Raw genomic sequence first — 71137 nt, 5'->3', positions numbered from 1 at the left:
GAGCTGCCCAGTCCAGTGGGAGGTGCCCCTGCCCATGGCAGAGGGTGTGGAGCTGGATTGGCTTTAAGGTCCCTTCCAACCCGAACCATTCTAGGATTCCACGACCCGATGATCTTTAAGGTCCCTTCCAACACAAACCATACTAGGATTCTATGATCCTACGGTCTTTAAGGTCCCTTCCAATCCAAGCCGTTCTATGGTTGCTAATAAGTAAGTAAATAAATAAATAAATAAATCTTAATTAGGCTCCCTAATATTATTTGTTAATGATGCGAAATGAGACTCCCGCTGACTAGCACTGCCGCGCTACGTCAGCCCTGGAGCAAACCTGCCTTCCCAGGCTCCCGGAGCCGAGAGGAGCGGCACGGGGATCCCAAAGGGAGGCAAGTTCTCCCCGTCTGCCGGAGATAACGCCAGACACCACCAGAGCCTGCTCCCCCGGGAACCCGCTTCGGGCAGGGAGCGATGCGGGCTCGGTTCGCTCCCTTTCCCCTCCCGCAGGTCGCGCGTTCCCGAGCGCGTTCCCTACCGCTGCGCCTCGCCGCGAGGTTCGAAGCCCCTGGGCGCGGGTGGGACAGCGGGCAGGGCGGCCGGGGAGCGGCTGGGAACCCCGGCCCGCCTCCTCCTTCCCTCGCTGCTCCCGTCTCCCGGCAGGGAAGGCTGCTGCCCCCTGCACGCCCGCGGGGAGCGGAGCCGCAAAGGACGAATCCAGCCTGCGTGTCCCACGCCACCGGGCGGTCCTGGCGGTGGGGGAGTCTCCCTCCGAAAAAAAAAGCCTCCTATCTTCTGGAAAACGTCATATTAGAGCACGTCGTATCGACAAATCATTACCGCGGCCGCTGCAAATTATTAGAAAGCTCCAAAGTTTTCCTTTTCCCCGTTTTTGTTTGGTCGGGTTTGCCACTGACTGCACGGAATGCATGAGGAAAGCCATCGGTTGCATTTTTTAGCCCAGCTTGATGATGAGCTAGGGGTAAGCCCGTCCTAGCACTGGGTAATAACCCTGGAGGTGTTTTCCGGTTACAATGAGTTTAAAAATGTGTAATGGTAAATCACCGACTGAACCAAACCCAACGCGCGTGTTGAGTAGAAACCTACAGACTCAAGCCTTAAAGCCTAAATGAATCGTCTGTGCTTCTTTTTCCAAAGTGTGAGTTACATAACGTTTACGCAGTTTACCGACACAGGCGTGCGCTATTCATGCAAAACTGTCCCGAAAGTAGCAGGCCAGTAATGTAGTGAGCGTTTGCCACGGGTCAGGTTCTGTCCCTGCGGTACTTCACGAGGGTAAACATCCTGCTAAAGGTTCTCCAACTGCAGCATGTGGGACCTCGAGATGAAAGCCCTCATACCACCCCTGTCCTTGGTGTCAGTGGAGGAATTCAGGAAAGTTTACAGCATTATCGCCAGCATGCGTTACCTGTTAGCTATTTGGAGTTTCCAGGCTGTAACTATAGACCTAAATACCAGATCCTGCAGTAGACCTAATTCCTTTGTAGAATACATCAATCTGTTGCAAGCCCAAATTCTTCTAATAAAGGTTGTGGGGCAAGAGAAGGAATCAACATTTATCACAGATTCACAGAACCACAGAACACCAGGTTGGAAGTGACCTCAGGGAGCATCTTGCCCAACCTTTCAGGTAATATATAGTTTAATTGAGATGGCCCAGAACCCTGTCAAGCTGAGCCTTAAAAGTGTCCAGTGTAGAGAAATCCACCATTTCCCTGGGGAGATGATTCCAATGTTTAACTGTTCTCATAGTGAAAAATGTTCTTGTGTAATCCAATCAGACTTTCCCCAGGAGCAACTTATACCCATTATCCCTTGTCTTTTCCATGTGACTTCTCATAAAACAGGAGTCTCCATCCTCTTTGTTGACACCCTTTATGTACTGGTATATGGTTAATAACAGCTGGGCATGCTTCGACTGAACATACAGTTGTAAATGCTATCAAACAGACACAAAGGAGTAATTTTCAAAACCTGCAGAGTAAGATTTAACTTCGTGGTAACTGCAAGGTTAACAGAAATCTGAACACAGAGCTCAGTTGAGCACAGTGTTGTGGTTCACACAAAGATGGAAGATGTGACTTTATGTACTTCGATTCATCGTCTACCTCTTGTGCTTCTTACTACTTTACAATTTTGTTAAATCTTTGCATATATTTTCCCTTTAACATAGCCTATATAGAGATTCCTCAAACATAGTGAAACTGCTTAGATCAATTCATATCAACTACTCATTTCCTGTTTGCAAAAATCTGTATTTACAAGGACAACTCTTTAAGCTTCTGAAGGGTAAGAAAGAGATGACAAGCGCAGATGATGCAACTGTCTGCTAATCCTGAAACACCTAGATGGGAAATGAAAGGGGAACACAGGATGTCAGAAGCAAGCAGGACTCCCTTAGGAAACTCTGCAAATCAGGGGTTCTTATCAGTCAACAAATGTAAAATATCTTCCACAAATGCACAGTGGACACTTGGAGATACTCAGCATATGTTATTAATTATGTCATAGCTTAACTACATACTGCTTAAATAGTTATTGATTTTCTCATCTTTTAAATCATATTAATTAGGTGAATTATCAGTTCATATTTAGATTCCTGCTTTGGTTAACAATTATGTAACCCTTATTCGAGTCAAAAGCCATATAATGCTTCTAATGTTAATAAAGATGCGTTTGGCATTTACACAGGACTTTTCTCAGCATTTCACAGAGCTTCTCTTCGACATTTCTAGGAAATACGTAGTCACGTGACTTCCAGAGAAACCAAACTGTGCATGTGTATTTATATAACTCAAACAAGTACACAAAGCAACAGTACCTACACTGCTAAAAAGTAGCATCCCAACATTTCTCACTGCAATATTTTAATCTCTGGATAAAAATCCTAATGAGAGTTACCGAGTACTTACCTTAATGCAGGACACTTTCTCTGCAATCTACAGATGACCTTTTCTGTAATTTTACCCACAGCAGATCCGCTAGTTCCTGCATTGATGGGAGGACACTGCAGTAACCAGCCACTTTGGAAACAAAATAAATGCAGTCCTGGGGGCCTTTGTGTACTCTAGGAAGCCTACACTTCTATTCCCAAAAGCGTCTCAAAAACTGCCGTATGCTTTATATTGAAAGCCAATAAACATTGCTTGCTAACACAAACTGCTAGGAACTGACTGAAAAGAACTGTTTATATTAATTCACAGAGACTGGCAACCAGGTTTAAAATTGCACTGCCTGCTGCACTCCAGCATGCAATCCAAGCTTGTTACCTACTTTTAAACGTGCCAGTTTCTTCTATTACGGCACATTCAAACCATTTCCAGCATTTAATTCTATTGAATTACTATGTCTAAGAAACATACCCTTTGATATCTCAAAGTGAGCCCAAGGTACTTCCAGGATAACCATGCGTTCTATGGAACTGGAATGGATGTAGCTAGCCATCAATGCTAAGGGCAGCCTCTCCCTTATTGAATAAGGAGAGCAGGCCATATGAAGCAGCCCTTGCTGCTTAACTCTAAGAACCTCTTAGAATCGCTCACCCCTTTCCAATTTAGCCTTCTCCCAGAACAAGATTTTAAAGTTGTGTCTAGTACCTTTCACTACACTGTATAAGCACCTTGCATAATGCTAATATTTTATACTAATATAGTTATCTCCTATAAGTCTTTCAGGTCTCAGCTGAAAATAACCATTAACTTCATCAAGCTGAGTGGAAAGAAGGCAGCAATATAGAAGTGTCGATACAGTGAAGCATGCCAAAGCAGCATATTAAGAACGAACAGTAAAAATAAGAAAAGCAACCAGCTTTGCTTTCTTCCTTGAATTTAACATATACCTGAAGTTTTCTTTTCCTGAATTTGCCCTCTCCTTCTCCCAAATTCTAGCTTTGCAGATTTTTTTCTTAAAGTTTTTTTAATCCCTATTGCCTCAGTCTTGTCCAGGAGGTGAAACAACCAATCGCGAACCTGTTAACAGCATACTGAAACTACTCCATAAACCCATACATCAAAAAGATACCATGAAGGGCAGAGAGGGGTTCAAAAAACAGAATCACAGGAAGTTAGTTATCATAGCTGTTGAAGTTCTGCCAAAAGAAACTTGTGACAAAATGCAATTTACTTGCACTAAGAGTACAGCAGTTCCTAAAATATTTAATTCAGTCTGTTTGAGGGTCTGCCTGCCACTACAGTGATGTCTTCACTAAAAGGATCAATGAAGCCTGTATCTTCTATTTCTCCTCAAGATGCAGTTCTTACGTGGTATGTGTAGTACATTAACATAGGTTGTTTATTAGGTAAATCACCTCCACTGGGCAAACACGTCCCAGTTTACAACATGACAGTCTAATTTATCATCCCAACCTGAAGCACAGCCTTTGGATGTCTTCTGTCACGATTCTGAACTAATCCAAACCCATTCATCTTATAGGAAGTAATCTGTTGTCTTCAGACACCTGTCTTGTACCATTTGTGTAGCCCACAGCTTAATCATGAGATGTTCCTGTCTCCTCATCTTGTGTTAACTTCAGGCTTGTGTAATTATGTATTGTTGGTAAAGAATTTACATTTTTCATTTTTAAGACCCTCACCACCCGTGATTGAACCAGCTTCAAAAACTTTTAAGAAAGGAATGTGCAACTCTGTTGCCTAAAATGAGAGGTGATTAAAATACACTCCTTGGACTTTCCTTTTGTACATTGTATATGAATTGTAGTATCTCCCAAGTATTTTCCCATGCCATAATCTATTACTTGCAATATTCATATCACACGTATGTCCTAATTTTATTACCAATTCTACGTAACCGTGCCCTATGCATGCCTGAGGCTAACAGTTCACATCAGCATGATGTTTTTCTCATGTTCTCTCTTTTCTTACCCCTTTGGCCAGTGTCTGCAAAAGAGCTACCAACCTACAGCCTAAAGCCTGCTGAACTCTTCCTGCCCACAGGGGAATCACAAACTGGTTTGGATTGGAAGGGACCTTAAAGATCATCTATTTCCAGCCCCCCTGCCACAGACAGGGACACGTCCCACTAGATCTGTCTGCCCAAGGCCCCATCCAGCCTGGCCTTGAACACCTCCAGGTATGGGGCAGCCACAATTTCCCTGAGAAAACTCTCTCAGTGCCTCACCACTCTCATGGTAAAGAAATTCTTCCTTACATCTAGCCTAAATCTGCCCCTCTCCAGTTTATACCCATTGCCCCTAGTCCTATCACTACAAGCCTTTGTGAACAGTCCCTCTCCAGCTTTCATTTGGGCCCCTTTCAGGTACTGGAAGGTCACTATAAGATCTCCTCAAAGCCTTCTCTTCCCCTGGCTGAACAACCCCAACTCTCTCAGCCTGTCCTCATATGGAAGGTGCTTTAGCCCTCTGATCATCCTTGTAGCCCTTCTCTGGACCTGTTCCAACAGCTCCATATCCTTCTTATGTTGAGGATTCCAGAACTGGATGTAACACGCCAAATGAGGTCTCACAAGAGAGGAATAGAGGGGCAGAATCACCTCCCTCAGCCTGCTGGCCACACTTCTTTTAATGCAGCCCAGGACATAGTTGGCCTTCTGGGCTGTGAATACACATTGCCAGCTCATGTTGAGCTTCTCATCAACCAGCACCCCAAGTCCTTCTCTGCAGAGCAGCTCTCAATCACCTCATCCTCCATCCTCTTTGTGAAGAATTGTTTCCTAATGTCTAGTCTAAATCATCCCCCCTCCAATTTAAAGCCATCCCTCTTCGTCCTATCACACCATGCCCTTGTAAGAAGTCCCTCCCCAGCTTTCTTGTAGCCCTTTCAGGTACTGGAAGGTCGCTATAAGGTCTGCCTGGAGCCTTCTCTTCTCCCGGCTGAACAACCCCAGCTCGCTAAGCCTGCCCTCGAGGCAGAGGCGCTGCAGCCCCCACCTCACCGTCTCCGGGCCCGAAGAGAGGAAGGACCGAGGCCGCTTTAAACCAGTGCGGAAGAGCCGCTGGGGGCGCATAACGGCCCCGCCCCGTCCCGTCCCGCGCGCCATGACGTCACCGCGAGCCGCTGCGCGCCAGGGACGTAGAGACTGACGGAGGTGGAGAAACACAGACGCGCACACTGAGACGCACACACAAAGACACAGAGAGACACAGACACACAGACACAACAGACGCAGACACATAGACACACTGAAACACACACACAAAGACACAGACACACGGAGACACAGACACTGAAACTCGTAGAGACGCACAGAAACAGACAGACAGGGACACTGAAACGCACAGAGACACACAGACGCAGAGAGAGACACACAGAAACAGACACAGAAACTCATAGAGACACAGAAAGACACACAGACACACACATTGAAATGCACACACACAGAAACACGAACATGCACACTGAAATGGACATGCACACTGAAACGCACACACAGACAACAGATGCGGAGACAGACACAGACACTGAAACTCATAGAGACACACAGAAACAGACACAGACACACTGAAACGCACACACAAAGACACAGACAGACACACTGAAACACACAGACACTGAAACTCGTAACACAAACAGAAACGGACACACTCAGACAGGCACACTGAAACGCAGAGCCACACACAGACACACAGACGCAGAGACAGACACCGAGACTCGCAGACACAAAGACACACAGACAGAAACAGACACGCACACTGAAATGCACACAGACAGACAAAACAGACACAGAGGCAGACACACAGACACTGAAACTCATAAAGACACACAGAAACAGACACGCAGACACACTGAAACGCACAAAGACACAGACACACAGGGACACACAGACGCAGAGACAGACACACAGATGGCGCATAGACACAGAAACACACACAGATACTGAAACTCTTAGAGACACAGAAAGACAGAGATACGCATATTGAATTGCGCACACACACAGAAACAGACACACAGAGACAGAGAAACACTGACTGCACACTGAAGCGCACACACAAAGACACAGAGACAGACACACATGGACACACAGGCACTGAAACTCAGAGACACACTCAGAAACAGACACACAGACACACTGAAACGCACACACAAAGACACATACAGACCCACAGACACTGAAACTCGTAGACACACACAGAAACATACACACAGAAACATACACACAGAAAGAGACACACACGGAGAGGCACACTGAAACACACAGAGATACACACAGTCACACAGACACCAAAACTCGTAGAGACACAGAAAGACACACAGACACACACACTGAAACTCACGCACACTGAAACGCACACCCAGACAGACACACCGACACAACACACGCAGAGACAGACACACATAGACACACAGACACTGAAACTCGTGGAGACACAGACAGAAACAGACACACTGAAACGCACACGCAAAGACACAGACACTGAAACTCGTAGACTCACAAAGAGACACACAGACAGATACACACAGACACTGCAACTCGTAGAGACGCACAGCCGGAGAGACACCCAGACGCAGCCCCTCTCGCCCCGCCCCTCGCTCCGGCCCCGGCTCCGGGCGCGGATTGGCCGCCGCGTTCCCGCTTCCTTCTCCCCAGCCGGGAACCCGCCATTTTGAAACCTTGTTGATTGCGGGGCAAGGGGGGAGAGCCAGCGGGAGCGGAGGCACGTGCGGGGCGCACAGCTGCCTGTCCGTGCGTCTGTCCGTGTAGTTGCGTGCCGGGCTGCCCGGCGCCGTTCCCCCTCCGCCGCCGCTGCAGCCGCGCCCGAGGAAGGAGCGCCCGGGGCCGGAGCGGAGGTGGGTGCCGCCGCCACGGCCGGGACGGAGAGCGCCGCCCCGGGACCGCTGGGACGGGCGGGTGGCGAGGGGACGGGGAGCGGGGCCGCTGCACCGGCGGGGGCTCTTGTCCCCTCCCCTCTCCCCTGCTCTCCCTCCCTTCCTCCCGTCTCCCTTTCCCTCCCTTCCTCCCGTCTCCCTTTCCCTCCCTTCCTCCCGTCTCCCTTTCCCTCCCTTCCTCCCGTCTCCCTTTCCCTCCCTTCCTCCCGTCTCCCTTTCCCTCCCGTCCTCCCGTCTCCCTTTCCCTCCCCGCAGGCAGCGTTTCCCAAGCGGGTGGTGTTTCCCGGTCGCCCTGCGGAGGGGCCGGGCCGGGCCGGTCTCGCTGCCCGCTGGCTCGGGGAGCCGGGGTGGCGCTCGCCGCTGACCTCGCCGCCCTTCTGCACCGCCGGCTCTTCCGGGCGCGTCCCCGTCGTCATCGCTCTCCCCGGCTTCCCGCTCGCGAGCCGGGAAGGGGACAAGCGCCGAGCCCGCGTCTGGGAAGTCCTGGAAGGCGGTGGAGGTGCTGTTGTGCTGAGTGTCCTCCTCCGGGCGGCTTGCGAGGTAGCCGCACCCGGCCGGGAGCACCCCTGGGTTAAGGCTTCCTAAAGGTTGAACCCGGTCCCCTTTGTCCCTAAGCCCTCGCAGCCCCGGTTGCTGAAAACCAAAAAAAGCCTTTTACTTTCCTATTCCCCTTCTCTTCCCATTGAACGGGAAAGAAGGAAGGACAACATGTTGCACTTCGCTAAGTTTGTCACCTCTTATGCAGAGAAGTAAAATTCAGAGGGATGTGAAAAAGTCCGAATACTTTTCTGTGTCAAATTCAATACCAGTAGTAATAACCTGAGATTTTTTTTTTTTTTTCCCCCAGTGCTTTAGGAGAGTAGTAAACTCTCCCCTTCCTGTTGGTTTTCTGTCATTTGGAGTTTGGCTGTTCTTTGGCACCTGCTAATATTGCATGTAAACAGTTGATTTCATTGCTGTTCATTGTGGCTGAGCTCTTGCAAATAATACCAACTGGCTTTACTATCAGAAAAAGAAATAGTTAATCGTGTGATATTTTTTTCTACAAGGGCTTGTACAACTGATGCCATGTTTTATTCCAGATCTGTAAACAGTGAAAGATTTTCGTAAGCTAGATTTTTTTTCTGCAACTGACAGGTGTTGTTAGATAGACAGTCTGTGTCAGTACAGAAGTAGTACTTCCCAAACTGAGATAGTCTAAAGTTAAAATTTAAGCCACTTAAATGCTAAGAAAAGACTCCTCTCAAATATGCTATGTAGGAATCATTTATTCTTTTTTTGTTGTAGCTCTGCACATTAGAACCAAAAAAACATTTTCAGGCCCTAAGATACCACAGCTATTTAAGTTCTGAAAGCCGTGTTAACTTTTTCCAAATTGCTGATAACTTTTATATTTTACTTTTTTTGATCCTATTTCCCATTAAAATACTTAGCTTGTTTTACTTACTAGGAAACTTGTATGCATAGTTAACTGTAGTCAGAAATAACCTTTCAGTTTATAACATGGTGGACTAAAACTGTGGTATCTTAAAACATTACAGTTCATAGTAGATAACAGCATCAGCTGCTTTGAGTGGGTGATTCTGAATGCTTCACAAAGCAAGCTTCAAGACTTGTGTGTGGAAAGAATTTATAACCTTTTAAACTGCTCTTAAGCAGGCTAGTTGCAGAATGGATGGCAACTCCTCCTGGAAAAGTTCTATGTATTGTGTATATGCAGAATACTTTAGTGTCATGGAGAATGTGAACTATCACAATACAAGCATATGTCACAATATGACATTTCTTCTACTGTACAAGGAGATTTTTTTTTAGTGTCAAAATTCCTGTATTTTTCACGTATAATGTGTTATTTATGATGGTTTCCCTGATTGCTTTTTACAGAACCATACACCATGTCTTCTGCTTCATCGAAAGAAGATACAATGTTGTCTGAAAATGCAGATGAGAAGCAACCTGAAAAAGAAGAAAAAGCTGAGGAAAGTGATGAAGATGAAGAAGAGGAAGAGGAGGAGGAGGAAGAAAAAGGTACGAGTTCTTCCACTGAATAAGTTGTCCTGTAAGGGCACCAGGCTTTTTTAATGTGATCAGCTGTGATCTCTGCTAATGGTAGAATTATTGTTTTGCATCTACCTTGTGGGTCATAAATCACGTCCCAGTATCCTAACGGGCAACACTAGGAACATGATGCTGATGTTCCCCAGGGAAGACTTAAGGAATTGCATAGGAAGCCAGGTTGCTGGCTAGGGATTGTTGGCTTTGTTGTTGTGTGAGATGATTGTAAGAGGTAGCATCCTTTATCAAATTATCTGCATAAAAATGCTTATCCAAAAAAGAATCCTGTTTTGCCAGTGACACTCTGAAGTGATCCATGGTTGCAAAAGAGAGAAACTTGAAGAATCCATGCAGTACCTTTGGAAGCAATACAGGTGCCTTTCTTAACTACTGTGAATTAAGTTGCGGGCTACCAGAATTTAATTATATTGGAGGGGGAATTTCATTTGACTAAATTTGTCAATAAAAATCATGGTGATACCGTAGGATGAGCCAGCAAGGCAAGTTTTGTGTTGTGGCGTGTAATTTAAGAGGGTAGTCAAGGAATGCAAGATGTGATGAAGGGCCTACTATGCAAAGATATTAATTTCTATCGTAAAATCTCTACGCACCTGTTTTGCAAATGAAGGCATCCATGGAAATAGAGCTGCGATATAGCACAGTGAAGACCAAGTCACTAGTAGTCCTGGATTCTTTAAAGAGCTGAAGCTTATCTTCAGGAAAGATAGCAGAAAGAAAAGAGATATGCTGTTTGGAAAACTGTCGACCAATTAGAATTAGGTTTTTAGAAACAATTGTTTCTTGTGTACACACAATTATTTTTTGCTCCATTTTCAGCAGATACATAGCCATTTTTGGTTATATTCACACAGATTTTGAAGCTGCTTTCAGATATTAAAGCCAGGGTAGCCCATCTGTTTGGCGCTAAGGATAGTTTGATTTGAGGTATTTTAGTCTGAAATGTTTAGATGAAGCTTTAGGTTTTTCTCCTGACATGGAATAATTAGTGATGTGCAGTGTGTACATAAAATAATCTAAATGCGCTCATTACGAATGAGTGCCAGAATTACTGGGAATAGTATTCTTACAGTATTTGTGACACTCGTATTGTGCCCTACAGAGTGCTGCACTGTGTAGCCGTGTGAGGTGTTGTACAGCCTTGCTGTGCTTGTGCTTCTGCCTCTCCTCCTAATATGTGAGTCCTCCCATCCAGCAGCAGGGAGAGAAAGTGTCTGCAGGCATTCTGGACTCTCCTTTGCCCATCTGGTGATAGTATTTTCCGAGAGAGAGCTCAAGTGGAGCTGTACAGATTGAGGCTGGGACGTCCCGGAAGGAGGCTATGCAAACAATGTCTGTTCTGTACCTCAGAAAGACAGTGAAGGGAGAGAGGGGTGTGTTTCTGGAAGTGTGTAGGACTGCAGTGTCCATTGTGGTTTGAGGTTCCCTTTAAGAAATGCCCAGTCTTGTCTTCAAGATTAAGTTGGATGCAGGATTGTGGTTAAGAACTAGAGAATCCAATATACAGCTCCATAGAATCCCATTGACCTATTAGCCAAAGATTTGAAAGTGTCCTAGTACCTGGTTAAATCATTATCTGTCTCTGGTTTGTCATTTCAAATCTTCAGTGTTGTATTGCCTGTCACTACAGTGGAATCTGCTCAGGTAGTGAGACACACTGTGTTAAGGCAACTGTATTTTGCAGAAAAGAGTCTCATTGTTGAAGGAAAAAGAGAGAAAAAGAAGGTAGACCGACTGACCATGCAAGTGTCCTCATTGCAAAAGGAACCTTTTACAATTACACCAGGTAAGCTTGTCCTGTTGCATAAGAATTGTGAGCATTGTAAATAATAATGAAACTTCTTAATAGATCAAATTAGTTAATTTGTTGTTTATGAGCCCTAACTTAACAGAATCATCATACATTTTAAAATAGTAAGGTTGTTATAAGAAAACCTTCTTTTATTCTGTGGCATCAATTTAAACCGCAGAAATTATATAAAGTTTAAACTTACCTGGAACATGATGTTCAGCACTGAACCACCACTAACAAAGGGAGGGGTAGCTTGGGTTAAAAAAAAAAAAGCTAAGTCCTTGTACCCTGTTCTGAGTAGTATCAGGTGAGGAAGAGACCATCAGGATGCCTAACTATTAGGGAAAGGCCTGCCTAATGTTTGACTTATTAAGATGTCTGTTGCTATTCTAAAATAACTTTTGGGTTTTTTTTTTAAACAGTAGATGTTTGAAGTGTGTAAATATGAATGGTGAACAATGTTATTGATTTTAACTGTTTCAGGGAAAGGACAAAAACTCTGTGAAATTGAAAGGATACAATTCTTTCTGAGTAAAAAGAAGACAGATGAACTTAGGAACCTGCACAAACTCCTCTACAACAGGCCAGGCACTGTAAGAACTTAAAATCAGACTTGTATATCTATTAGTTCTCATGTGCAGTGAAAATGTTTGTGGTATAGTTTTTTACATTTGCACACATGAATCTACTTCTTAAGTGTCATTTATTACAAAGTACATAGAAAATGAATATTGCAGGATCAGTTAAGCAAGCCCATAACTTTTCTAACACCTGTAAACTACTGTCCTCATAAAAAATCCTATGGAAAGGGGTACTGATTTGCAAGTCTGCTTGAATATCAATCTTTAATTTTTTTTTCTTGTTTCTTTTAATATGGGGAAGGGTGCTTTACCTTATGAAGGTGAGTTGGAAGTAATTTAAGGATCACATGCTAAAAGCTGCTGAGATGCTCATTGTAGTCAAAATTGTAGTTTTGTTCAACATAGCTTTTTCTTAGTACTTCTGTTTATTTTATGTTTGAAACCTCCTAGTGGGTTTAATACATTGCTGCTTGCTTTGTCATTTTCTCCTTTCATTTGCCTAAAGCAGTAGAAAGTAAAACTACATTATATTGTAAAATCTTAGTAGTGGGTTTTGTCACATTTATCTCGGCAACTAAAATATTGGTTAAAAAAATATATACTTGCTTTTGTGTTTAAGGATGAAACTTGAAGACAGTGTTTTTCTTGGAGCCCTTTATGTACCAGTGATCAGGCCTTAAATTTCCGATCAAATATGACCCATTTTCCTTGCTAATAGAGGTACACAGATGTAGAGTAATTAAGGGACATTGAATTTTACTATTTCAATACATGCACCGTATTTATAGGAATTTGTTTTTAATCTCTTTGTGTATTTTACAAATTTGAACAGCTAGGACAGATACCAGGCACTAAATAGTACCAGTACAGGTGCATGCTAGCTCAGACTACTGCTGCAAAAGTATGCTTGTTTAAACGGCAAAGAAAGATCTGTAGCTTCCAAGTATTCAGAAAGAGAACGTTAAAACCTTCTTCTGTGAATTATGCTATTTATTCAGCGTGGCAGTAAACCAGACTAGAGAATTTCCAACTCGGTGCATACAGAATTTTGCTAAGTTTTGGATAGTCCTGCAGTAGATTTTGCTTGGTAGTAAAGGTACAATGACAGAACCATGTAACTTTCAGATTTAATTGGCTTTACCATGGATGTCATCAACTGCATGCATTTACCCTTCATGAAGAAATTAATGCTTTTCTACTGTCTTTGGGTGGAGGTAATGGGATACAATTACTTCAGAGTCCATCTTTCCCATTTTAGATTGTAGGTAGGTCTGTGACAGAACTTATTTAAGAGGTAGTATTGGGTTTTGGTTATGCAACACACTACTATGAAACTAACAACTCAATGATACTGTAACCAATAATTGATTTGGTAGTCAATGATAAGTAATCTAATCAAGGTAGTTTACACACAACTATTTGTAATTTCAAAATTATGCATGATACAGTTGATATTTAACAGTCCTAAATCATGCTAATTAGACACAATTGGTATGGAAATACAGCTCTCACTCTTCACTCCCACAACACTCACTTGGTTGCAATTCCACCCCTCCTTTGCTCTGCCCTTCCACATTTAGTCTTTTGGACACAGACTTGTTGGGAAGTCCAGCTGGATTGCTGCAGTGTCTCAGTGGTTTGACTCCAAAGATACAAGAATATATTTATTTGCTTGGAAATATATCTGTTTAGTTTCATTCAAAACTGTATTTAATCAGAATTCAAAGGAACTTAGAATGCTGTTTAATACAACGAAGATCAGATGTTGTTTTGTTTGCACATTCTGTATGTGCTTTAGATCATAATTAACATTTTTAATAAAACGTCAATATCATTGCAGATTTTCTCTAGGCATTGGACAAAGATAATTCCCTTTGGAAAAGTGGCTTAGCTTTGATAAAATTATAAACTAATGGAGAAACACCAGGAACAGAATTTGTAGAACCATTGAAAGTGAATTCAAATTATTCTCAATAGTGTTAAAAAGATCTTGGAAGAATGAAAGATTTGGAGATTATTTTTCTTCATTTCTTTTTTCAGTAAAAGGGTGACGGAGTGAAAACAAAGAACTTTATATTTTTGGGGATCTTGATGGGAGCAATTTTCCCATTATAAGGGCTGTCACAATGAAAGTTCAGTCCTGTTCAGATTATAGGTATCGTGGTAGAAGTGGTGCATTCAGTGATGTGTAACTGTAAAAATTGGTTATGCTGAAGGAAAGGTTGAAAAGTACAATCACGTTTCTATGTAAGACTTTAGAAAAGCAAGTGGAGCAAATCTTTTGTCAGGTTATATAGTGAGTTATATAGAGATAAAATTCACTATTCTGTAATAAATTACGTGGTACAAAGCAGGCAACAGGCTTCATACTATCGTAGTTATGCATCCCTGTGAATAATCATGCAGTACGTTCTAAACAAGCTTGAAATGGCAGGTGATAACTTACTTAACCCAGTAAGTTATTAAAAGGAATTAAAAGTACCAAGATCAGAAGAACTTATTTTTTTGTAGTTTGGCTGTCATGAGATAAATGAAGGTATAATCCATGCAGGTTATAACTTAAAGGGCATAACTTTTTGTCAAAGAAAGCACTAAATGCTAGAAGAATAGCTTTTTTTTTTTTCTGTATGAAAGGTTAACAAATATAATTTGATTAAATCTTCTAAACTACTTGCTGTGGAAAGTAATATGTGTGTTCTGTTCCAGGTTGCTTCCCTAAAGAAGAACGTGGGCCAGTTCAGCGGGTTCCCATTTGAAAAAGGAAGTGACCAATACAAAAAGAAAGAAGAAATGTTAAAAAAGTAATGAACTCTGTTGTTAGTTAACATAGCTTGACTTGACTATACAGTCCTTTCCATTTGCAAAAATTTCCTTCACATTAAATTTAAACTTTGAGCTGAGTGGCTGTTTCCTAGAGCTCTATAATCTGTTTCTAAGCTCATTTTTATCACACAAACTGATCTCTTAAGAGAACTTGAAATGTATTAAAAACAGTTACGTTTTGAACGTTTCGTTCACACTTCCTACAGTCCTGGCTTTAAATATTGCCTATTAACTAGCAGGCTCTTCTATCAAGTGAGAGGAAACGTTGTTTTCCCAGGGCAAGCATAGTCTTGTGAATACACTCTGCTCTGTTTATGATGTGAACTTGCATCCTTCTGTGCCTTAAAACCTTCTTCCTTTCAGAGTCAAGGCCATTTCTGCTTATTGTGTGTTAAACACATAGTCTTATTCTTAGAATTGCTGTAGCAACTAGTCTAACATATTTTGTTCTTTTTTTGCTGTCTCCCCACATAAGCTACTTCTCTATTAACAGGAGAAAATGCTGCAGCTTGGGTTTGACTGGATGGAAAAGGTTTAAAAATGTGTTTGCATATTTGTACAGCTAGTTGTAAAAAAATGAAAGAACGGATAACTTCTATACGATTAGTTCTGAATTGTCTGTTTTCATGCTAGTTTGTCTATAATGGGAAGGCTTCCAGAATTTGGAATTGGCAAATCTTCCTTCCTCAGATATGCAGTTCTCTAGGAGCAGGGTTTCTCACAAATACTTGTGAAGCTGCAAGACATACTATGTCTCAGGGTAGGAGTTTTGACCATTTCCTACTGGTTTAATAGGATATTGTCCCTTATATGCCAAAGGTCACAAAATGAAGTATTTTTGGTCAATTGTTTAGGATGTGATACTGAATCTTTTTTTCTTGGTTTTTTTCTTTCCCTCCAGATTTAGAAATGCAATGTTGAAAAGTATCTGTGAAGTTCTTGACTTGGAAAGATCAGGAGTTAATAGCGAGCTGGTAACCAGAATCTTAAACTTCTTAATGCACCCGAAATCTTCAGGCAAGGTGAGATGCAGGTTTTACTTGCTTTTCAGCACTGTTCTGATGAAAAATGCAGCTGGTTTTGATTGTTTGCTTGCTACCAGTGGCAATACAGTTACTGTTCTAACTTCCCAAAGGAGCAATGGCTTCTTGAAAGAGTGTAGCTCTACTGCTGCATCCCTAATGGGGTGAGGACTTAGAAACTGCATGGCTTCATCTAAGTGCACCTGTTACCCTTCTGTGTGCTAACAGTGTATATGTGTTCACAGGAAGAGATATCCAGGTCCAAATACCATAAATAGTTTCTGCTTTGTGGGGGAATGTAAGCTTTATCTAGTATTTGCTAGTGCACTAGATCAGCTGCCAGGACTGCTAAACTTTATTATTAATCTTGGACTTCCAGTTTTTAATCTAAAAGCAATACTTAAATAGTTATACTGTTGCTCAGGAAATTAAAAGCTATTCCCAGCCAACACTGGTAAGTGATGTGAACAAGGAGTCTGCATGCTGTCTCAGGAATAGTGGTAGAGAGAGACAGCAAAATGCAGTTTTGCATAAGACATGACAGAATTCCTGCCTTTAAGTCGTCTGAAGAGTTGTCAGCTAATTTGTTACCAGAAGAAAAAGCTTACTTTTGTGGGTTGGGAGGGCATAGGTATGTGGAAGGTTTCATCTAGATCGTTCTTTTGACTTCTCTTCCCTAACCCCCGTCTTTGAAGATTTGTTTGGTAGGGGGAGTTGAAGGAGTGCTTAGCTTAGAACTGACATTTCATTTTATTCAATTCTGTCATCTTATTGAAAAATGTTATGGCTTAAGTGTAGTACATAAAATAGTCCTGGGTTTTTTTATCAAGACTTAGAGGTCTCTATAGTTGTTTATTGTTCTTTCATGTGATTTGAAAGAATCTGTATTTTAAAATTCACTTTTGTATTCCTACTTGGATTACACACATCTCTGTCTCTCAGCCATTGCCAAAGTCCAAAAAAACACCAAGCAAAGGTGGCAAAAAAGAGCGCAGTAGCACTGGAACAACAAGAAAAACAAAACGCACCAAGTACCCAGAGATCCTGTCAGATGAATCCAGTAGCGAAGAAGATGAAAAGAAGGAAAAGGATGACTCTTCAGAAGAAAAAGAAAGTGAAGATGAGGTAATGAGGTTTTTTGCTTTTTTCCAACATAGCACTAAAAACATTTGTCTGAGGTTTGTCATTATGTGGTTGTCATCAATTGGTAATTCTTGGAACACACAGACTTGTGGTGTAAGTGATGTTTACCTGATTGAATGGTTTGAAAGAAAAGGGAACACACCTGCAATTTATAAGGTATTTTTGTAATTGCTTAGTGGATTACAGTTAGAGAATCAATACAATAAAAGGCAAAGGTTTTGATTCTTGAATCTAAATATGTACCTTATAAAACCATTTGAAAACAAACAAAAATTCTTACAGGTTACCTGGAAGCAAAAGATACCTGAAATAATATTGTGTGCTGGGGGAGCATAATTTTATTAAAAAGCTGAAATCTAGGTTTAACAAGCTGGTGATGGAGGTCACGCAGAAACTCAAAAGCTGAAAAGTTAGAAACTGTAAACATTTACTTGGAAATGGCATTATTCTTGAGTGTATTTTCTGAATTTCAACTGTGAATGTCTTTATCCTTCATTTAAAGTTACGGAGCAACTGCATCTATAACTGAGCAAGCACATATAAATAAATATAATCTGGTTTATTAAACAATGGCTTCATGAGTTGCACCAGCTGCTGATGGGAGAAGCAGTTATTTGAACTAATCTTAATTGTTTAGACGTGACAGTTTGCTTGGTTGACTACGCTGCCATTTAAATATAAATTAGAATTATTAATTTAGTAATAATACTGTTAATTTGTTTTGTTTCATGATATTTGGCTTCTGAAGTATGGTTTATTCCTGGCAAATGTTCCATGTTTGTTTCTGTGAGGAAATTTTCAACCTTGCCAAAAGTTCTATCTAAAGAATTTTTATTAGACGTCATTTAATTTGTGCCAAAAATGCAGTGTACTGGTAAATGTGCACTGTATGTATTCATGTTTCAGATTTCTTCTGTTGATTTTTAACTTCATGCAATAATTTTTGGGCTTTATTTGTTAGAATAATTGGGCAAATTATGGATTAGCTAACATAGTTCCCCTCAACTACAGCAGAAAGAATTAGCTGCATGTAGTCTTAGAGAGCTATGGCATCTAGAAGTAGTTGAATAGAACGTACCATGTCCTTTTATATTTAAGGAATATCTTAAGGTGATATTATTAGCTAATTATAAGAAATTACAACTGGAAAGCTGTAGCACAACCAAACTACTAGTATTGTCAAAAGGCTTTTGCTATTTGAATTTCAGGGTCCGTGTAAAAGGACAACATGAAATTTAAAAGAATGTAGGAATACTCTTTATGGGCGTACCTTACGGTATAGGGTAGAAATTGCTAGTAAAATAGATTAATTAAATTTGGTTGTCTGGTTTGTATTGACAGAAAGGATAATTTCCATTGTGGAAAAGGGGTATGGACTGTTCATGTAGAAACCTTCATTCTAATCTCCTGTTTTTTATAGCCCCCTAGAAAAGCATCTAAAAGAGAAAGATCTAAAAAGACGGCTTCCAAAGCCAAGAAAGCTGTGAAGGGTGCGAATGTCAAGAAGGCAGATAGCAGCACTACCAAAAAAAATCAGAACAGTTCTAGAAAAGGTAAATGCTTTAAATCTTCCATCGCATGTTGTCTTGTAGCTTAATTGGCATGATTATTAGAAAGCACACTTTTGAGGCTAAATGTGAAATCCAATAGAATTTGGTGAATTGTTGGCTTGCTAATTAATCTTTCTTTCCTTGTAACAGTAACTAAAAAAAAGTTCTTGGTTTGGGTATACTTCATGAAATTTCTGTTGTATACGTATATATACTACATGGTTTGCACATAAACTGGAAGTATCATCCTAGTTCACTCTTCTGCTGGACGTACATTAGCAGAATTCCACTGCTGCCTCAAATAGTGACTTCACGTGCATATTATAATTGATCTGGTAGTCTATATGCAACAACGTATGTTTTTTGTGCAGCACCTTGGTGTGGCTTTTGATAAGGTAGGCAGGGGTTCTACATGCTTCCTACATGTTGCTATTGGTTTTCTCATATCTGACGATATGCATAAAAGGCTTATATACGTTGGGTTCTTTAATCCCTGTGTGAAGACTGCAGCAGTGCTGGTGGGGAGAGTGGTTTCTTTCTAAGTAGCTTTGCAGGAAAGGACGTGGGTACGGGTGGGTGGCTCCCACAGACAAGGTGCTGAAGCCGATTCAGCAGTGGGCCCTTGTGATAAGGAACTGACAGCACTCTGGGCTGTCTGGGCAAGTGTGTGGCTGGCAGGTTGCTAGAAGTGATGAGTACGCCCCATTCAATACTTGTGAGCCTGCCTCGGGAGTGCTGTGCTCAGCTTTGGGCTCCCTGGTGCAGGACAATGGAGCGAGTCCAGTGGAGGGTCAGCCGAAGGGGATGCAGAGAGAGCTGGGCTTGTTTGGCCTTAAGAAGAGACAAAGAAAGGGGGATGAGAGAGTAGTCTGCAACTGCCAAATGGGAGAGGAAAGGGAAGGCAGGGCCAGGCTCTGCCTGGAGGTGCACAGTAAAATGACAGGAGGCAACACACGCAAGCTGCCACCAGGGACATTACAAGTATGTGGTGAGGGATTAAGGGTTTCACGATGCTGGTGGTCACCCAGAAATGGGGCCCAGATCAGTTGTGGAATCCTGTTGTTGGAGGTGTTCAGAACTCAGCCTGGCAGGGCCCTGAGCAACCAGCTCCATGTTTGCCCTCTTCTGAGTTAAGAGTTTAAACTAGATGGTCTCCAGAGGTCCTCTCCCACCTTAAATTCTCTGGTACTCTGAGGTAACAGCCATGTCTCTATCACAATCGTACGAGTTATTAATGCAGCAAATATCCATACTGCAAACATACTTCATTTAATGCCAGTGTTAACGTACATGTGCTATAGCACAGACATCAGTTCAGATTCATTACCCTGCTTCTCAGTGTATACTTTAGAACTGTTAGAACCTTAGAAAAGGAATGGTTAAAGTCTCAGCCATAGAATTATGCAAACTTCTTTCATAGCCTTTTTTCTCAGCAGAGTAAACTGGCCTGTACTGAACTCAATGTATTTTCCGGTTGGCTGCTGGCAGCACCAATGTGGCTGACTGTGTGTGTATACACTTTTTGTCATCAACATTATGTGTACAAAAATAAACGTTATGTATGTTGTTTTGCATGATGTGTGATAGATTCATAATTTCTTCTTTACTCCTGTAGTTCTGTTTTGAGTGCATGTTTGCAGCATAAAAATCAAAATGCTAAGTAGGTCTTTCTGTGTGCTCATTATCTAGATTGTTTGGCATCATCTCCTCTGAATTTCGTCTTGCTGGCAGTAGAGAAACTGAGTGGTTGTTGGAGTCATTCAGTCTAATTTTTTTTCAGCTGGAAACAATTATGGAAGTGTCCTGTGCCTCTCCACTTAACTTCCTTTATGATTCTCTTTATTTGTTGTCACGGTGTTTCTGATAGCGTATTCAGTAGTATAGCATTGCAAAATTACAAGATCTTTGTGCACAGTACTGCCGGGGGAGGGAGGGAATCCAAACTTTTTAAAGCAAATAAGCACCTTTTTCGGGCCAAATTACCTTGATTAAGAATTGTAATAAACCAGTTTGTTTGTTTGATAGATAGATTGATTGAATCTGCCCCATACTTTCTAGACTACATATTGATTTGTAAACTGATAGTTCAACAACAATGATGGATTCATAAATAAAAGTAGTACTCATTGCTTTAGCTTTGTTTTTAAATGGATGGTCTAGCAAGATGTCTGTTGTAAGGAGAAAGTTCTGTTGGTTTCTATTTTGAAGAACCAAGCAGGCAAACTAAATCTTAAAATTCAATTTGTTCTTCATGTTTAGAAAGCGAGTCGGAGGATAGTTCAGATGATGAACCTTTAATTAAAAAGCTGAAGAAACCACCCACAGATGAAGAAATAAAGGAAACTGTCAGGGACTTGTTGGCCAATGCAAATTTGGAAGAGGTCACAATGAAACAAATTTGCAAGAAGGTAAGCAAACCAGATTTTGTAGTCTCCCAGTGGGTTGTCTGAACAGACTTTTGTTACCATTTCACAAATGGAAGCTTGCACTCTACATAATGGTTCAGAAGCAAAAGTAATTTTGCTTTGATTTATTTACTTGCTGACAGCTGTAACAAGGAGAGGTTTAATCATAAGATACACAACACTGATACCCAACATTAGAAGGGAAATCTCAAAACAAAAAATCGGCTACGTGAAAAGTAGCACTACTTCCTCTGAAACAACTACCATGTATTAAAATGGAAATACTCGATATGTTGAGACAGTACAGCAGCCTGCTGCTGTAAAAAGAGGAGGGCTGAGTCCTGCTCTTTGTATGTTTCTGCTCCTTACCTTGCTCTAGTTCTTCATGTATTCTCTTTATAAGTCCATACAACTCTCATTTATCAGCAAAAAATTAATAGTTCTAAGCTGAGTTAGTGAGTTGAATTAGTTCAGCAAGGAATCCGTTAATTGTCAGGACAGGTGCTGGGAAGGAGAAAAGTGTGGGAAAGTGACCAAAACACAGACAATACTGTTACCTTGGTATTTTCTAGAGTCAGCAAACTCCTATGATTGTTTTCCTGGTACTTCCAAGAGGTTGTCTTGAGAAAATAAAACCAGAAGTTACTCCTATGAAAAATTATTTTTATTTTCTGTACAAAGTTTTAGTCATGTTTATAGTCATTCTAGAAGTCGGAAATTTGGTATAAAATAATAAAATATTCTGCAGTGGTTGTCAGTGTTGGCATCTGGTTTTTGTTTGTTTGGTCCTCTCCCACTCAGCTATCTGAGACTGATTGTGGAATAGCACTCATGTTGACAGGATCACAATTGTACTTCTTACCGAAAAATAATTAAGCCTTGGAATTTGATATACAATAATGCAGGGGGATTTGACTACTTAGAGAGCATCTAAGACGAAGAGTGGAGAATTCTTATTATTTGCCTGGTGTGGCAAGCAAGTCATTTTACTTTGTTGATGTGAAAGATTATAGTACCAGTTAAATCAGTGATCAAACGTAAAAAATTACATGTGGTCAAAATAAGGACAGGCAAACAAGCTTGTCATTTTCCATAGTTACCAGAGGACACTTTGGCAGTTGTAATACTAGAAGTACAGTACATACCAATTCTTTCACTTATTGCTATTTAAGCTCCTCTATTTATACAATACCTTGAAGGAAAGTAATATGAAGTTTGTTTATTTGTTTTTACTTCTTTTAGGTATATGAAAAGTATCCTAATTATGATTTAACTGACAGGAAAGACTTCATTAAAGGAACAGTCAAAGAGGTAAAGACTTCATCGTTTAGAAAATGTTATGGGTTGTGGTGTTTTGGGTTGTATTCTTCAGCTTTTTAGGAAGTGGTATGGCATTCTGTTACATTAGTATTAATAGGCTCCTGTACAGTATTGGAAGTTTAGTGCTCTGATCTAGTCTGAACTCATGGCTCAGATATCTTTTTTTAAATTTATTTTTTGTATCCTTTTTCCAAAATCAGTGCTTCAGACTATACTTTCTTAGCATGCCATTACTACTCTTATGAATTTATTTGGTAAGCAGAACTAAAATTAAAGCAAGCATCATCTTCGATGACATTTAGTCTCTGAAAGCTATGCGTTTGCTTTAAATTGCAGCCTTGGCTGTGACAAATGCTATAATTCATGCACTGACTGCATACATTCACATGTAACAATGTCTGAGGTTGTATAAGCTCCGCAGGCCCACAGGCTCTGGTAATGGGAGAAGACCAAAGAGGATAAAGATAGCATTTCTTTGTAGGTGCTTCTTGTAGCACAGTTATAATGTTGCCTTTGAGTGTGCTGCACTGAAGATCAGGCTTGATCTAAGGTGTTCATGACAGAGGGTTTATTGTCCAGTCTGCGGTTGGTAATTTGTAAAAAAAATTCCAAGTTCAATTACTTTTGTTTGCCCCAAACCTACAAAAGGAACTGGAGAAGCTGAGTTTCACTTAGTGGAGTTAATAAAGTAATTTATCTTTCTCTTGCGGGTTCATTTGCAGATGTTGATACATGGTTAGCTTGTTACGGCTGTGTGCTGTGCACACATGTATCACAATCAGCAAAGGCATGAGCACAGTTTGCTGTAGGGAAGTTCTTGGGGTTTTGTGATAGCAAAACTAGAGTATATTTTCTTGGTAGTCTGATGCAAAAGGAGTGGCTCTGTGTAACTGGATGGGGAGAAAGGAGAAAACTAATACATTTCTCTTTTCAGTTGATTTCATGATCTCATTTGACTGTGGGAAATGAAGATTCCTGGTTTTATGTTCCCATGGATTTGAAGATCTGATAGGCACCAGCAAAAGGAATGTGTCTTACCCTTCTGGTATTTAGTCAGAGTTGATTTTGCTGATCTAATGTTAAGACTGTTGATGTAAATTGCTTTGTGTATGTTTTCTCTTTTTTTTTTTTTTTAATGAAACAAAACTGCATTTGATGCAGTTTTTAGTTGAACATACTTAAGTTTTGTGCATGGCAATAAATGTTCCCTTTTTTATAGTTTTTGTACATTTTGAATTGCTTTGTATAACTTGATTCAGTAGAAACATCATAGGTTTTTAGTATGGATTTACTAGCTTGCAGGAAATTTTAAAATCAAGTAAGATAAAAGCTGCTTATCTGCACATTATACATGCAGAGACTGGAATATTGCAGCATTGTTTATAAAGATATTTTGAATACGTAACCATTCTGAAAATAATAAGTTAGTCATATGTTAATGTCTTATATTCTGATATATTCTACAGATGCAGAATTATTCTAAATCTAGATTACTGTCTTGCATGTGTAGGCACTGAGAGAACTTGTCAAAGCATGGTAACTGATTGGCACATGTATGTTATTTTTGTACTTTTAAAAGGCTTTCTGTTGTGTATATAAAGTTGTTTCAGATTTCTTTTGTGCAAATCAGTTTTTAATTTGTTATGTTAGGATTTATGACATGAAATGTCAGTGTTCAGCAGTGAGGCTGTGATGAAAAGCGGTATGCGGAAATTTCATGAACCTACAAATGAGTTGAGGTTTTTGCGATGTTTATCCTATCTTGCCTTGTACAGAAACTGAAGTGTAGTTTTATACTTAAGCTTTTCAGCATTTAACTTTGTAAAAAAAGACACATTTGTTTCAATGGCTTAACATAGTAAATTAAATCCCTCCAAAGCCTGTAGGAAAACTTCTAAGGTTCTATTTTCAAAAAATCTTATTACTTCAGTGTCTAAGCTTGATGGCCTTGCGTCTCAGAAGTGAATATCCAAGATAGGAGGCTTGACTGCCTTTGGAAGTCCACAGTGGGGCTTCCAAATCAGGCATTGCCGACCTGTGTGATTAAGCTCCCGTCTGTATGGGAAAGCTTTTGTGAACCTGAGTCCTGGTGCCTCAACACTGACAATGGTACTTCTAAGCCTGCAGTCTTGAAATTTGGCCCACAGCTTTTCAGATCGAAGTGAAATTTTTGCATAAATGTTTGTTGGTTTATGTGTTCTCCATACATCTTGTTGCTAATATGGGAAGTCCTACACTTAAAATGAAACTAATAGTTGCCAAAGTGTGGGCTGCCTTTTAACACCATGAGCACAGAACCCCTCTGACTATAGTATTGCTGGAAAGACAAAACATAGTTTTTTGATTTTATTATTGTACAGTCGAGAAATAAGGGTTCATAAATGACTGAAAAAGTTCAGCCAGTTAAACTATTAATCTTCACACACTTTTTGAATTTCTTTGCGTGTAATCATTTATAATAAGGCTGAATGTAGCAGGGGATTTTGTATTCAATAAATGTCTTTCACAGAAATGTAAATAAATTTTCATGATCTAATATTTGCTTAAATGTATATAGTAAAAAAAAAAAATATCTGTGAAACTAGGTAGTTGTCTTTATCTCATCTGGTAGAAACTATTCAAGCCTGATCCAGCAAGCTTCTCCAGCAAGCAATAATACAGGTATTATTGCTGAAATGTATATCCTTGCAGCAGAATAAGATTTTGTATCTTCTGTGAGGTTGGTTTGATTTTGATTTTTTTTCTCTGAACTGTCTTAGTATAAAGAACACTTAAGTCCTGCTTGAAAGGGGGAAATTGCCTCTGTCAAGTTTTGTTGGATTTTGAGATGGATTTTTCTACGAATACTTGAACTGCCTTGTGATGTCTATGTAAATATGCCAGTTGGTTTTAATTACGTGGGCAAGAAGTGGTTTTAAGATGAGTGACTCACATTTTTTTTTATAGTGTACATTTTAATGAAGACTTTAAAAAGGATGGTGTATTTCTCTTTATTGTTCATAAGCATTACTTGCCACTTTGGAATTGTGCAGATATAATGGAAATGAACTCAGCATCCTTCACATACTTTGTTTAAATCTCTTAACTACAAATCAGTGTAGTCCTCAACAGAGAAGAAATCTCTGAGCTGTTTCCCTGCTAATCCTTACAAGTCTGGCTTCAGCTGATACAAGATTCCATTTATTTCTACAACTTGCAGAAAGGCTGCAAGACAATACTAAAAGGTAAATAAATGACTCACAGCCTTCTTGGACCTAAGCAGGCTCCTTATAGCATCTGTGTTCTTTCCACATTATCCTGTTATAAGGCACATGACAAAGCAAGATCTATGAATGGGTTTAGATTATCCACTGCTAAGCTGGACTTGAAAATAACCCTTTTTAAAAATAAGCCCAAGTAATACCCCTGGCAGACAGTGTGGTGATTTCAATAAGGTTTATTAGCTCACTTGCTGTTTCAGTGAGAGGGGCAGCTCATGAGCATTTGGGTAGACAAAATTATTCCCATTTCCAAATAAGAAAGTTGACTATAGCCAAGTAGTATCAGCTGAGGTAGGTGAAAGCATTCCTGGAATCACTTCTGGTAGTTGTTATTTTAGTTGCCATTATTTAGGCAGAACAGTGGAAAACCCTCTAAGGCATCAGAATACTGTCTGAAAATTTACAATAAGAAATCTAGTAAAATCAGTGTTTACTTGCTGAAAATAGTTAGGAAACATCTTGAATGCAGACGACTCTTATTTTCATTTTGCAAAGAAATGTCTCTCCTGCCTTTGAATTCAGAGTTATTTATTAAAGCAGGTAGCTGGAAGCTGTAGATAAGATCTTGACTTGCAGGAGAAGCAGGCTGAAAGGAACATTGTAAAGGTCAATAAAAAGCAAATGCAATCTGCAGCCTTCCTGCTTCTGGAATGGAATAACCCTGTACAGCAGTGCTGGTGGGGAGAGTGGTTTCTTTCTAAGTAGCTTTGCAGGAAAGGACGTGGGTACGGGTGGGTGGCTCCCACAGACAAGGTGCTGAAGCCGATTCAGCAGTGGGCCCTTGTGATAAGGAACTGACAGCACTCTGGGCTGTCTGGGCAAGTGTGTGGCTGGCAGGTTGCTAGAAGTGATGAGTACGCCCCATTCAATACTTGTGAGCCTGCCTCGGGAGTGCTGTGCTCAGCTTTGGGCTCCCTGGTGCAGGACAATGGAGCGAGTCCAGTGGAGGGTCAGCCGAAGGGGATGCAGAGAGAGCTGGGCTTGTTTGGCCTTAAGAAGAGACAAAGAAAGGGGGATGAGAGAGTAGTCTGCAACTGCCAAATGGGAGAGGAAAGGGAAGGCAGGGCCAGGCTCTGCCTGGAGGTGCACAGTAAAATGACAGGAGGCAACACACGCAAGCTGCCACCAGGGACATTACAAGTATGTGGTGAGGGATTAAGGGTTTCACGATGCTGGTGGTCACCCAGAAATGGGGCCCAGATCAGTTGTGGAATCCTGTTGTTGGAGGTGTTCAGAACTCAGCCTGGCAGGGCCCTGAGCAACCAGCTCCATGTTTGCCCTCTTCTGAGTTAAGAGTTTAAACTAGATGGTCTCCAGAGGTCCTGAGGATAACAGGACAATATCAGTTAATTTGTTGTGCTTTTTCCACTTGACCTAGTTCACTGGACTGCACTCAGCTATAAACTTGCTACTTCAGTTTGATTTCTGATCTAAGTTTTCATCAGGAAGGCAAAAAGCTCCCTTACACCAACTGTTTTCTTGAAAAATTGTCACTTTTTAGGGGAGGATGATGAAATCTACTGATTTATACTTTATTTTGAAAGTGCCATTAGTATTGTGTTTCCATTTTAAAGATTGTTTTTCTTAGAATTGAGTCAACGTTTTTCAGGATCAGTGTCGGCTATAATGAAACCGAATTCCTGCAGGGACCTACCATTAGAAGAACAAAGCATGTTTTTGGGAGACAAACTTTGAACTGCTAATCGAGTATGATGGAGTTTGGGGAAAAGAGTCAATCTTCCACACAGTAATTCTTTAACTGGTTTGGACCTACATGTGGTATTGGTTGAAATAAACTTCCAGAGGGAGTAGAACTTACACTAACTGGACATTTAACTTCTCATCCAACAGTGTAGATAAATGTTATCAGAATTTCTCATAGTTTGTATTTTAAATGTTTTGGGTATATAGTCAGGCTTGCACATGTTCAATGTGATCTGTGCCATAGGAACCTCTCAAGACCCCAGTCCTACACAGCGTTCATTCAGTGAAAAGCATTAAGTGGCTGTCTGGTGATTTTTTTCCTGGCTATTTTAGAATTACAGGTAATGCTTCTAAATAATTATCACTTTAGTTTTATTTTCCTTAGCCAGGGGAAATTTAGATGATACAAGCTTATGAATTCTTTGTAATCCTTTAAAGCAAAAGAGGCTGACTGTTACAGTATTCTCTACATAACGGGGAAGTCAGTGCTTAGAGAAGGCTGAAGAGCAGCACTTCTGAAGAATGGTCTACCTGTAGGAATATAAAGTAAAAATTGCATCAAACATAACAAAAAAGTAGTTTAGTCTTTAACTAAAGAGAGAAAAAAAAATCCAAAAAGTGAGGATCCTGTGCATACTTTCCAGTTTTATTCTGCTGCCATAACATAGTCACACAGAAGAGTTGAAATGTAACAGATCATGCTCTGCATTCAAACACTTTTGGTAACATTTAAACAAATTTATTTAAAGAAAACATTCCCCAGTTCTTTATGTGCAGGGAATAAATTAAACACAAGAAAAAGACACATACATGCTTGAAATAAATTCCAACATAAGTATTAAAAACATTTTTGTGGAACATTAATTAAAGAACGAAATCTCAGAACCAGCCTGATGTTCTTATACATTTCAAATGAATGTAAATTAAAATGGAACATACTTAACTTTATTTACTTCTCAAGTGCAGCACAACACAGTTTAAGTGCCTTGGCACCAAAATAACATACACGTAATTAATTGACTAGGCCATTGGTAAACGCATCATTTGTTATCGGGTTTGGCAGTTGAAGCCGAATGTGACAGTGCTGGTTTGTGTCTGTTTCTGTCCACTAGAATATAGCTTTTATCTACCTGCAAAACTAGATAGATTTAAAACCCCAGGTACAAAGAAACAGTGTGGAAGCATATGGCCAAACACAAACTTCTGGTTGCAGAAATGGAGGCTGAGCACAACTTTACAGACAGTTCCTACCTAAAATGGGGTGTGTTTATATGTTGTTGTTAAGCTGACTGAAGTTTTGACCGAGGTCAGCTGAAGCAGCCACTGAATATAATGTTTTGGGATTGTAGTAATAAGCTTTTCTATCCCACTTTCAGAATTCCTCTCCTAATAATTTTGTCATATATGATAAACTGGGAAAGAAACTCGGAACTCAAACATGTGCAGCTCAATCTTTCTTAGTTTTGCTATAAGTTGGCCTGTAATACATGAAATTAACAAAGTGCAAATGATTACTAAAAGCACAATCTGAGATCTGATTATCTTTTATCATCAGGGTGTTTTGTCTTGCTTCTTATACCCTTTAAATTACAATCTAATACTTGGAAATACTTTAAAACTGTACATACTAGCATTTATGTAGAGGAAAACAATGGACAGTTACACTTTTCCTATTAATCCATATAATTCAGCTTTAGAAGCAGAACAATATATATCTGAAAAACATCTAATTATATAAACATCTCCACCTTGTAAATTAGAGATTAAATAAGGGTATTTAACAATATCATAGCTACTCTAAAACCCAAAATATTAGGTATCTAAAAAGAATTGCATTTATTCAGTAGGATTTTCCTTAAGGTTGCTTGTTGGTTTTTTTCCAAGGATACAGCTTTATAGCAAGAAGCGCTAACTCAAAAAAAGTTGGCTGTGTCATTCTTAAACAAAAGGAGTACATAAGAAAAGAGCCTATGCAGGAGAATGAGGGGGGGGTGAGAGGAAGAATAAGTGCTTGCTTTCCTTCCAGAAATCGTGAGGTCTGTGCAGTAAAGTTCTAGGGAAGGTACGGGGGGAAGAGATCTAAAAGTTGGTTGTAATTTCTTTCATTAATATTATTTTAGTGAATCAGTATTACAACAGGTTTCCTGGTTGTGTCTGTCTTACTTCTACTGAAAAATATTATATTATCTTCACATGGAAAAGAGAGGGACGCTTAGCTCTTATTTCGCTGTCAAGTTGTTTTAAATAATGTTTTATTAACAAAGAAAAAACAAGCTTAAGTCAAAGTGCAAGCCACCTTCTTTCTGCTCTTCATAAACATGTTAATATTTTTGCTCATTCATCTTCACCTATTTTTTTAAATACGAAAGCTGAATGAGCCGTTAGGAACTTAACAGTCCCATCACCCCCACGGTGCACTCTTATAAGTAGGCAGTTCTACCCAGTGCACATGAGTTTGAAAGTTTGTTTTCAAAATAATCATAGAAATATAATATTTTTAAGCTGTCCCATTTCTACATGATCAGAAGCATTAAGCAAATATAAATTTAGCCTATTATTGTAACAAGAATTTCTCTGAATAAGTAGCAGAATATTTGAAAGTTTTTTAAAGTCACATAAGAATTATTTTTTCAAGTTTTTATTAGCTATAATAACCTTTCCATGATTGCACTGTAAACTGTTCCAGCTGTCTGATTTAAAGGAACAAACCTGATATTCCAAAGCCCACTTAGTGGAGGATAAGAATATAAAGAAAATTTAGAAAAGGTTATTGATTGCAAGTGGAAAAAACTATAGTAGAGTTCCTTCCTACAATAATTCTGGAATTTGTCTAGGCTGTTCAGACTTTTTTGAGCAAGTCTGAACTCCCATGAGCGTAGTCAACCTGAGAAGCACAGTTAGTAGAGAATTCTCCATCATCATTACTAACTGCCAGCATTTTTAATGCTGTATGTTAACTTAGTCATGTTTTAATCTGACCTTCTGAAATGAAGGTTTACAATAACAGGACTTGAGACACACAGAAGAGGACTTTCACAAAAGTTCCATTAGTTAAGCTGTGGTCGGGGACTCCAACGTCACTCTTGCTAGTAATATCTTAGCTGGAAAAAAAACCCAGCATGGATCATCAGGGCTTAAAAGGAGGGTGGGGAATAAAGAGGAAAAGGAAGATTTTATCTTCAGGTACCATATACTATTTCAGTACCACTTAGGAAAAAGGCAGCAATAGGAAACTTGAAGATAGTTTTACCCACAGAAAACAATAAACACAACAGTACTTAAAATGCTGCTATTTTGCTTGCTTCTCGAACCCCACTCAAGTAAGCTCCTGTAACAGTCTGAGGAAAGTGCCTATTTGTGGCCTGTATTAAAAAAACAAACAAATTAGTTGTGCTTAAAACTACTAGAAGAGATAGAATTTCAGTTTATAAGATCAGTTTTGTCTTCCTTAAGCATACGCCAATGTTTTTAAAAGCCATGGAAAAATTCTTAGAAAGATTTTAGGAGGAAATAGTTAAGATTTTCAGCAAATCCAAAATTTGCAAGCAAGTCAGCTAGCAGAATAAGGAGTTTGCTTCACCATCCACACTTTAGGTGTGGCAGGTAAGTTTTGTTCAGTATAGAATGCACCTGTATCAGCAGCAGCAGGCATTTGTTATGTTACCCACAAATGGAGTAACAAAAAGATAATTAGTCTGAAAATATAAGTGGATTGTAGAGTTTCATCAGGTTCTGCGTGTTCCTACCAGTTAAGCACTTCACTCATGACCTGAAATATTTAGCAGACTTTCCATGCCCAATAATAATACAAATAAAGAGGATTCTGTGTTAAAATCAAGAAACATTGGCATATTTGCACAACAATGCTTACATGCTACCTCTAGGTTAAAGGTGGTGGTTAGCAAAAGATGATCTTTCATAAGAAACAGCTCCCCAATAACTGTAATCAACAGTAACAAAGATACTTACCTCACCAGCAAAAAAGATTTTTCCTTGTATGTCTTCAGCTATAATGTCATAAGCTTCACCGCTCCCCCCTGTTTTCACAAAGCTGTAAGCCATCTGGAGCCAAGGGTCTTCTCTCCAGCGAGTAACAAAAAACTTGACTGGATCAGGAACTTCCTGCATAATCAAACCAGAGGTTTGCAGTGCTCATAATTACACAGCTTTTCCTCATGAACATTTTCTTGTCTTCTTTAGACTATGTGGTATTATTATGATATAGATTAGATCAGATTCTGGAATTTAATTGCAATTTTCTTTATGATATGACTATCACAAGGATAATTTTGTTTTAGGTAGACTTGCCTGAAGCCTGAACATCTCAGCTGCGCTGTTCTGAATGCAACAAATCTGGGTATGTTAATATACCTAGAGCTACACATGAGGAAAGAAATTCTCAAAATACACAGATCATAGAATGGCTTGGGTTGGAAGGGACCTTAAAGATCATCTAGTTTCAACCCCCCTGCCATGGGCAGGGACACTTCCCACCAGACCAGGCTGCTCAAGGCCTCATTCAGCCTGTCCTTGAACACCTCCGGCAATGAAGCACCCATGATTTCTCTAAGCAACCTGTGGCAGTGTCTCACCACTCTCATGGTGAAGAAATTCCTCCTTATGTCTAGTCTAAATCTACCCCTCTCCAGTTTATAACCATTACCCCTAGTCCTGTCACCACAAGCCTTTGTAAACAGTCCCTCCCCAGCTTTCTTGTAGGCCCCTTCGGGTACTGGAAAGTCGCTATAAGGTCTCCTCAGTGACCTCATATAGATCTTGCAAACAGAAAAATTGCCGATATCAACATCATTCAGCATGGTTGGTTGTATAATGTATACACTTTTTATCTTGGTACGGCATAATGCTTTGCTACTGCTAGCTTGTTAAATCTCAAAATGTAATCTTAATTTTGGAGATAATTTTCTTCCAATGGGGACATAACATTACTTATGTAAGATCAGAAAACGGGCTGGGTTGAAAACTAGGTTCAGGCAGAAACAAAAAACAAAGTCAAGAGTGTCTGTAGCTAAGCCATGACAGTAATATCGTGTGTTCTTTGTCACGTTGCAGCTTGCCATTTCCACACAATTCTACCAAAAAGAGCCTGGATAACAATTGTATGAAGGCTTAGCCAACTGCAGCTGTGTCTTACTCTTGAGGAGCTTGTGACAAGTAAACCAAAGCACCCCTGGTTGCCTTTTACACAACATCTGATATTAACAAGTAAACTATTCCTTGCACATAGCACACGACAGACTAAAACTCAAGCAGTCAGGACAATGGCTAGCCAAGTATGGCAAATTTCATGGACCTCTCAGAAGTAGTTATGGTACGACCCATCTTGTCTTTGGAAATTCCACTGCACTGTGGACAGATGACTGAAATTCACAACTGCTACAAACCATGGAGAAGGACATGAAAATCATTCTTCTAGAGTGGCACCAAAATCAAAGACATGTTTGCTACCTCTACATTCTTATGAGACCAAAATAGCAGGTATGTGGACTTAACTTGGCACATGATTCTGGTAACTGTAAAGCCATTACCAGAAGTATCTTTTCAAGAAGAAAAATTGAGCTTTCAGATGCTGAAGTTTTTCCAAGAGATCATTAATCCTAACATCTGACTTATCAGTAAAATTTGAGAGATCCGTTGTGAACATTAATGGAAGCATTCCTTGGGATCTAACTGGTCTAAGTAACTTAATTAAGGCATTACCGCCTATAGAATGGAATGCAAATAACTACCAAGTGATAGTCTGCTGCTTGCCCCATATTTATCTGATTTTCCTATTAGTTTTTATCTTAATGCTGGGCAGGGGGAAGGAAAAGAGGTAGAAATTATCTAAGTATTTGTTACAGTCAAGATGTAGGCCCCTTGACAGATGATTTTGCCTGCACCTCTGTTGCAAGACAGCTAAGGAAGGGTTGTTTTGAATTAAGAGTAAGGGATTTATTTGGTTTGGGGGTGTTGTAATTTCAGCTGATTTTTTTCCATGAGGGCTGGGAAATCATAATCAAATTTACCTGGCTTAAAGTTCTTATCATGTATTGGAAGCAGCAATGACCAAAAAACCCACGCTTGGAAAAAGTGGCAGTTAGTATTAAGTGTATTTGTGTTATCTGCCTAAAGTACTGATTTCAATTCCTTTCTGAAAACCCTTTAAACCATGATGGTTCACTTCTGTTTTTAAATTCATTGCCATTTTCCTTTGGACACATCTAGGATATTTCAATTCACATTTTTCACACAAGAGACCAAACACTGTGTTTTTAGTGTTTCTCAAACAAAGCACATTCCCTCAAACTGCCAAGAAAAGAAAAAGTTTAAAACATCTAATGTTTAGAATGTCTATACATGGTGAAGTAATACAATCAAAAGCTTTACTTCTGTTGGCAAGTTAATTCATCTCTCAATAAGAAGCTTCTCTTACCTGTTCCTTAAACAGCTCTCGAAGTACAGTCATACACTGTTGCAGTACTTGCTTATCATCTAAATTCTTAATAGTTGTCACAGCATCTCCAGTGACCACTGACATTAAAATGCTTTGCTTGCGCTAGGAACAAGACATTAACATACGAGATTATTTCAAAATTATTAAGTTATGAAGTATTTCTTGAGTCCCTTTTAAGTGGTACTGACAAAGAGATTTTTGGCTGCAAAGTAGCTTTAGTTCTAGAAGAATGTTGGTTTGATTCCTTAGAATAAAGGGTGAATATTCTACAGTTTTAATGCTCAAATTGCTCACATCTTCTAGTGTCTTGTTCACAGATCTCTGTTACAGTCAGCTCCTTTTACAACTTGCTGAATTAATTAAAAACTTCCTATCTACTTATTTAAAGGCTACACCAAAAGATCTGACATTTATAGTGTTATTCTTTGTGACAGACGGCTTAAGCTCCAGAATTCCGTGCCAAAATTCCACCTCAACTGTACTCCAATTTTAAAAGGTGCTAACAAAGAAAATCTGCTTAAATATGAGTTAGATCTGTTTCAATTAGGCCAATACTGAGTTCTTCCCAACAGATTTTGGCCCAAGAAACTAAAGCTCAGTTCTGCTGGAGTTTCCTTTCACTCCAAGATATCTGCTACCATGCAAAAGTCTCAGAGATGAAGGAGTGACTAAAGAACAGCAAACAGGTTCTTAACTCCTTTAAAGAACTCTCCCTTCTCTCTTGTTCATATAAGACAATTCTGTTACCAAACTTGACAGCTAGCAGAGAATAACTATCAAGCAAATCAAGAATTGCATCTAGCGTTTGTGGATGGCACCAGCACACTGAAGCTCATGTAGAATGGGCTTAGAAGTACTGAAGAGAAGACTTGTTTAAGGCAAGTCATATACAGGTACAATTACAGAGGCAACCGAGCACAGTCTTCACAGAACGGTCTCCTTTTGGAGAAAGCCATAAGGTTGCAAAATGGCCTTTTCATTGCCGCTGAGTAGTAAGCAGCAGTTGGAAAAGCATGGAAAGGTAAGATATAAATGTGTAACATGTCTACTTGGAGCTGGCAGGGAAGAGAAACTTGACGTCAATGCACTGGTTTGAATTTGTTTTGAAATTCATGAGTTTGGGGCTGATCCTACACACCTCAGTTTCATATAAAACCTAGTGTTTGTAATTTCTTCTGCCATTCCACAGAGTTATTCAGGCTAGTACAAGCCATTAAGTGTTACTAAGCCAGCAAAATTTTTTAATAGGATTTTTAGATTTAAATAAGGGAACAAAAGTCCTAAAATGGAAATGACTGGTAGACTTTTTCTGTATTAGTACCCCTACAGGCAGGTATTAAAGAGGTGTTTTCAGGAGAGTTTGAGAGTAACAGCATTAACTTGCTGTATATTATTTTGTATCCAAATATAAGAAAACATTTTCATTTATTACCATGAAGTATCATTCAGCTTTCTCTTGATAAAAAAGTGGAAGCAATGTTATTTAACAGTTGCAGGGTTGGGGGGCAAAGAGAAAACTTTATTGTTCAGTAATTATTGCACTTAGATGCCAAACTGAATTTCTGAAGGGCCAACAAAAAATACAACTAGGATATGATACCTCTGGATCAATGTCATAGAAAACACTGAAGAGCCCACGCTGACTGGAATTGGGTGGAACATGACCAAAAAAATCAGCTCCTTGAATTTTACTGTCCCAAAATCTATAAGGAAACTCCAAGGCAACCTAGAGAGAAAGAGATGGAAAGTAAGCATTTCATACCACAAAACTCATAACTGGATATGGTGCATGTTAAGTCTTCTATTTCTTTTTCCCTTTTCCACTCAATTAGAGACACCCAGTTCTACGAGAGGGTCTCAGAGAGCGTATAGGCCTGTTCTCCAAGGGAGACTGGGAGGGGGAAAGAATCGCGGGTCCTGCAAATGTGCACACTACCAAAATCACTGTGTTCAAGGGATCAGCAGTGATCCCCATCCCGTGTGTGGGATTTCTGAATCTTGCCTTTAAATTTCAGCATTATTATAATCCTGTTTCGGGCATTATTTCTGTTACTGTTTCATTCTAAGTACACATCTTGCTACGGATCTTTTTGGGAGAGGCTGTCTTTTTGCACTGGAAAAGGGTAGGAAGTTTTACACCAGTCAAATATACAACTTCTAGTATTCTTCCGAAATAGTTTATGTGTTTATTAGCTCTAAAGAACCTGGAATAAGCATATTATTAGAATTTGGAAGATCTACTACCATCATGAAGGCTTGCCCAAAATTAGGCACAAAGAATTTAAGATGTGAATTGATTCTACAAACTATTTCTTTAAAAAATCCATTAAGTTGGGAAATCTAAGAAATAGAAGTACACATGATCTCTGGTAGCATTCTGCTCTCTGGGGCCACTGTATACAGGTAAAACCAAATGCATAAGAAATCCTGATAAATAAACAGCAAAAGTAACAAGGACAAAGCAGCCAATATCTCTATGAAAGGAAAATGAAATATAATCTGAAATTACTTACTTTCTCAATGACTCCTGCTCCCAAACTATTAATGGCTTTAATTTTTTTTTCTGACAGCGGAGGATTAAACTGAATGGCATTTTTCTGAAGAAGAGCCAGTGGTACAGTCACTAATACCTGAAAGATGACGGTCAGTCACAACGTTAGCAAAACCTGAATACTGCACTTAAGCCTCACAGCATCCTCTTAATTATCTTGGATTATTCTTGCAGGATGCAGCATAATACTTGCCAAACATCTAAAGGTTAGTGTCTGGTTTTACTCTCCTGTTAATGAGAAAAGCAAGTACCACAAGCAGGTGAGAACAGATCCTGCAGTTCACTGGGTTTAAGTTGTAGTCTACTGAATTGCTTTTATCAGCGTGGCTAACTGTGCTATTAATTTTAATACCTCCTGTAAATTATAGTTAATGGCTCTCAGATTAACAAAAGTGTGATTTTGGAAGGAAGTAATTGCTTTGGTTTGTTTTTTCTTCCTTGACAGATCCCTTCTCTTTAAAATAAGCTCAGTAATGCTGCTGATGTCAATCCAATCTCGAACAAGTTTATGATTCTAAAAATCACTAAAAGCTAAATTATGCAGCATGAAGCAAGCGGGGATACAGGGAATATGGGAGACTGAGAAATACACATTGTCAAGTCCTGCATACCAAAGGGAAAAATTTTAATGGATTCACATACTAAATGGGGAAGAGTCAAGCAGGGAAAGGAACCGTAAAGCATAACTGTCACTTCAAAGACCCCATAAAAATCTACTTGCTTTACATTTGTAGTACTACTTTTATAGTGCCTAGTTCTTTGAGTCAGCTAGTACTCAAAATTCAAGCATACTCAACAAAAAATAGGCCTTAAGTCATCCAAATACAGGTCACTAGAATATCTAAGTTTTCATCTTTGGGTGGGGAAAATTTGGCCTAAATAGTCTTCTGAGAGTAAAAGACAAAAAGGACATATACTGTGGTCAATATTGTTCTTGTGTTCCCTAAAATCCTGAATCTTGAAGCATACTGGGTACCTTTTGTGTTGTCCACACTGTTCCATCTGCAGTAGTTACCTGTACTTCTTCACCAGAATAGTCAATACTCTGCACCTATTGAAAGACAAATTGAGGGCAATTCTACAAAATCTACCTGTGCAATGCAAATTCAGACAAGAATAGCTAATATAGCACCAGCCTGCAAACTAGAACACAAGTTACCAGAGAAATTCCGGAAGAAAAAAATAACCTTCATGGAAGCTGAAAAAGAAAAATAATCATGATGCTAGCATATAAGCTCATCATACCAGAATGTTTTTGCTTGGTTTTTTTTCTTTTCTTAAAGACAAGCCACAATAATCGCAGGCACAGATTTGCCTGGTCCCAAAGAATATGAAGATATGATTGAGTGCTTCAAGGCAATCCAAGACAGGCACTGTATCAGTATTTTCCAGACTTACTGGGAAATTCAGCCGGATGTCCAGCCCTTCTGCCAGTTTGTCAATCACAGTAGAATATCCCACAGTTAGAAGAGTGTGATCTCCAGCAAACTGGGCAAAAAATTCATTGTGGTCCCATGAGCGCGCAGATACCTGTGGATACAGAATATAATGGGCTGTCTGTACTGGTGAGGTGACGTGGGTACTAGTAAACCACAGTCCTGTAGTTTAGAAGAAACCACCACAGAAATGTCATAATATGGGTTGGTCACTAGCAGGTGATTTATAGTTGTGCTTGGTTGAGACAATAAGGAAGGTAGTACAAAAATTCACATGGATTCTACTGTATTTATATCAGTTTTCTGTCTAGCAAAGAAATCAGATTTTACAGTCTTAGGACTTCAAATAAAGATGGAAATATTTTATTTCCCAACATGAGGGGAAGATAAAAAAATCTCAATGGAATTTTACTGTCACTTTAGAGATTCTTCTGTATCTTTCTCTGACCTCCTCCCATCACCCCTGCAAACTCATATTGCTGTTAGTATAACAGCAATATTTGCCCTAAGCAATCACCACTTAGCAGTGAAAAATCTGACACATTTCGCAAACTGCTATTCAATTGCAAATTCCTATCACTGCAGTTACATTTACTTCATATTTTCATTTTAAAATTGAAGGTAAGATAGTTTTTAAAATCTTACTTATTTCTTCCGGGTGCCTATGAAGTGCAAAAGCTTGACACAGCAATTTTTTTTTTCCATTGACTGCCCTGGCATAGCATTGTCTTGCAGATTTTTGTTTTGTTCTTATGTGCTTCTCAGTTCAGATCATATTTGTGTATCTGTGTGCATCAATCGGCTGTCCCACTACTGTAGCACAATTGACTTTAAAACATCTTTAACCCAAGCAACAAGAGTGAGTAAATAATGCACTGCAAACAACATAATACTTTGGTATTTCCTGAACCTGCTTGGTTAAAACTGAAGTCGCAAGGAAAGCCAACAGAATACCTAGGAGTGGTGAACTGGGGCCCACAGTCAGGGTGTTGGAACACTTCAGAAGTTAAATGCATTTATTCTCAAGATACCTAGCAAGGCAGAGAAATACCTCAGTGTTTAAACACAGAACTGAGAAGCAGAAGTCACACACACCATCTGAGGAAAAGTAACTCTCCTGTGATTCCTACCAGCCAGCATCTCAGCAAAATGGGCTTCTCAACTGCACCTACTCTCAACTTCTACATTAAAAGAGGATCTCGCTGGAAGCATATCATGAACTCCCATCAAATTACCTAAGGCAGTGCTGCAATCTGTGTCTCAGTGCCTTTAAAGAACTGGTTAGAAATGTAGGTAGAGTTTAGGGATAGCTGATTTTTCGTCTGGGGCCATGGGATGGATCAGATGACTTCTCAATGTTACTTCCAACCCTGTTTTCTATGAAGCTCAACCATTTCAGAACACAGCTGTCAAAACTCACCTGAGAGAGATTGCTGCCACATGCATACTCCAGATTGCTGAGGTGGAACTGCAGTACTTTTTCTTCCAGCTCACTGAACTGGATACCAGACTCCTGAATAAAGGCTTTATAGATCTCTTGTATTTTTTCTGTGAAAGAACATGTTTAAAATAAGAATGTATCATGATTCGTTGTTAAGTCCTACTGCATTTCAATATGCTGTTCTCTGGATCACAAGATTTTCGAGCTCATTGCTAATTTGCTCTAAGATTTTTTACTTCTCACAGGAAAAAAAATGCAAGATCTTTCTTGTGATAAAAATACAACTTTGTTTTTTAATCATAGTAAAGTCTTCTTGAAAAAGATAATATACATGGCTCCAGGGAAAAATAGCAGTTAAAATTATTTAAAAGGGAAAAAACCCCAAAAACACCGTGCAACAGCACAGTTAGGCCAGCAGATTGAGAAAGGAGAGAAACTAATCGTTTAGCTATCGTCAATATACAATTGAAGACAGAATTATAGAATGGTTTGGGTTGGAAGGGACCTTAAAGATCATCCAGTTCCAACCCCACTGCCATGGGCAGGGACACCTCCCACCAGGCCAGGCTGCCCGGGGCCCCATCCAACCTGGCCTTGAACACCTCCAGGGATGGGGCAGCCACAACTTCCCTGGGCAACCTGTGCCAGTGCCTCACCACCCTCATAGTGAAGAAGATATTTCAAGGAAAACACACTTCAAGATGAGGGAAAATCTTTGCAAATAAATCCTGCTTATTTTTTACAAAACCAAAGGAGCCGAGAAATTTGATCTAGAGGCCACTGAAGAACACAGCAGTTATTAATTCTGTCTTACAGAATCCACACTGAAAAAATCTGGGAGGCAGAGATTTCTGAGCAAGTTTATTTTTTGTTGTTGACTGTGCTTGCATGCTGCAAGCGTGGGGGGAGGCGTTACCAATGGAGATGGGATATTCTTGCCAGCAGGAGGCTTTGATTAGGCTCTTTTTAGACAAATTAGTCAGAAAGCTTAAGTTATGGCTACCTATGACCTGTTTTAGCAAGAAGCAAGTCTTCTGAACTTCTAGCGCCACTAGATATACTGAAAAAGGTACCTTTTGAATACAAGACACTGCTTCAGAATTTGCACAGTATTACAAGAGCTTTCAAATTAGGCTTCCTTAAAAGGTACAAGTGACATTTTGTTCTGTGTGTTTATGTTAGTCAACCTCCCTTTGTCCTCTGTAGAGCCAGGTTAGCGCTGTTGGATTTAAGGTCAGATCTAAAGCCATACACTTCTAAAAATGTCTGAGGTAAAATCCGATTTAATATAAAACTCTAGGAACAAAGCCAACATCTTCATTTTGCAATACATCTCCCACTTACCACCAAGAGGAACATCATGATGTTGCGTTTTATCTTTTCTCCACTCAGAGACGACATCCAAGATGGCATTGAAATGAAAGTCCATACGTTTATCAATAGTGGGATCTGTTATCCTTCCACCTTCCTGGATCAAGTCACATTTCTCCCCTAGTTTGTGCATTTTAATGCCAAGCTTAAGAAAAAGACATTTTATTGCTTTTTAAGTATGGAAAATTCACAACCCCTACCCTGCTCTAAGTTATTTAAAGTAAAGTGAATCCCTCAGATTTAAGTGATGCCACTTAAAAAATATCTAGAAGTTTAAATAATTAGTCAGATTAATTCAAACTCTCATCTTTCTAAAACTGGAATACCAACAACCCTTCTACCCATTAATCACCTGCAAACTGTTGTTCCCCACTCTTCCATCTTTTTCTTTATCGGAGACTCCCAGAACCCTCATCTCCAACTTTTCTATGGGGCCAGGGGCTACTACAGAGATGTTGCACCTGGTAATCAAACACGATGAACCAGCCTCCTTCATTTCTACTTCAACTTATTCTCTAAATCACCATAAAAATCAATTATTTTCTCTAACTTTCTTGTGCCCAAGCAGTTCCCCACATTCAGGAACTGAGAGGACATTGTGTGCCAGTTACTGTCAATTTCATTAACAAACAAGCAAAGAAAGAAATCATTTGGAATTAAACCCAATTCCTTGCTCTGCTTGTCCAGCTTGCATCAAACACACAACAGAACTAAGTCAGAATAAAGATGTTTTTATGATCTACAGAGTCAGTCTGGAGAAAACAGCACAAATAGAGCGCTAACTTCTTCTTAGGGCCTTGTCACTTAGGATGCACTGCAAGGCTCTTCACGTATCCTCCCATCTCCCTAGGCTGTTGGTCACGATCACAGATCTCTTCTCAAGATACAACTGCACTGTGAATGGAAGTTGATATCAAATGACCACAAAGGGATGAGCACCCAGTGTGTATTCAAAAGTCATTGCTCTTCACCTCATAACTAAAACATGACTGAAAAAAAATAAAGAAGAAACTTCTTTGTGACGCTATAGAGCACTAAACAGTTAAACCAGCATGGTCTGGATTTACAGGCTTCTCTGAACAAAATCCATACTCAAGTTCCACTTTGAGAATTCACCTTCCTGACCCAAATGGTTTGGGTTGGAAGGGACCTGGAAGTTCATAACCAAAACAAATCAACAAATTAAAAATAAATAAATTAATAAATAAAAATCTAATTGCAGCAGGAGTTGTTAAACATACCCATCTTAACCAGCCTGTGCGGAACTGAACTAGAAATACAGAGTCTGAGCAAAGGCAAGTCTGTCATTAAACAATTTATTACGACAACACAGCAGTAGCCTCCCACACGAAACCTGCCTCAGCTCTAAGGAAATCTGCCAGGAATCTTTTACCTTACTATCTCCAGAAAAAGGTAAAAAGGTGGTTTCCTCTGGCTCTGAAGCTGACACCACCTTTTTTTTCTTTACAACATGTCCAAGACCTTCCTACAGCCCTCCTCTGTCCCCAGTTGTTACCAAAGCTATAATAGCAACACAGTTTTACTTACAAGGTAGAACAGCGTTTTAATCATGTCATGGAAAAGGACTTCCACCCTTACCCAGCCAGCCAAAACTGGCTTAAATGACAGTTTTTTACTACTGATAAAGCATGACCACTACAGGGAACCCACTTGCTCACACATTAGTGCCACTGGGTTGTTGACACATCCATTGACGATTTGTGCACCTCTTCCAACAGTGACTCCATTGAATGTCTTATCATCCCACACTCGGCCACCAATTCTGTCTTTAGCTTCTAAGACAATAACCTATGACACAATGAAGCTTAGTAAATTGTATGTTAAATGTATTTGTTTAACTCCAGAGCAAAGGGGAAAACAACACCAAAAAAACCTCAAGCAATCCAGCAATGCTAATAATCTTAACACTTTATTTTCATTTGTGGTTTGTGGATACAGATTATTTGTGCATTTAAATTGCCTTCCGAAGGTTACCCTTTGGGATATACAAATACAAAACCTGCTACTTTAAGGAATATCTCTAACAAAAATAAGCCTTCTTTTTAAAAAAAAAGCTAAAGACTTACTCAGGAAATCTCAAAACTGGGCATTCTACAAGCTATTAAACACAATGGAATGGGTGCAATGTCCATCTGAGGAAGCCCGTGCACTTTATGGAGAAATTTATTCCTGGAGTATTCCAAGAAAAAAACATCGCTTATATATTTCCACCATTCATAGATACCTTCTTCAGCATCCACTACTTGTCAGAGACAGGCACAGGATACTGGACTAGAGGGATGTCTCACTGACTCTGTTTAGCCTTCTTGCTTATATTATTCTTTATTTTTAGAGAAAGTCTTTTTAGAGAAACTCATCTCTCCATATCAGCAGAAAGCAACAGTGTGTAGATGTATTTAAAAATATACAATACACTTTACATATGAAAAGAGGTCCTGCTAGCTGATATTTATGTATTTTACTGCAGGATAGCTATCCACAGGATTAGATGTAAAAAAGGCTGCACTGCAATTTGCTATTTAACAACCAAAGAATGATATAATGAGGCTATAGGATTCAGGTTTTCATATAAATATATATATATATGAACATGTATATCTGGAAAGTCAGATGTTTGTTCATTTCCTTAAACAACAGCCCTGCAAACACCTCGTGCATGAAGAGTCCCATAGATTTTCATAAGAATATTCTGATGTGTGGAATTGTCAACGTATAAATATTGTGACGCCACACTGTTTATGAATGATAAATATGAAGGGAAAGGGAAATGCATGCAGTTGATTTGTTTTTAATAAGCAACAGATACAGTAACATGCACCAAGGGAAGGAAATGTCACTTCATTTAAACAGCCACCATCATCTACAGTCCCATTAAATGGACATGAATATCCATGCCACTCCTATCATCCCAATCCAAGTCCATGTAAAATATTCACTGCATGCTTTAGATACAAATAAATGCTGTTTTTCAAACAGCAGAATACTCAATAAAGCCCAGAATTTACAAATTAATTAGGACACCCTACACATAAATGTTTGTAACTAGAATGCAGGTTTTTTTCATTTTGATGAAGAACACTTTCAAAGCAAGGAAAGTGTGATTTTTTTTTTTAAGGAATGCACTCTAAAGTTCTCACCTTAATTCCAAAGTTGTGCAGTTGTCGGGCTGCTCCTAATCCTGCTGCACCAGCACCAACAATAATGACAGATTTCTAAAAAATAATAAAAGAAAAGTAAATAAAAATAGCTAGAACTAAAATAGAAATTATCATTGCACATTTATTATTCTTCTTGCTGAAGTTAAAATACCTGTAGATTTCAAAAGTCTAGGATCTCTTGCTCTTTGAAGTAATCAGTGCTAACTTTTAAAAATGATCATTTAATATAGAGAAAATATTAACCGTAGCTTTGAAAATAGTTACAATTATTAAGCACTTTAAAAGCAGATGTCTGTTTCTTTTAACAGCAACAGCTGACGTTATCAGTCAAGTAACAAAAATCTAACTGAAGTTATCAGTCAAGAAACACGCTTACCTTGTAATCATCGCAAGCACAAATTGGGTTGACCAGTAAAAACTATTTTATAAATTAAGAACATCTACCAACATGCTTTCCAAATGTAAATCAACTTACAAATTCTAGGAGACATCTCATTACAGAACATGTTAATTTGATAAGATTCTGTGTGCTGTCAAGCAAATTGCAAGTCATAAATATGCACCCTTTAATCATAGATCCTGCAAACCAAAATCAAATAGAAGTTTCCTCACCTATGGGAACACAGGTGAATTATAAAGTTAAGCCATGAGAAGAACCTAAAGTATTGTCTATTTTTCACACAGTTCTTGAAAAGCGCACAGGAAGCACAAATCCATAGGACTGAATTTCGTAAATTTTTATTGGGAATAAAAACCTTGCTGGGAAGAGTCTCATGTCTGTAGTTTCCTTAACCATTGAGGGCAGATGAGAACCATGTAAAAAACATGCAATGTGTTTACTTTTATGTGTAATTTTATATAAACAGTTGGAATCTCAGGTAATGAGAAAAATACCCAGAACATGAAAAAAAGACATGTGCCGTGTAATTTTATAGCACTAAAACAGAAGCATAAAATCACAAAATAGGAAATAGGTTGAAAAGAGCCTTTAAGATCATCAAGTCCAACTGTAAAACGTAGGGATTATTACAGCAACTTACATTGTGGTATTCTTTAGGAAGAAGATACTGGCCAGGACTGACTGATAAAATCCCTGTATTAATTAGCCCCTTCCTTGTCATAAAATAAAGTATCCTCTCCATTTCCTGTACACAGCGAATACGCACAAGCCCCCGAACAATGATATGATGGATGCATTTTTGAGGGGTAAGAGCCTCCTGCAAAGAGAAATAAAGAATAGGAGGTGTTGATTATTTAATAATCTTTCTTTTACACATTTACATTATATATAAACTGTAAACAAGATGGCAAAAATTAATCATGATTCAGGTTTCTGAGAATATTTTAAAAGCAAGTTTTATGGAAGTATCTTGCCAGCAAGCTTTACACAGCAAGGTAACAATTTATTAAGCTAGATGAACACAGAATAAAACCACACAAGTTGACAAGCTGCTCTTGCAAACTCCATGGTGTGCTCCACTGGTACAGAAATGATTTTGAAATGCATCCCTGATTGGAAAAATTAATCTACCTGGTGGCAATGTTCAACATGACATTCCAATAAAATCCATTCCAAAATGGCATGCCAAATAAAAAATAATTTATCTCCAAAACATTCACATAAGTAGAGGTACCAATAAGTGAAAGCTTCAGTATGTGAAACTTGAGCAGTTCCACTGAAGGCAGTGTGACAGAGTTAGTGTAAGTTAAAACAATCACTTACCTATCCAAAAATAAATCATAAAGCAACCACAAAGCCTATTTAGGAATGTTCAAGCATCCTCTTAAAAGTTAATAGCTTAGCAGACATGAAAGGGTTTTAATTCTTGAAAAACTTCTGTATTTTACTGCAAAAGAAGCTCCTAGGCATTAAAACTAAAATAATAACAATAATAACAACAACAATACTAATAATAATAATTAAAAAAAAAAAACCAAAAGCAAAAACCAGGCAATCTTAGAATGGATTTTCAGAAGGATGGGAGCAATTTTCCTGGTGCACAGATGTCCAAGCAAACAGTCTAATCACTGAGAGTCTACATCCCAAATAAGTAGCTATTATTTGTAAACAAACATTTAGAACTCTTACCTTGCAGTTTGTATACCACAGAGCCAAAATCAGGTTTCTTAAAGCCAAGTACATAGTAGGGTCTCGAGAGTATTCTGGGAACTCATAGAGCTCATCCAGTTCCATGACATCTGGCCTCACACAAAGTGCTTTCCCACATTCATTGGGCTGGTAAAAAGGCTGGAAATACTTGTTCATGCCTGCAACTGAATAAAGACATACCAAGAACTAGTCATATTCCATGATATCTCCATCACATCCCTTTTCCTCTAAGATGATCCATTCACCTCACACAAGTAACGCCGCCTTCCAGCCCCTAGCCACTTTCAGAATGATTTCATTTACATTATTCTCCCCTCGCCTACCCTCTAGGCTGTGCAGTATTAATTACTGTCCTGCTACCTGATGGGTACATCTTGGACCTATCAGAGCTTAAGTTTTGGCAGAGAAATGCTAGGTGCCCTCATATGCCATGATGAGTCCAAGGAAAAGGATCTAAGCTCAAGTCTAAGGTCTAGTGTCGCTGCACAGCCTTATGCAATACTCCAAACAGTCCAGCTTTATGGTTGGACTCGACGATCTCAAAAGGCCTTTTCCAAACAAATAATTCCGTGATTTTATGAACCCCTCTCATCTTCCAACTCCCAATACTGCCCAGAGCAGGTAGCAACTAAAAGTGATCATCTTCCATGTGCAATATTGGTAGCTCTGTGTAATGAGGTTTTGGTTTTGCTAAGGAGATAAATACGTGTTGAATAACAGACTAACAAATTTCTTTTCAGCACCTAAGGAGAGCAAAGACTGCCAAGACAACAAAGAAGCTGAACTTTCCTCAAAGCACTCCGAGTATGGGAATCCTGAATCATCCTTCTCCATACCTCACCTGTTCTGCAGAAACACACTCCCAGGCTGTCCATCTCAGAACTGTCATTAGCAAAAAATTAACCTAAACAGAATCCATGTGCCTTAAGGAAATCAAATTCTTTTCTCTAAAGCCCCAAAGATCCACAATGTCAAAACTACCAGAGTCATGTTTTGTTTTGATAAACCTTTATTTCCTTAAGAACACAATCAATCTTTAGCTACCTGCATGTTCATTTTACGTTTCTATCAACAAATGACACGTGGTAAACAGAAAGCCTATGCAGTCTCTGCTTACTCCTTGAAGAAATGCCTTGTGGGATGTATTACCTTTATCTTAACAATCAAGTAAATTGCATCAAGAAGTACAGAGGCAATCACACAGAGAGTGGGTATTAGTGCTGAGAACAGAACCAGTATTTCTGAACCAGGAGCATTATGTGCCTTATAAACTCAGTTATACAACAAAATTTATCACACCTATTTAAGCAACAGAGCCCTGCAGATGGCCCTTACCAGTCAAATTAGGCACGCTCTTTAAGTGCTCTAACTTCACAAGGTTGGATTCACCAGGTAACCGATTAGTGCTGGTACAGGATGGACTCATGCCCACGCAGTCTGGATAATATGCAGCTAGAAAGGGAGCTGCCACACTGTCTTTCAGCAAAGGAGGGAGTATGAGCATGGAGTACCACCAATGGTCTGAAACTTCAGCCACTCTCTGGCCAAGCGGAGAAGTGAAGGAAAGAGGGGAGAAGAGAACACGTCAGTACTTGAAAACGCTGGAAAATGAACCCACTCCCCCCTCCCTCCAAAACTGAGACCAAAAAGCACTAGAAGAACCAATCTCCGGATTGCAAGTCATAAAGACATTTTCTCTCCCTCTTTCCCCTTCCTCAGCCTGACACAGAAAACCTACAGCATTAATCTCTTCCTCAGAAATAGAGGTGAAACTTCACAAACTCCACACTCACGTGGAAAGCAAACAGATGAGACATGCCATGACAACACATCTATGCCTTATCAGGCCCTCTGTAACATTTACAGTTATTTATGCATCCAGAAACCTGAACTTAGACTCAGTCTACACTAACTGATCAACTTAATTTAGATTCTGCTATCCCCATGAAAGACCTTCTAAAACCCTCACAAACACTAAGGATTCAGCCTTGATTTACAAATCAAACATGCATTAAGGAAACAAAATACAAAGCTTCTACAGGAGCCAACAGTAAGCTTGAGCATGTTTCCAGGACAGAGGTACCTCAGGTATATTTGCTAACGCTGGCTTATTGAATATCAAATCATACTAAATCTGAAATGCAAGGTTACATGATCATAAATCCATTGCAAAACCAACGTACGTCGAGTCTAGTTTTGCATTATGAAGGAGAGGAGAGAGAAAACACGTTTTGATGTTTGCTTGCAGTCTTTGAAAAGAGGAGACTAGCTTGACTAAAGAAAGAAACCAGCCAAAAGACAGGGAAATTTCAGGATGGGATATTTTAATTTGCCTGATCAAAAATAAGAATTAGGAGTAAACCTTGAGTCAGAGGCCACAATTCAAAGACATCACGAACCACCTGAAAGCTAACTGGTATGGTCAGGGAATAGAGGAAAAAGATGAGAAAGTAGAATGCCCTAGGCTCTGTTGCAAATAGTGTCTGACAGTTTCCTGAGAAAAATGCACAAATACTGCCATAATTGGTCAAAGGAACAAGGAAAGGAAAGAAATATGTCATGCCTTAAGACTGCTTTCATAGTCTAGGACAAATTAGGAGGTACAGCCACTACTCACCAAATCCTCAGGCATAGAGCACTGGTCCGAGCCTTCAGTCTGAAAGAAAAGTGAAGGGTATCAGAGCTATTCTTAAGCTGTACAACAAAAAGTAAATACAAAACGAAGTGATTTAGCCATGGCATAGTTCTTTAAACTTAAAAACCAAACAGAAGATGTTATAGTGTTAGCCTTCTGTAGCAGAGATGGTTATGTTTGTAAAAATAAATAACAGAGAAATGCATAGCTAAAAACACAACATACCATAAACCAAAAACATAGCTTTTTCTCATAGTTTCTACTGACCAGACATCAAAATATACATTTTTACTCCATGAAATTTAGTGGGACACTGAAACAAACAAAAGAGGAAAAGAAGAATTTTATAGAGAAATTCTGGAAAGATTCTGCATGACTCTTCCAGTCTAGATTATGAAAAAGGTTTCTTATTTATTTCAAGAGGATCTTTATCACAAAGTTTCAAGATGAAATGCTGACTGTTCTGATTTTCATATGGTCAGCATTTTCATGTTCTAACTATATAAATTCTATGGCAGTATAAGAAGCCTTCCAAATTTCAGGAGTTATGTTCATGCCAAAGCTGAAAGTTTTCTTGTAAAGCCCCATGACAAGCTCCCTGGAAATTAATAAAAGCCCATTTAGCTTTTCAAATGCTTTCCTCAATAATGAAGCATGGTCAAACAAAACCAAAATAAGCATTTTGCTGTATGTCTATTTTGTACATGCCAATAATCCTTCCATAGCTTCAGAATGAAGGATTTTACAATTGAATGTGCAGAGAAAGAATATTCCAGACACTTCTTTCTTGACATTTCCACATGGGCAACAAGAAGTCCAAACAGCATGTAGGCCTGTCGCCATGTAGCTCTCCAGGCCATCAGAGAATCATTTTGGCATTAGAAACATTAAGGAGAAAACAAGAAAACATGAATGTCTGGAAACAAGAAGTATCAGCTCATTGTTACTTTCAACAGGAGCAAAAATGTTCTGCATTACCTTGGTGGAATTGTTTAGTTTCATACCACATCTGTAGGCTTTTGCTATTTGTGGTGTGAGCTGGATTTCCTTTGTCAGCTGACGCCACTTACCACAGTCTGGCTTTGTGCACTGCACCTGCAAGTCAAAAAACAAACATGTTTTTACTTGTTGCTATCTGATTACAAGTAAGATTAATAAAGCATAACTAACCAGTTAGAAAGTAGAGAGATATGAGGAAGTTGTCAAATATTAACTGTTGAAATCATTCTCATGTAATCCTCAGATCATAAGTAAGACATTTGGTATACAGAAACCTTATACCTCTCTTCTCCAAGACTGAATTTCTCCACAGGACCTAACTCTAAAATTAATTCAATGACCATTCACTGTAGTCTTCAATGGGTTTTGCAAGCATTACTGCTAAAACATATTATTCACCACTTCAGCAGCAACAACAAACTTACTTCAATTCCAGTCCTTCTTCTGTTCTCTTTTCTAGAGAAATACAAAATCTGTTTTGGAAGCCTTTCACACTCATACTTGCCTACAGCTGGCACACTCCCTTTTCCCTGCCAAGTCTTATTCTACCTGAACATCACGCATCTTAGCTGCTACTTCACTGAAAAGCAAGCCAAGATTGTTCCTGGTGGGCTGTAGAGAAGGCCTCCAACAATGGAGGAGCTGACTAGAATTATTATCTTAAGCTTTTCCACAGTCCTCTAACACTAGAAACTGCTCGCCCCCATAAAACTCAGCTGACTGCTGACTGAACATAACAGTACCAGAAACTCACACTAGAACATCATGTTGAATATACCCTATTAAATAAATCACCCTCCATCTTACCCAGTAAGGAAGCTGTTGATCAGCCATGAAGGCTTTTGGACTGGGCTCACTTTTACCATTACTCGTCCAAATCCTTTTCCAGGCAGTATATTTCTCGTAACCATCTTTATGGCTAAGAAAAAAAGAAAACAGCGAGCAGTCAGAAAACTGAATATCTAGTTCATTTCAAGCAAGAGCAGTTATTCTAAAATTAAGCATTTTATGTAAGGTCACAGAAGTAAGGCTGTATAGTGTCCTATATTTTTGCTATTAAAAAAGGAGAGAGGCGTGGTTCTTAGGACAGCAATAAATTACACCCTGACCACTATGTTTTCCTAATCATGAGCACATTTCCCGGTATGTAAGGCCTGGACTGAGTCACAGGTACAGCCGAGCACATAAGCACCCAAAAGTCTTAACAGAGCTGAACTCAGCTCCCGCTCAAATGAGAAGGAGCTTGGAGCTGAAAACACTCTGTGAACCTGACCAGTCTTCACAGTTACTGAACTGCAAAAGATCACAGAGAGGCAAGGTCGCCTGAACTCACATTTTAAAGCAAATATAAAGGAAAACAGATTTAGTTTCAAATTCTCTGATGTTGTTTTAAACAAGACAAAGGCTTCAGAATAACTGTACGCATGAACTAGCCTGCCTAAAGTATGCAGTTTTGTTCACACTGCTGTGTTTAAGATGATACTTAGTCATACAACACTCTCAGTTCTAGCCCTAACATCTAAGCCTCACTTAGGATAAAGCAAGCACAGAGGACAAGTCTTTGTATTATGTTTATGTAAATGATATTTCAACAGCTGTAACATCTGCCAAATTTTAATAAGCACTGAAAAGGCACAACCTTAACTGGCAAATCTACCTTCGGTAATAGTGGTCAAAACATTCATTGCAGAAGTGTTCCCCACAGGAAAGATGATACCATCTAGATGTGTACCCATTTTTAGCACATCTGTAAAGCAGAAGACATTAAAACAGTTTTATGGTATGTTTAGGAAAAAAAATAAAAATCTTTCTATTGATGATAGCACATTCTAGAGCATGAACAAAATACTCAGAACAAGCCAAAGCTTCCTGTCACATTCACAAAGGCCAACTTGCACAATGCACTACAGTCATACAAATAATAAAATCAATCTCAAACATTTCCAGTTTCCAAACTGAGCAACACCACATGCAAAGTAGGCCAAACATACACATGTGCAGTTTTATAGTCAGTCTGACTTTCAGCAACCTCCCACTAACAATGGTCAACTAAGCCTGTCTTTAGTACCCTTTAAGCAGACATTTCCTGAACATGAAACACATTTACTCTTGTAATATGTGCTGTGACACACTAAGCATTTTGCAAATATATAAGAAGAAGAAAAAGTCCCTCTCCACAGGAACTTAACAATTCATTTACTTTGTTCCATTTTGTTGTAGCGCAGGGGTGGGAGGGATAATTTAAATTAGTGTTTTTCTTGTATGTGTGATCAATTGATTCATAAATCATTACAACATCCCATCCCCAGAACAACTGACAAAACTATAAAGGCAAATTTGAACACAAAACAGATGTTGCGCTTTTTTTTTTTTTTTTTTTACGTGACCGAGTTCACTGCAATTTTAACTTAATGAGAGAAAATCCTGAGGAAGCAGTTACACATTCTGGGCATTTCTTCTGTATTACTCTCAGAAAGAAACATCCATTAGCAAAGATTATACTCATCAGACAAAGCGATCACTCTTCACTTGGAAAACTCTCATTAAACTTAATGAAATGATTCAAGATAAATGCATGAGGTAAAAAGCATGAGCTAAAAAGTAAAGGCCTAAGCCACTAACTGAAACAGCCATGAAATTATCTCATCTCAAATAAGCAGTGTTGAAAGTAGCTGGGGGGGGCAGGAGGGCTAGAAATCAAAATATCAAAATAACAATTCAAAAAGATGACTAGGCAGTATCTATTGTTTCCTAAATAAAAACGTAATCTCACCAATGCTGATCTTGGGTGCTCGCTTCCCCTACAAGTCTCTTATGCAACTGCAAAATCACGTGGCATTCCTATCACAACATACACTGACCTCCTGCCACCAAAGAACAATCCACACAGATGACCAGGTGAAGCCCTGAATTATTTTCTAACATTGGAAAATAAATAAAACAAGGGAAGTTTGTCTCAATTAACCAGGGAGGGAGGAATGCTATATAATTACAGTCTGCCTACTGCATAACGAGGTCTAACACGTTGCTTATTATAGATACGCCTTGCCAGTATCACTCATTCAGTACTGCCAGAGTCAGAACGCAACAGCACTTGTGCAAGTTCACAGAAAGCCATGAGCAACTCAAGAACAAAGAGTTCAAGTAAGTACAACTGTCTCCCAAGACCTAAAATTTCAAGATCAGAATCTCACCTCAGACTGCAAAGCATTGCGAGGAAAGGCAATTAAAACTTTCTACAGTAACTGATGGTTTCATTTTTCATCTTGAAAGCAAGTTTAGCTTCCTCAGATTACACTAACATGCTCTCAGTTCCACACAAGCAAGGCTTGTTCCAGAAGACACCATTAATAACAGAAATAAGCATATTCTAAAGATACTCTATATCTAAACTAGCAACTTGCACAGTACAGTTATCCACAACAGGAATAAGATGCCAGGAAAGTGTCACAAGCTAAGACTCATACTGGTATCTTTTGATTCTTCCTCTATGTTTAGAAACAAACACATTTTTCAGAATATAGTCAGGATCCCAAACTTCAGCTGCAAGTTTAGAAAATTCCATAGAAAATGCAAAGAAAAAGACACAAACCTTTCAGCTGCACTGGCAAAGCAAACAGGACATGTTGCAGTGCATCCAGCTTTTTCACACTTTCTATATTTCTTCTCTGACGCTTCATCATCATCATCTGCTGCTTCAGCTGCTTTCTTCTTCACCTAATAAAGAATAGCTGAAATCTGACCAGATGGGACACAGATGCATCTCTTCTACAAAATGGTGTTCAGACAGTTTTGCAGCTCATGGGTAGCATCAAAGGGTTAAAATTGTACTAATGAAAATTTTTTATCTATTGTGAAAGAGCTGCAGTATGAAACAGCTGTCAAAGTAGGTCAGTTTTTCTACAAAAAAAAAACCCAGTAGGGCTGTAAATATCATTTAAACCTAAAAATGTCTTGCCTTAGTCTAACTGATGCCACTGAAGAAATTATAAACAAAGCTTCCAGTTTAAATCATATTTTAAGCTCTATCACATGCTAATGAGTCAAGGCTCATGCATTCATTCTGTTTCTCCTTCAGAAAATCTTCACATACATATTGACATTAATTAGTGGCAATCGTATCTGTGCCTCAAATAAAATATTAGGGTAGGCTGGTGGCTTTTTTTGGACTCCAGATACAAAGCTGTCCAGCTTTGAGACCAGATGTCTCTTCTGGGCCCCAAAGGTATTGCATATTGTGTTGATTTAGGCCTCCATCTGGATGGGCAAATAGCTTTGGCTGGCCGTACAGCAACCTGTGACTGTATTTTGAACACATCAAATATTTACAGGTTACATTGAGTATTTTGTCTTTTCTGAATATTGTTCACAAATGAGACATTGTGCCTGCCTATTCACAGAATTAATTAATTCTCTCTGGATAAGTTCTAAGTCTTGACTTAACACAAACTACCCATTTTCTTTTTAAATATCAACATAAAATAAAAAACACCAGACTATCAACGTACATGTTCATAAATTATTATAAATACCTGTCTTCCAGAACTCCTCAGAGGAAGGTTGTCTGGAGACTGGTCTGAAGAACATGCCTTTTTTTTCATTCGCAGCCTTCCAGTTGACATTGTATTATTAGATCTGCAAAAAGAGGTGAGCAGTATTTAAGAAAAGTAATTAAATTGCTTGACTTCACAGAATTGTCTAGAAATCGCCTGGGCACTACAGCTGCTCACAGTAGTACTCTCATCAGAGTTACCTAGGTAAGATTCTGTTGAGCTTGACTATTAATTCAGGAGGAAAATGAGAATGAAGCATTATGGGAAAGGAACACTACTACTATTTTAAACTAAATTCGGAGTTAAGATTAGATCCTTGAGTACATCTTGACAGGCTGTTCCAGATCAGCGTACCCTGGATTTCAATAATCTGATTTGCATTACGTGAAGACCTGGACTGGAATTTGGGTTGGCAACATGAACAGACATCAGCTCATAACGCAAGCACTGAAATACCGCTGAAAATAATGCTCATCCTGCTACTTACAGATTTATTGGTAGCAAGGGATTTGCACTGTAAAGCACTTTTCCAAACAGCGTACTGAAGAAGTGTTTAATGTCAGGTGAACAACCAGTTCCAAGACTTGCACACCCTCTTGTGAAAGTACATCAGAATTTAAGGTTTAAGCTGCAGTTGCATTGCAATTATAGGTGACTGTAATATTAGCAACTTTGTTCTTAAGCATACTATAGGAGAAAATAAAACATTTACTCCACAAGAGAGCTCTGTAGCTATCTTGGACTACATCGGTGGGAACATGGAAAGGCCACAGCTTATCATGTAAGCTGGAAAGCATAGAATGTGAGAAAGTATGCCACAGAAATATGAAAGTATATTTAAAACAATATTATCAAAGGCATTCTTTTCACAGGGAGTAAAATGCAAATGAAGAGAGGCTAGAGGCAGAATTAAATCTAAATGTGCTCTACAATGTACAGAAAGGAAGTGGAAATCAAACCCTTATACTACAGCACTACATCATGAATGTTACCTTCCTGTAATAGGGTAATTATATTTTTTTGGTAATTATATTTTTTTAGAAAATAAATTGAGACTGCTCAATTCTCTCTGTTCCCGGCTGCACCTTCCTAGTTCAAGCTGACAGTGGTAGCAGTAGCCTCATTCAGAAATTCTGTTAACAGTACAGGGAACTGGAGGAAAGAATGGGCCTTTTTACAAAATTCCAAATGAAACCGATGCAAATCAAGTAAATTGGTGCTTCATTCTCCTCTCAAGACAGAAGAAATTTATTTGAGAGGGGAAAGGAAATCACATGATGATATTCACAGAAGTCAAAAATTAGTTCAGACAACCCAAGACAAAACATTACTTTCATTTTGTATGCACCCCGCCCCCAATTATATCTAATTAGAGGGAGGAAAAAATAATTAAGTCAATCTTTATTATCTAAAAAAGAAGTTTCACTCCACCATAACTTACCTCTGTATGGGGGTGGATGAGGTTGGAGAATACAGAAAGGAAAACCAACTAGTTTTGTTTACATCAGATTTTCTTAAACTACTGTGTAATGCCCCAGGAAACGATGACTTTTTTGCCCAGGAGCTTTCCTTCTGGATCAGTGGCACAGTATCTCTTAATATCACCTTAGCTTCTGACGCCAGATAATCGTTCCTGCGCGCTACTGACTTTACAGTTGGAGGCTACAAACTACCTTAGCACCGAGCAAGGCACTGGACAACTTGTTCCAGTGACTACCAGATGATCACAGTCTGGCCCTTCATCCAAGAAGGTAAAAGGACACGCAGCTGTGTCATTGTGTATATGAGAAAAGTTGGCACTAATAGTTCACCAAGAAGTTCAGTAACAATAATCAAGACTGAGAGAGGCCTCCTGCTTTGAAGGGTAGAAGCCAGTCATATGGAATCACCTATTTTCACTATAAGCACTGCAGGAGAGAGGAGGTGAGGAGAAAGAAAACAGGGAAGAGCTTATGCACAATACTGTAAGCACGGCTATTGCTTCCAGTTGCCTATTTTGTCCCCACTTCCCCTCTCTAAACAAGCAACACATAAACAACCCACAGCTCTTTAAAGAACAAGCAAAAAATGCTTCCTTACTTTAGCAGGCGTTATATGACTCTATATGCAACCTACAAACGTTATTGTATTGGCTAAGGAAATAAGCCCTTTAAAAAGAGAGGGAGGGACAGGGAGAGGAGGGAAAGGGAGAGGAGGTAGACGACAGAGAGGAGAAGGGGGCAGGAGGAGAGGGAGAGGAGGGCAGGAGGAGAGGGAGGGAGAGAGGGGGCAGGAGGAGAGGGAGGGAGAGAGGGGGCAGGAGGAGAGGGAGGGAGAGAGGGGGGCAGGAGGAGAGGGATGGGGAGAGGGGGGCAGGAGGAGAGGGAGAGGAGGGCAGGAGGAGAGGGGCAAGGAGGGCAGGAGGAGAGGGGCAAGGAGGAGAGGGAGGGGGGCAAGGAGGAGCGGGGGCAGGAGGAGAGGGAGAGGAGGACAGGAGGAGAGAGAATGGGAGAGGAGGGCAAGTGGAGAGGCAGAGGGAGAGGAGGGCAGGAGAAGAGGGAGAGGGAGGGGGGCAGGAGGAGAGGGAGGGGGGCAGAAGGAGAGGGAGGGGGGCAGAAGGAGAGGGAGGGGGGCAAGGAGGAGGGGGCAGGAGGAGAAAGAATGGGAGAGGAGAGCAAGAGGAGAGGGAAAGGGAGAGGAGGTCAGGAGGAGAGCGAGGTGCAGAACACCGTCAAGTTCTGTACCATTTCATCTGTCTGTAATGCGTGGCCTATACGGGAACCCTCTGTCGGTTTTACCTGTTCAGCTGACAGCAAGTTTGTCTTTGGGTAAAAAAATAATTTAAAAAAAAAAAATATGGAAAAAGAAAGCACACGCACAGTGACACAGGGAGAGTAAACACGAGCCGCCCAGGGCTCGCCGTCCCCGGAGCCCTGCTGTCACCCGGGGCAGCCGGGACAGGGATGTCCCCAGAGGAGCTGTCACCGCGGGGAGCCGCCTAGCACTCACCTCGGGGAACCGAGACCGCATCCACGCGTGTGCGCACCGCACCGCCTCCGGCTAGAGCTGCGGGGGGGAGAGACCGGGAGAGGCGGAGGGAGCGGGGAAAGGGAAAGGAGGGAGAGGAGGGGAAAAAGGAAAGGAGAACAGAGGAAGGAAGGGAGAAGCGGGGAGGTGAGGACGGGGCGCTCGCACCTGCCCCGCGGGGAGGGCTCGGCCGCCCCTGTCAGCGGCCGCCGCGGCCGGGAAGGGGGTCGCTCACCGCCATCCTCCGCCTCTCCCGGTGCCGAGCGGCCTCCGCCCGCCCCCGCCCGCCGCCGCTTCCGCCGAGCGTGGGGAGGGCCGGGCAGGCACCGCCTCGCGGGAACCCGGGGCGGGAGCGAACCCGGAGCGGCCGTGAGGTGTTGGGGGGAGAAGGGGCGGACAGAGCAGGGAGACAGGGAGATAGAGGGGACGAAAAGAGAGGGGGAGAAGGGGAGGAAAAGAGAAGGGGAAGGGGGAAAAGAGGGAGAAGGGGGAAAGGGAGGGGTGGAAGGGGGGAACAGAGGGGAAGGGGGGCGGGAAAGGGAAGAGAGAAAGGAAGGGGGGAAAGAGGGGAAAAGGAAGGGAGGAAAGAGGGAAAAGGGGGGAGAAGGGGAGGAAAAAGGGGGAGAAGGGGAAAAAGGAAAGGGGTAGAGGGAGGGAGAGAGGGGGGGAAGGAAGAAGGGAAGGGAGGGGAAGAAGGGGAAACAGGGGAAAGGAAGGGGGGAAAGAGGGGGAGGAAGGGAAGAAGAGGGAAGGGGCGAAAAGAGGGGGAGAAGGGGAGGAAAGGGGGGAAGAAGGGGAGGAAAGGGGGGGAGGAGGGGAGGAAGGAGGGGGAGAAGGAGGAAAGAGGGAGGCAGAAGGGGTAAAAAGAGGGAGGGAAAGGAGGGAAGGGGTAAAAAGAGGGAGGGAAGGAAGAAGGGAAAGGGAAGGGAGAAAGTGGGGGAAAGGAAGGGAGAAAAAGGGAAGAAAAGTCCAGCTGAAGCCATCAATCTTGCTCTGTCACCTTCCATACAGCTGCCTTTTAAAAGTCCTCAAATTATAACCCCTTCGGCTCTACTATATTTTTATGTGAATCTGGGAATTAAGAGCCAGATCCAAACTATTCATTGAGTAGAGATAATTTTTCTCACTGTTTTTCACAGCTACTCATGCTCCCTGGGGACGATGGAACACTCAGAAGGTGGATCCAGGGCCCTGGAAGGCGCTGATGGTATTGGGTCACAGATGGACAGAGTGATGACTGAGGAGCAGTGGCTGCAGAAGTGGGAAATGGGTAACACTGGGTTTCACAAGGAGCAAGGGCATCCGTACGTGGCATTGCTCTTCTGTTTGAATGAAATGCTATAAGGCAAATGACTTGAATAATTCAAAAACCTCATTATCAGAAAATGGAGCAATTACGAAAGGAAAATCGTTTTACGCAGCATGAAAGTAAATATAAATATTTTTGTGACCTACCTTTGTTAAAAAAAGGTCAGGGAAAAGGAAGGGTTGCATTGAATTGGGAATATCTATTCTTAAATTAGGTTTTAAATGATAAAGCTTGGATAACTTGACTAAGGATCTTAAATTTTGCGATGCAGAAGCTCTGCTGTTCTTAAGTTATGAAACTGGGGCCTAAAACAATGTGCAGAGGGCATCAGAGCAATTATGTCCCATGGCAGGGGGGTTGGAACTAGATGATCTTTAAGGTCCCGTCCAACCCAAACTATTCTGTGATTCTATGATTATTGTGCACTGGAAGACAGGGGCCTAAGAGAGCAAACCTGATGATACAGATTAGCAACCAAGTAAGGTGTAAGACCTATATAAGTGATTAGATTGATACAGAAGTTTAATTAACGTTCTGTTTAAGTTGTCTCTTGTGGCCCTCTTAGGGCTGGATTGGCTTGTTTGTTTACTTGAAAAGACAAACAGAAAACAGAACAAAGAGAAATGTTTCCTAATAGAAGTTAGATTTACTTTCTTTCTATGCAAATGGAAAGTAAATGTTTTTATTTTTTCGTTTTAATTTCTAATAGTGTGAAGCAGGTTGAGCTAAGAACCTGTGTTCCACTATGGAGTTTGTGTGTTACCTGGCATACTGTGTAGCACCTGGCTTTTAACATGCCAGCACAAATACTTGCAGTGTTAAGTAAAAGGTGGCTGTTCTTCTGCAGGCTCCTACGGAGGTATCTGGATGTTCTTTTAAATGGCAGGAGTGGACTGAGGATATTTTTCCCACTTTGCGGTAAAGCAGTAGAGATGAAATGGTAAAAGCACTGACTGTAAGGGCAAAAATCTTATTTGATGTAGGGAGGGAGGGAAAGGGGGAATTCCAAACCTCATGTTGGACAATGGAAATGTGCCGCACCTCCACTGGTAGGAAAGAAGCGTCACTGGAGGAAGTTTGGTTTCATTTGTTGGTGCTTTGTATAGTAGCATAAATGGGATTGATGCGGACTAACTTGAAAGGCCTCCTGATTGTCCCAAGTTAAATTTAGGGAATGCTGAATTTGTGATGGACAAAGTGACTAAAGCTGTGCCCTTACCACCGCTTCTTTTGGTTGCAATCCCAGCTTAAATTGCCTTCAATGAGGTCAGTTGTGCCAGAACGTATTTTCAAGAGGCCATGTGCCATGTCACACTGGGAACTTCAACAATTTGGGCTAAATATAACTTCTTCTTTTTTACATTTATTATTTCACTTTTACTTCCTTAGGGTGGGTTATATTTATAATTAGAGGCTGTGTTTTTTTTCTTGTAGGGAGGGGACTTAAACCAAAAAACACTGAACTACATCCTCAAGGAATCAAGTTGGTCCTAGTTAGCAGGTTTTATCATGGTAACCACTTTCTAGGCTGACTGCAGGCCCGGGTGTGTGTTGTTGTTGCGCTGAGTTGCAGCGGTGAAGAGGTTACCACACCCTGCTAAGCTGAATGTTCCTGCCACACCGCAGAGGTGGCTGGGTGGCCAGCGTGCCTCAGCCGCTGCAGTTCAGAGCAGAATGTATTTCTGTAAACTGAAACGCACAGCTTCTTTGTGTGATCACCTTGGTTTTCGTCAAGTTCATAGAAATAAATGAAAAGTCATAGAATCTAAATAAAGCCTGTAAGTCCTCATCAGTTGCACGCTGAACAGTGCTATTTTAAGCTCAGGTCATGGAGGGGAGATGTTCAATGAAATGTAAATGCTCCAGGAAGCCAGGATTAGACATTTCAGCATGGCCTAAAACCAGGCTTTCTCTAATGAATACATGCTGCATAGGAGATACACATTTGATAACGGCCCAACCTGTTGGCCTCACATAAGCTTGGAATCTCTCTCTGCTGTGCATAGGCTGGCGGACATGGGACATGACGTTGTTGGTGTGGAAGTCAGTGAGAAAGCGCTGAAGGAATTTTTTGCAGAACACAGTCTGCCTTACCGTGAGGAGCCAGTCCCAGAGATTTCAGGAGCAAAAAAGTTTCAGGTATGTTTCCTGCGTTGTCAAATGATCTGGTGTGGTTAATCACGCAATGCAGGCATAACTGAGCCAACAAGTAATTCTGCTTTTATGTCTCTGCCTTACTGGTGGTAATCATTCACCTGCCCTGAAGAGGTCTGAAAGGAAGCTCAAATGTAATTCTGGACTGAGGAAGTCTTATTTTGAGTGTCTTATTCTGGCCTTCTTTTTATTTGACATTAAAATATGTGTACTTTGCACTCGGGTGTTTCAAAATCAGACACTTGCATGCCTTGGTAGGTCAGAACTTCTCTGGGATGGATGAGGAGAGGTATCTCAGTAAAGAAAAACTAAAAATGTTTCTTGCAGATTTTCCCCATTGCACCTAAGGGTATATTTAAAATAAAATGTGCATGTATTTTATGGTATAAAGTATAAATATAAACTTTAAATAAGTTTTTAAATAAGATATTTTGCTGACAAGTATTGTTTCCTTGCTTTTCATTGTAGTGTACCTCCAGGAACATTTCTCTGTACTGCTGCAGTATTTATGATTTGTCCAGGTAGGAATACACAGTGCATTCTACAATTTTCTAGAATTAAAGTAATATTGATACTGTCATATTAATTTGAATCAACCATAAAGATTTGAATCAGGTTTTCTCAAGAAAACTCTTACTAACTTGTATGGAAATGTGAATAGCCAGTCTCTAACGAAAACTAAATCTGGTGTTGACCATTAGATAAAGATGCCAGCTAAATGTCTTTCAGTGGATTTCTTCTTGTCTTGACAAACATGACTTGACTTACCAATGTCTTCTGAAGGATTTTTAGTCTTAAGATATCTTTATTTCTTAGTAAAAGACACAACTTCAGTACAGTCTGTACTACTGATTCCTGAAAAAATGTTTCAACTCATTGTGCTCTGTGGCCTCAAGCATGGGATGTTGTGGTGGCTTTGCACCTGACCTGCTCAAGTGTCAGCTGGTGGGGGAATTTGGAAAATGACAGAGTTGTACAGAGGCTCAGGAGGACTTAGGACTCTCTCCAACCTCTAGCACAGAAGGCTCTGCCTTGGACAATAATGCATCTGGTGTATTTATTTGTTCCCAGAAGTTTCCTGGTGGTGCTAGCAACAGGCATATTTAAGTCTGTCATAAAACATCCTCAGACCACTGGTGCTGAGGCAGCTGGAGATTGGAGAGCACGCAAAGAAGCAGTGCTGTTTCTGGATTTGTAGTGTATCTTGTCAGAAGGTAAAAGTGCCTGGAGTCCTGCCCTATAGTTCCCTGTTCTTGCAGTTCTTGTTCAGACGTGATTTTCCCTAGATTATAAGGCTTTGGTGAAGTTTTGTGTGTTTGTTTGCTGCTTTTCTTACAAACAACTGTCAGGAAGAAGGTTTTGTTTCGTGGCTGTTCAAGAAGGAGATGAAGTCTTAATCTTTTACGTTTTCAGAGCTTCTACATACGTAGGTGGAATAGGTAGTTTAGGACACCAGGATACTGTGCTTACTATATAATTATTTTTTTATAATTGGCATAAACTGGAAAAAGAAAATATTCATTACTAGAGTCCAAAGTCTTTTAGGCAATAGACCATTGCTAAGACTTATGCTGGTGCAGCTGACTCCAGTTGATTTGAGTAATGCACTAGCCCTGCAAAGTGAGAGTCTTGGAACAGGTGGGCTGTATATGAACATGACTTTGTACATTCTGCCTGGTTTCCTTCCCTGCCTTTCCACTGCAATGTAGCTGCTTGCTGTGTAGATCCCTAGAAATCCTTGCTATGAGCTGACAAGTTGCCCAGGGATTGCTTAAGATTCTCGGCAGCAGTTTTTGAAAAAATTCAGTTCTAAGTTTTGCAGCAAGTAGCATGGTAAAATCTGTAGCTCCTGTTATAACACTATGGAATAATACTGTGAAATAAACCAAACATGCATAATTAATGGCATTTTCTGTGCATATTACTGGGTCCAGTACATAGTTTGTCATCCACAAAATAAATTGACAGGTACATGTTCTGGGTTGTGGTTCAGTACTGGGGGCAGTTGTGGTGAAAGTATGAACTGCGTTCCCCATAGCAGTCATCAGATACTTGTGACTAGAAAAGTGTACATACTCTTCTAGTTTCTATGTACAAGCAATTTGATTAATTACCAAGTAATTATGAAAATTAAACTTATTTCTCTCGTGCTGAGGCTGGCCTGCAAACAAATCCTTTTGATCTCCATTAGCCTAGCATTCATTAGAGGAGAACTCTGATGTGCTCCTGACCTTTGACAGAACGAGGCATTTCAAAGACTCTTGTTAGTTATAGAGTAACAGGAAATACTGCTCTTTGTGGGAACTCTGGGGCGTGTGTAAAACAGTTATATTGCACAACCATGGTACCTCCTAATACAGTTATGGCTGCAGGACTGAAAAGAAAAAGGAGAATTAGATTTGCTGAAACTACTAAACATATGCAAAGATAGGAATTCACAACTTTATTGCTTTAATCCAGTGGGATTTCTGCAGATATGGGGATTTCTGCTCTACATGTTAATTTCTGTATTATAGTAGTACCTAGACTGTGATCTCTCTTGTCACATACCATATAACACGCAGCAGGAGATAATGAGAGAGTTGGGGTTGTTCAGCCTGGAGAAGAGAAGGCTCCAAGGAGATCTTATAGCGACCTTCCTGTACCTGATGGGGCTACAAGAAAACTGTGGAGGGACTTTTTACAAGGGCATGGAGTGATAGGGCATGGGGCAATGGGTATAAGCTGGAGAGGGGCAGATTTAGACTAGACATAAGGAGGAAATTCTTCACAATGAGGGTGGTGAGGCACAGGAGCAGGTTCCCCAGGGAAGTTGTGGATGCCCCATCCCTGGAGGTGTTCAAGGCCAGACTGGCTGAAGCCTTGGGCAGCCTGATCTAGTGAGATGTCCCTGCCCATGGCAGGGGTGTTGGAACTAGATGATCTTTAAGGTCCCTTCCAAACCAAACTATTCTATGATTCTGTGAACATAGGGCTAAAAGATTGTGTAGACTGGCTAAAAGATACAGTGTAAGGTACACCCAAGAGGAGCATGTCCTAACACCTTAGCTTCATTCTGACTCCATATCACCCTAAAAGACAGCTGGGTTCCTTTTTTGACCATTTACTCATGGCTTGATCCTCCTCAGAAGGAAATTGGATGTGCAGACAGGCAGGGAGCACCTAGACACTGAGCAGGTTCTGAATTGAGGAGACCAGGACTGGGGGAAGGCCAGGGCATGAGTCTACCTCCAGCCTGTGATGTCTGTAGGCCCTGTTGAAATCGGTGGGGAGTAAAATACATTAAATGCCTGTATGAAGTCACTGCCACCATTCCAGTTAGACTAGAGTAAAATTGGAAAGAAAAAACAAGCACTAAAAGCTTTTGGAGCTTGCCTAAGGCTGTGCAGCAGACTCAGCTATGCAGAGAGAACAGCCTCCAAGCCTCAGAAGATCAAGTTTGTCACCTGCCCTGCTAGACTTTGCTTTGTCCTCCTTATGTCCCTTGCATGCTTAACTGTCTCTTTAAAAACCTCCTTTCATTTAAGAGGCTGGTTATTTAAATTAGATGCTTAGTCTTGGCAAACTGTAAAAGAAGTCAGTATTTAAAAGTGTTACCATGTCTTGTCACAGCGAAGCGGGAAGTACAGGATCAATTTTGAGGAGATTAGTAATTGGAGATTTAGTAATGCTATTGCAATGAAATGAGCAGTGGACAGTTGTCGTGGTTTAATTCCAGCTGGTAACTACACACCACACAGCCGCTTGCCCACACTCCCGTGCCAGTGGGATGGTGGGGACAGCCAGAAGGATGAAGTGAAAAATTCACTCGCGGGTTGAAATAAAAACAGTTTAGTAATTAGAAAGAAGTAATAATAATTTAAGAAATTGTAAGGAAATGATGAAAAAATAATAAAGAGAGGAAAATAAAACCCAAGACAGGCAAATGATGTAAATGAAAACAGTTGCTCAACAGCCAGTCCCCAAGCAGTGGTCCCCCTGCCAACCTTCCTCTCAGCTTTTATTGCTAAGCATGATGTTGTATGGTATGGGATATCCCTTTGTTCAGTTGAGGCCAGCTGTCCTGACTGCGTTTCCTTCCACCTTTTTGTGCACCTCCACCCTATGTGCTGGCAGAGTGATGTGAGTAGCAGAAAAGGTGTCAATGCTGTGTAAGCAATCCTCAGCAGTAGCTAAAACATCAGCGTGTTATCAATGCTATTTTCAGCACAAATCCAATATGTAGCCCCTTATTAGCTACTGTGAAGAAATACAACTCTATCCCAGCCTAAACCAGTACAGAAGTGAAGAAAGAGGTGATCCAAATGGACTCTGACACCCTCCCAGTAGGCAGAAAGATATTGCACAATTCCATACCATATTTTTCTCACTAAGTAAACTTATTTCAGACTTTCTTTAAAATTATGCATTTTATGTTGTTACTTATCTTACTCTCTAAACTTCCATTTTAATAATTACCGGAAACAGGTCTCTTCCCCCTCAAATATCCTCATCTCTAGTGTCACCCTGATGGCCTTTACCCACCCATTGATAAAGGCACTTCCCAATGATCTTGGCTATTTGCGGGTTTTGAGTGTTCTCTAAAGCCATCTGCCAGCATCTGCAGTACCAGAACTAATGTCTGACAGTGGTAAACTGAGGCAAGCTGCAGTGTAGCTTAGCTTTTCTAACATTAAACAATTTGCAAGCTGAAGCTACCTGTCCTGGGCACATGGCTGGCAACTGAGGTGTCTAAAATTACTGGGTGTGCTGAGTTCAGTGATAGTAAAGCAACAAGACACCTTTCTTAACCGGCATTTGAAATCATAGAATCATAGAATCACCAGGTTGGAAAAGACCCAGCAGATCATCAAGTCCAACCATTCCTATCAATCACTAGACCATGCCCCCCAGCACCTCGTCCACCTGTGCCTTAAACACCTCCAGGGAAGGTGAATCAACCACCTCCCTGGGCAGCCTGTTCCAGTGCCCAATGACCCTTTCTGTGAAAATTTTTTTCTTAATGTTCAGCCTGAACCTTCCCTAGTGGAGCTTGAGGCCATTTCCTCTTGTCCTGTCCCCTGTCACTTGGGAGAAGAGGCCAGCGCCTTCCTCTCTACAACCTCCTTTCAGGTAGCTGTAGAGAGCAATAAGGTCTCCCCTCAGCCTCCTCTTCTCCAGGCTAAACAACCCCAGCTTTCTCAGCCACTCCTCATAAGACTTGTTCTCCAGCCCCCTCACCAGCTTTGTCGCTCTTCTCTGGACGCGCTCACGTGTGGGTTTTAGAAGGTGGCTGTTGATGTCCTGAGTGCATGTTAGTGCTGCCTCAAAAGTCACAGCAGGGTATGATGGCCAAAGATGCAGACTTGTAGCCCAAATGTGTGTAAGCTACTTTTCTTCTTCCCTGCCTTGTCTCAGCACCCCCTAATGACAGGGAAATGCTGAGCAATTCCAGCACCTCTTTGCTATCGCAGCAGGGCCATGTGCAGAAGCGATGTAGTGGGGTTCTTTAGTTCAAGATCATACTGGTTTGGATCATGAAAATACTGGACCATAACAGAAAGGTAGTGAGGAATCTGCAAAGCTAGCTGGAGAATCCTTATGACTTCACAGAAGTATCTAAATAAAGATAAAGGTGCTTTTTTTTAGTATTCTTAAGCCTTTTCCTCATCTCCTTGTAGCTCAGTAGTTGGCAAGTTTGATGGTGTTTGGGACAGAGGAGCTCTAGTAGCTGTGAATCCATGCGACAGGCAACGGTCAGTAAATTTGCTTTGTTAATGTCTTTTCTCTAATATATGCAGTGACATATGTTTGTCCTCCTTCCATTTGTCGATGAGTCCTCTTTCATTTAAAGGAGTGACCTGCACAAGTTTTTCTCTACTGCAAGCATCAGCTGCAGTCGCAGCGTGCTGCACTCTAGATTTGTGAGCTTCCTTCAGGAAGCCGCCTGCCTCTTGGTGGGAAAATATGTGGTTTGTTGCAACCCAGCAAAGAGCAAGCAGCACGTCTCATCTGAATTTTATTATTTCCTTTTCACCCCTTCTGCTTCTCCTCTCTTTGTTCCTTTTCCCCTTGCTTCCCTTTATTCCAATTTTTCATTTGTGCCTATAACCAACACAAATGTAGTTTGACCCTGCCCCCAGGATCTTTAATTAGATACAGAATATTGAATTCAGAATACTTCTTTTAAAAGATCAGTACTGTATTGTGTACTGTATCATAGACTGTGGCAGGTGAACACTGTTTCATCTGTTATTTTTTAGATGAATATGCAAAAAAAGATAAATGCTTATTTCAGAGGAGTAAACAGTAACCTTTTATTTGAGGTGTTTAACATGTAGCATGAATTTCATACTCATGAAATCCAAGCTAAGCCTTGCTTACTTTCTGTGTTGTTTATTTCAAGTTCTCTCTGCACAGAAATACGTTACCTCTCTTGTTGAATGCTCTGAATGCAATTCTGTACATTTCCAAAATAATAAAATATAACTTTCTCCTTTTAGCTATGTCAGTTTGATGATCACCCTAATGGAGAAAAACTCTTCTTATCTCCTCGTTACGGTTTCATATGATCCAAACAAACACAAAGGTGAGAATTATGTGCTGTTCCAGTTCTGATTTTGCATGCTTTAATCCAAATTGTATATAGATGTGGTAGATACATTAGTATCTTCAACAGCTTTTTTTATCAGCACAGCTTTGTCAGCTGATCACACCAGTGCAACTGTGTGTCAAAAACTTCAGGGCTAACCAAGGGACACATCCTGTCTGGCCTAGGGAGCTTGAAGCACTCCCAAGAACATTGGCTTCCCTCTGTTTACCCAATAGTATCATAGAGTGGTTTGGGTTGGAAGGGACCTTAAAGATCACTCAGATCCAACCCCCTGCCATGGACAGGGACACCTCCCACCAGACCAAGCTGCTCAAAGACTCATCCAACCTGGTCGGAAACACCTAGGAGGGGGGCATCCCTGGGCAACCTGTGCCAGTGCCTCACCACCCTCACAGTGAAGAATTTCTTCCTAATGTCTAATCTAAATCTTCCCCCTTCCAATTTAAAGCCATTCCCCCTCATCCTATCACTACATACCCTTGTAAAAAGTCCCTCCCCAGCTTTCCTGTAACCCCTTCAGGTACTGGAAGGTTGCTATAAGTTCGCCCCCCGAAACCTTCTCTTCTCCATGCTGAACAACCCCAACTCTCTCAGCCTGTCCTCATATTAGAGGTCCTCCAGCCCTCTGGTAAATTTTGTAGCCCTCCTCTGGACCCATTCCAACAGTTCCATATCCTTCTTGTGTTGAGGATTCCAGAACTGGACACAATATTCCAGATGAGGTCTCACAAGAGAGGAATAGAGGGGCAGAATCACTTCCCTCGACCTGCTGGTCACACTTCTTAGATGCAGCCCAGAGCATGGTTGGCCTTCTGGGCTGCGAGTGCACATTGCTGGCTTGTGTTCAACCCGCACCCCAAGTCCTTCTCTGCGGGGCTACTCTTAATCGCATCATCCTCCATCCTGTATTGAAATTGTGGATTGCCCTGACCCAGGTGTAGGACTTTGCATTTGTCCTTGTTGAACCTCATGAGGTTCACACAGGCCCACTTCTCCGGTGTTACCCATCTTGTGTCTCTCTCCCAGCTGCTACCATGGTCTGAATATGCTTGGAAGAGGGGAAATAGTGTAAAATCATGAAATATTTTTTCCTTTTATAACTTTTATTGCATACGAAAGTCTGAGTTTTTTTTAAATATTACTTTTGGTAATTATTAACTCTCGAAAGAAAGACACTTCTTCCTGCTTTTGGGCTCTTCAGCATAATTATCCCTGGAAAAATCGGTCTTATTATCATAAGCAACAGTAGTTTAATTCATTGCTCTCTGACTCGCATTATTCAGCTTTTAGCTTTAATTATGCCGATGTACTATAAAGAGATTGTTGACCAATCACACAGCACATTGCGTCACACAGCTCACTGAGAGTGGTCATATCCAGACATATTTATGTGGCTACCCTGGCTGCAGCCTGAAGATGATGCAGCAGCCACACCTGAAGCTGGCTGGTGCTCCACCAAGGTGCCACCATTTCTTGGATATGGTGTTCTCTGGTTCCTGCAGATGGTGCTGCACACTGTGGCCTGATTGTGGGCCAGGTGCTGTGAGCATTAGGGCTGGCTCTCCTTCTGCAGTGCGAATGTTTGTTTCCTTCCCACATTTTCTCTCTGATCAGCTTCACCTATTTTCTTTCAGGCCCACCATTTTATGTTCCTGAATCTGAAATTAAAAGCTTGTTTGGTACGTAATATTTTATCTAACCCTTAGGAATTTTTTCCAAAGTACATAAATGTGTTTGTATGCTTCAATCTTACTCCCTCTCAAGTGATATTTATTTGCTTCTTATCTAAGGGGTGGAGTCATGGAAAAATAACAGGGAAAATAAATACCATTTAGCCACATTGATTCTGCTTTAGGAGGAAAATTGTAAGTTCTTCAAAAGATGCGAGGAAAAGTCTAGAGACAGATACTGTCTCTTTCCTTCTCTTGGCATCTTTTCATTCTCCCAGGATTCCTACTGCACTCAGTGGTCTTCTAGTTGCAGTCTTAGTCCTGTTTGACCATTTTGTCTGTCTCTGCACCTCATCACCGGCTTCTCTGGATTTAATACAAGGCCTTTGCATACCAGATCTACAGTTTCTGCTGTACTGGTTTTGGTCAAAGGAGAAAAGTAACATGCCACACGCGGAAAATGATAAATGTTCAACTCAAATCCATCAAAATAATGAAACTTGGAATTATGGCAGGAATTTAATAATAAAAGTTCCTCCCGATATGCTTTGTTATTGTACTTCCTTTAAATTTAGAACTTTCTGAGACCTGTGCAGTGTCTGTCTACAGCAAGTGATTGGCATGGATACTTGCATCCCAGTGCAAAAGAAACAGATAAGTTTTCCCTAGTGCATTTGTGTCACTTCATTAGAGACTGTGAGGAAATCTGTGGATAAGATTTTATTTTTTTCTCTCCTGACAGCTGGTGTATTTCAGTGACCAATCACTCAGTAATTTGTGACTCTTTCCTCCTTTTCTTCCTTTTCAGGCAACCACTGTGAAATTAACTGTCTTCAAAAAGTTGATGACTTCTCAGAGAGACACAGGCAATGGGGACTAGATTATTTTCTGGAGGTGCTATATTTACTGAAGTTTGTAGCTTGATTGAAATGTATTAAAATAACTTAACTCCAGTCTTGTTGTTTTTTTTTTATCTCACCTTTTAAAAAGACACGTGTTTTGGGGCACTCGTAAAGGAGGCTAAGAAAAATGCCTGTGGAACATTTTTGTCCTTTTTGCTTACCAGCTCAGCCCTCCTACATAACAGCCTTCACTGTCTTAAGAAGTGCCTGGCTTTTCTTGAACTCCATTCACAAAGAAGCATTTTAAGTATATATCTTTTTCTTCTATATAAATTCAAATCATCAGAGCTAGGTAAGCAGAAATGTTGCTGTTCTCTTTCAGCAGTTAGCAGGAAATGCTGTATGCCTGGTGCTCTGCAGGTTGGCCTCAGTGGGTGGCAGCAACAGGAGCAATGGCGGCTGCTGTTCAAATACTGTTTCCTGTGATGCCTTGTGCCAGACCAGGCAGCTGGGCAAGAAAGGCGTGAAGCTGGCACAAGTTGCTTCTCTCCATCCCTGTTACTCATGATCAAGAGAACGGTTGGCAGGAACTGCCAAGGGAGGACTCAAGGAGAAAAGAGAGGAGGGGAAGAGAACTGGAGTACAATAAAGGAGAGAGTACAGGGAGAGAATGTTCCTGTGGCTGCTCCCTCCCTCAAGAGAGCAACAACGAGTAGGCAAACCAGTACAGGGCTTGTAGGCCTTGTACCCTTGGTGACAGCTTTTAAAAAAAAACCTGGAAAGATGCAGTTATAATGTAGTGTATTATAATTCACCAAGAGCAGAAGGCCAGGGAGCTTTTTGGAGTGTTTTAGTCCTAGAGCTGCAAGTAGATCTGATGATTTTAGCATAGCAGTCATAGAATCATAGAACGATTAAGGCTGGAAAAGAGTTCTAAGATCATCAAGTCCAACCATTGGCCCAACACCACTGTGCCACTAAACCACGTCCTGAAGTGCCCCACCTACACATTTTTTAAACACCTCCAGGAATGGTGATCCACCACTTCCCTGGGCAGTCTGTGCCAATGCTTCACCACTCTTTCAGTAAAGCATTTTTTCCTAATATCCAATCTAAAACTTCCTTGGTGCAACTTGAGGCAATTTCCTCTTTGTCTTATCACTTGTTACTTGGGAGAAGAGACCAATGCCCACTTCACTCTTTCTGCAGGCTGAACTGACCAAGTGACTTAAACTGCTCTTCATATGACTTCCCTTCTAAATGCTTCACCAACTCTGTGACCTCCTCTGGACACTCTGTGGTAGCCTGATAATCTTTTTATACTGTGGTGCCCAAAACTGCACTCAGT

At 40.4% G+C, this 71137-nt stretch overlaps 3 protein-coding genes across 6 annotated transcripts; 2 read left to right on the top strand and 1 right to left on the bottom strand.

The window, feature by feature from the left end:
* The first annotated feature begins 7637 nt into the window (after window positions 1-7637).
* On the top strand, window positions 7638-25059 carry DEK (DEK proto-oncogene). Its single transcript, XM_069853727.1, has 11 exons — window positions 7638-7775; window positions 9699-9842; window positions 11572-11673; window positions 12163-12272; window positions 14967-15061; window positions 15985-16105; window positions 17048-17230; window positions 18669-18801; window positions 21058-21206; window positions 22446-22514; window positions 23458-25059. Exons 2-11 carry the CDS (start codon window positions 9710-9712, stop codon window positions 23467-23469), a joined length of 1107 nt encoding a protein of 368 aa, XP_069709828.1. The 5' UTR covers window positions 7638-7775; window positions 9699-9709; the 3' UTR covers window positions 23470-25059.
* Window positions 25060-28112: 3053 nt separating this feature from the next.
* KDM1B (lysine demethylase 1B) lies at window positions 28113-57467 on the bottom strand. Of its 4 annotated transcripts, none has more exons than XM_069853723.1 (21): window positions 57458-57467; window positions 54196-54298; window positions 53256-53380; window positions 51321-51410; window positions 50471-50582; window positions 49643-49759; window positions 48647-48685; window positions 47365-47569; window positions 46009-46193; window positions 44960-45136; window positions 43899-43973; window positions 42412-42549; window positions 40714-40885; window positions 39349-39476; window positions 37891-38022; window positions 37469-37543; window positions 36455-36571; window positions 35542-35667; window positions 33921-34043; window positions 31457-31609; window positions 28113-30849 (listed from the first exon to the last, which is right to left on the bottom strand). In XM_069853723.1, exons 2-21 carry the CDS (start codon window positions 54283-54285, stop codon window positions 30766-30768), a joined length of 2463 nt encoding a protein of 820 aa, XP_069709824.1. In that variant the 5' UTR covers window positions 54286-54298; window positions 57458-57467; the 3' UTR covers window positions 28113-30765. The 4 variants fall into 4 exon arrangements, with proteins under 4 accessions (XP_069709824.1, XP_069709825.1, XP_069709823.1 ...); XM_069853724.1 differs by lacking the exon at window positions 57458-57467 and adding an exon at window positions 57205-57293; XM_069853722.1 differs by lacking the exon at window positions 57458-57467 and adding an exon at window positions 55209-55238.
* Window positions 57468-57537: 70 nt separating this feature from the next.
* On the top strand, window positions 57538-69900 carry TPMT (thiopurine S-methyltransferase). The gene is made up of 9 exons (XM_069853726.1): window positions 57538-57596; window positions 58362-58526; window positions 59379-59471; window positions 60538-60670; window positions 61154-61206; window positions 66346-66420; window positions 67168-67253; window positions 68912-68956; window positions 69756-69900. The coding sequence occupies exons 2-9, from the start codon at window positions 58384-58386 to the stop codon at window positions 69869-69871; spliced, it is 744 nt and encodes a 247-aa protein (XP_069709827.1). The 5' UTR covers window positions 57538-57596; window positions 58362-58383; the 3' UTR covers window positions 69872-69900.
* Window positions 69901-71137: the final 1237 nt, after the last annotated feature.

Source organism: Phaenicophaeus curvirostris, chromosome 3, assembly GCF_032191515.1.
Source record: "Phaenicophaeus curvirostris isolate KB17595 chromosome 3, BPBGC_Pcur_1.0, whole genome shotgun sequence".
Lineage (NCBI taxonomy): Eukaryota > Metazoa > Chordata > Aves > Cuculiformes > Cuculidae > Phaenicophaeus > Phaenicophaeus curvirostris.
This window is presented reverse-complemented; position numbering and strand designations above follow the sequence as displayed.

Excerpts from the sequence above, each read along its gene's own strand:
- DEK (XM_069853727.1), top strand. The coding sequence starts at position 9,710 with ATGTCTTCTGCTTCATCGAAAGAAGATACAATGTTGTCTGAAAATGCA. Across the intron at positions 12,273-14,966 it reads TCTACAACAGGCCAGGCACT|GTTGCTTCCCTAAAGAAGAA; the intron begins GTAAGAACTTAA and ends GTTCTGTTCCAG. Across the intron at positions 16,106-17,047 it reads ACCCGAAATCTTCAGGCAAG|CCATTGCCAAAGTCCAAAAA; the intron begins GTGAGATGCAGG and ends TCTGTCTCTCAG.
- KDM1B (XM_069853721.1), bottom strand. The coding sequence starts at position 54,475 with ATGCTTCATTCTCATTTTCCTCCTGAATTAATAGTCAAGCTCAACAGA. Across the intron at positions 35,668-36,454 it reads GAGCAGGAGTCATTGAGAAA|GTTGCCTTGGAGTTTCCTTA; the intron begins GTAAGTAATTTC and ends CTTTCTCTCTAG. Across the intron at positions 34,044-35,541 it reads TCTATGACATTGATCCAGAG|CGCAAGCAAAGCATTTTAAT; the intron begins GTATCATATCCT and ends TCTTGTTCCTAG.
- TPMT (XM_069853726.1), top strand. The coding sequence starts at position 58,384 with ATGGAACACTCAGAAGGTGGATCCAGGGCCCTGGAAGGCGCTGATGGT. Across the intron at positions 61,207-66,345 it reads AGTATTTATGATTTGTCCAG|CTCAGTAGTTGGCAAGTTTG; the intron begins GTAGGAATACAC and ends ATCTCCTTGTAG. Across the intron at positions 68,957-69,755 it reads TGAAATTAAAAGCTTGTTTG|GCAACCACTGTGAAATTAAC; the intron begins GTACGTAATATT and ends CTTCCTTTTCAG.